Below are 71,554 nucleotides of genomic sequence, written 5' to 3' on the forward strand. Positions count from 1 at the left end.
TTTGAAACCACCACTGCACCAAGGACACCCCCACCAACAGTTACAGGGCAAGCCACTAGTATAAAAAGGGAGCAAACCCCACTCCTCTAGCACTGATGAGTTACCTAGTTTGGGTAACGAAACGTCTGCAAGTAAACTACCAAGTTCAGAGAGCACCAAGAACTCCACAGTTCAACCCTGAGCTACAAATATCTCTCTCTCCATTTAGGGTAGCTGAGACAACAATACCGACCTCCTTGCTCAAATAACATTCCTTTTGAAAAGCATTGCAGAAAAAAAACACACACACCTGGGTAGAATAGATGGCTCGTTTCATGATAGTTAGGTCATCACGATCTATATCTGTTCATAGGGAATTTCTCCTCTGTGGGTATGAGAAAATTAATTCCTTAGCAAAGGCGAAGAAGAAGAAGGAGAAGGAGAAGGAGAAGAGAAGAAGAAGTAGTAGTAGTAGTAGTAGTAGTAGTAGTAGTAGTAGTAGTAGTATAGTAGTAATAGTAATAGTAGTAGTAGTGTATCCCATCTTATACAAATCTTTGAAATTAACTTCCAGGATTAATAGTTATCCTATGGATGCCTGTACTAATTCAAACCCCATGGAGCCCATTGGAATTTATTTCTATGCAACTGTAAAGCATTTTCAAGAGGTAATCACTAGTACATTTATTAAGATTTCTTTGCCTGGGAATAATAGCCTTATATACCGCTTCATAGTGCTTTACGGCACTCTCTAAGCCAGGGTGTCAAACCTGATTTCATTGAGGGCTGCATTAGGGTTGTGTTTGACATTGGGGGTGGGGTGGGGTGGGGTGGCTAAGGTAGGTGTGGACAGTTCGATGTCATTCGTGTTGGGGGCACCTGTGGTGGCCCGAGCACTCTGCCAACAAAAACGGAGCTCGGGAGAGCCATTTGCGGCCCTCCTGAGCTCCGTTTTCCCCGGCAGAGGTTACAGGTGGCTGTCGCAGCCGAAAATGGAGCTCAGGAACTATTGTGGCCTGCCAGCAGCCAGCGGATCTGGCAGCAGATTCGGATAGTGAGGAGGTTGGGGAGGAACATGGGCCAGTCCTGGAGTCTGGGGAAGGCTCTGATGGGGCTCTGTGTCGGAGGCAGAGAGGGGGCCAGCCGTATGCCTTTATCAGCTGCTTTGGAGTCAGAGATCAGTGAGGCAGAAGAACAGCTGGAGCCTGTTCCCAGTGTGTGCATGCAGCAGAGTTGCCAGACAAAGGGAGCAGCTAAAGAACAGGGGTCGACTTGGGAGTAAAGACACCATAGATGCCCCCCATTATGAATGACATCATGCTGGCAACACCCCTCCTGGCCAACCCCCCCCAACCGCCAGGTCAAACACAATGCTTATGCGGCCCTCAACGAAATCGAGTTTGATACCCCTGCTCTAGCACGATGTAGAGACTGGATCTGGGAACATTTGAAAGTTAACGACAAATTCTAGCAAACAAGAAACAATAGCTAAACACAACATTGTGTGTAATCATGGCTCGATCTCCAGAACATGTTTTTGTTATCTACAGCAGATGATTTGATTAATTGATTGGATTTATTGGATTTCTATGCCGCCCTATTCCCAGAGGGACTCAGGGCGGCTCACAAACCAAAATAGGGGGGGAATACAAACAAGAGGAAACAACGGACAAACAATTACAAACAATTTAAAAACACTCAACAACCACACAATTCGAGCGGGGACGGGGAATCCGTCAGCCCCAGGCCTGTCGGAACAACCAGGTTTTAAGGGCTTTGCGGAAAGCCTGAAGGGTGGTGAGGGTCCGAATCTCCACGGGAGCTCGTTCCGGATGACAACTTTGGATATGTAGGCAGCTGACGTCTATGCTATATTCATTACTAAATCAAATCATCTTCGGTATATAAAACACATAAAGAACGAGGTCTCACATCCTATAAAAAAAAGAAGGAAGATTGCACAGGTACATCATTCGGCTGAATTCTCACTTAGCAGTGCTTCATAGAGTTTCTTACCAAATTTTTCCTTCACTGAATGCGCGGTGTCCCTACGAAAGAGTAAAACAGAACGTAAAGAATTCCCCATTCCGTTCTCCATTCCCTACCATTCAGTCAGAGCTGAAGAAGCCTCCTGGATGAGAAGTGAAACCTCTTCAAAGAAAAAAAAACAACTAGAAACTCCAGGTGTCTCTTGGGGAAAAAACACCTTTGGGACAACCATGACCTGGAGGACCGGGAATCTCCCTCGACGGAAAATAAAGAACAATATCCTGTGTTCCAATGGGGAAATTGAGCTTCCTCCAGGGATAGGATTCAGCCGGTTCGGACAAGCCGAGGTGGCGCAGTGGTTAGGGTGCAGTACTGCAGGCCACTTCAGCTGACTGTTATGTGCAGTTCAGCGGTTCAAATCTCACCGGCTCAAGGTTGACTCAGCCTTCCATCCTTCCGAGGTGGGTGAAATGAGGACCCGGATTGTTGGGGGCTATGCTGACTCTGTAAACCGCTTAGAGAGGGCTGAAAGCCCTATGAAGAGGTATATAAGTCTCTTCCCAGGCTCTTTGGGAAGGTCACAAAGAGTGATCATGTGACCTCGGGAAGCTGCAACCGTCATAAATATGTGGCCGTTGTCCAGCGCCCAAATGTTGATTGTGTGACCATGGGGGGGATGCAAGTCCCTTCTTTCAGTGCTGCGGTAACTTCGAGTGGTCACTAAATAAAATGGCTGTAACTCAAGGACCTACAGCCACAACTGACCCCAGAATTTCTGCTGTGAAGTGAGACATTTGTTAAGCGGGTTTCGCTCAATTTTACGACCTTCCTTGCCACAGTTGCTAAAAGAATCATTGCAGTTGATATTAATAACACAGTTAAGTGAATTCTGTCTTCCCCATTCCCTTTGCTTGTCAAAAGGTGGCAAACCGTAATCACGTGACATTGGGACACAATAACTCTCATAAGTATGGACCAGTTGCCAAGCATCTGAATTTTGAGCCCACGATCCTAGGGAAGCTGCAATGGTTATAAGTTTGAAAAATGGTCATACGTCGCCTTTTTTCGGTGCCGTCGTAACTTTGAATGGCTGCTAAATAAACTGTTGTAAGTCGAGGACTACCGGTACTCGTGTTTGAGCAAATACATCTTGATCTTGGTATGGAAGGTTGGCTTATTGGTCACTTGTCATCTTCGTAGGGAGAACATCTACGCAGGGTTAGGGAGAATGTACCTTAGGTGTATCTGTAGGGATTCTCTGTCATGGTTGTCCCAAAGGTCCTTTTTTTCGAGATGAGGAGTCAGCATCATGCTTTTGGGAAGCCTAGGTCAGAACACTCGGGAAGGAGGGAAGGCTGAGTCCACCTTGAGCCCCATCAGGATCGAACTCCAGGCTGTGGGGAATTAGCCTGCAATGCTGCATTCTAACCGTGACCCCACAAATGCATGCACGACAAAAGTGTGCCGACAAAACCGCGGCGCTAAACCGACATCATCAATGCGCCGACAACAGCGCGCCAACAGAAGCGCGATTTAAGTTAAGGTAAGGGTTAGGGTCAGGGTTAGGTTTAGGCTTAGGGTTAGGGTTAGTTTTAGGGTTAGTTTTAGGCTTAGGTTTAGGATTAGGGTTAGGGTTAGGGTTAGGGTTAGGTTTAGAGCGCGCTTCTGGGTGTGTTGTCGGCGCGCTTCAGCGCTCATTCGTCGGCACGGTTTAGAACTCGCGCTTTTGTCACCGCGGTTTAGTCGGGCGCGCTTTTGTCAGTGAACCCATTCTAACCACTGCGCCACCAGAGTACCAGTTGGCCTTAAAATTAAAATTAGAGACAGGACAGCATATATACATATATATATACATACATACATACATAATATATATATATATATATTATATATATATATATATATATATGTGTGTGTGTGTGGTGTGTGTGTGTGTGTGTGTGTGTGTTGTGTGTGTGTGTGTGTGTCTGTGTGTGTGGTGGTGGTATGTGTATATAGTGTTATATACGTATATACGTATATATATATATTTAAGAAGAGACTCTTTCGATGTGCTTTTAGGGCAGTGACGGTTAACCTCTTTGTTGTTGTGTGCCAAAAGTGTGCATGCCTGCACCCGTAATGCAATGCACGTGGGCTCCCCCAATCCCCTCTATGCATGCATGTGTGACCGCCCCACCCTGTGCATGCACCCCATTAAAAAAATAATCCTAGTCTATAAATTTCCCATCTCAGAGAAAGTCTGGAGTGAGCATTTCTCACTTGTCGGTGTGGAAAGTCTGCAGATGGCTAGATTTACAGTCTGATTTGGGTATATATATATATATATATATATATATATATATATATATATATAATATATATATATATATATATATATATACACATACATACACACACACACACACACACACACATACCTATTATACCCATTACATTGGACAACAGAAAGAAGTTTACCAGAGCTGTTTCCGGACTGCCTGGCCTTTCAACGTCTCCACGTTGAAATTGTTGGTGTTTGCCGGCATTATAAAGAACACAACAACTGTGACATCACTCCTGTGCACCTAAAAGAGAAAAGCACATTTTTTAGCAGAAGTAAAGGTATTTTCCTCCCATCTTACTGTCTTTCTGTTTCTGCCTTTTAGGCCATGTGATAGCCGCTGCACAAATGCTCCGTGACAAGGTTGGTGAACCTTTTGGGCACCAAGTGCTGAAAGGGGAATGTGTACGTGCATGCTGGAAACCGAAAGAGCAGCTGCCGGGTACACATGCGCACACCGGGAAGATGATCTTCCGTTTTCCGGTGCACGCATGCACATTGGCCAGCTGGTCTTCTGGCTTCTGGCATGCTTGCGCACCGAAGATCAGCTGGCTGGAGCGCATGCGCACTCAGTGGCTGCTCTTCTGGTTTCCGGCACTACCATACACGCGAAGATCAGCTGTGGCCAGTGCGGCGGAACTCGGAAGAGGAATGGGCGACGACCCAGAGGCCCAGAGAGATGCCTCTGCATGCCACTTCCGGCACATGTGCCATAGGTTTGCCATCATGGATGTAGGAGATGACCAGGCTGAGTTCGAAGGAGGGGTCAAATATGTCATCATTCCTGAGTCCCTTTGCACCAGGGATGTGTTCCTGCCAGTTCTAACCTCTTCTGTAGAAAAGGTTCCACAAATCTGCAGTGCCGTTTAGAACCAGTTCCAGCCCCCTCCCCCTGCCCATCCGCACATCATCAAGATGAAGAGCGAGAGGAGGAATTCTGGGAGCTGAAGTCCACAAGTCTTAAAGCTGTCAAGTTTGAACACCCCGGGTTTTTTTTTTTCTGAAGGGTTAGTTAGTTAGTTAGTTTAGTTTTATTGAACTTGTATGCCGCCCTATTCCCCGAGGGGACTCAGGGCGGCTAACAAACTAAATAGGGGAAAGGGGAAGTAGGGGAAGTACAAAAAACGAAAAGACAAACAAATACAAACAGATTAAAAACTCATCAACAGCCGTAGTAATTCCATAAAGTAATGGAACCCACAAATTCGAACTCTTCTAAACAGCAGGCTAGATTTGATGGTCTTAATGATCCTTCCAAGTTTAGGATTTTAAGATCCTATTTAACCCTCTAAAGGTAAAGGTAAAAGTTCCCCTCAAACATATGTGCTACTCATTCCCGACTCTAGGGGGTGGTGCTCATCTCAGTTTCAAAGCCGAAGAGCCAGCGCTGTCTGAAGACATCTCCATGGTCATGTGGCCGGCATGACTAAATGCCGAAGGCACACGGAACACCGTTACCGAAGTTGCACAGAGCATCTGTTATAGGTGGTTTCCTATTTTTCTACTTGCATTTTTACATGCTTTCGAACTGCTAGGTTGGCAAAAGCGGAGACAAGTAACAGGAGCTCACACCGTTACGGGGTAGTAGGGATTAGAACCATTGAACTGCTGACCTTCTGATTGACAAACTCAGTGTCTTAGCCACTGAGCCACTGCGTCCCTATTTAACCCTCCCAGACGAGATAATTCCACTTCCATTGATGAAGGCGGTGAGTCTTTCAATACTGACTGCCCAGGAATATCTACAGGAGGATTGTAATAGGCCAGGGAACTCCAACCTTGGCAGCTTTTAGATTTGTGGACTTCAGGTCCCAGAATTCCCCGTCCAACGTGGATTTGAGGCCATGGATTTGACTTTCCCAAAGATATTGATGTGGTTGGCCATTTGGAGGCATGAAGTGTTGAATTTCGATCTCATCCATCGTCGTTCTCCTATGACCAGTGGTGCAATTCAGCTGGCTTTATCCGGTTCGGGCGAACCGGTGGTGTTGGGAGGCTCCGCCCACCCATTTGGACATCCTGGCGTCCCGTTTTTAACACAGAAGCTCCTGCTCACATTCATGAACCGGTAGCGAAAGATAAGTTGATTTCACCCCTGCCTATGACTGACTATGTGGCGTTTCTGAGGCACCTGTCCTCCTTCTTACCCTGAGCAGGAAATTTAATCTCGACAAGGCCTCTAAAAACATGTCCGCTCCTTTGTTCGAAAACTCGTATCTCCCGGCAATGAAGAAAAACAAAGTCTTTTCAAGGTTGAAATCGAGATGGCTGAAAAGAGAGCAAACAAGGGCACAATGCTGAAAACGGGTTGTTCAAACAAACAACATCATTCGGCGATGTTGAACAAAGGTCGCAGATGTGTAACAAACAAACATTGGAAGTCGAACATGGCTTTTGGCTCTGTGTGTGTGTGTGTGTGTGTGTGTGTGTGTGCATGGTGTGTATCCCAAATAGCAAAGAAACACCTGATCTCCCTACGGGGGACGGGGGCACTGATCCAAAGCCGAAGCAATGCCTCAAAAGAAGGAAATCCCCCAGAAGAAAGCTTGTGAATACACGCAGGATATTGATTCAAGGATTCTACTAAAAATTCAGTTTAAAACCTAACTCTTAAAACCCCTGCTCCCACTTTTCCAAGGAAACCATTTGCAGGGGAGCATTAAAATTAAAGGTAAAGGTTCCTCTCGCACATATGTGCTAGTCGTTCCCGACTCTAGGGGGCGGTGCTCATCTCTGTTTCAAAGCTGAAGAGCCAGCGCTATCCAAAGATGTCTCCGTGGTCATGTGGCCGGCATGACTAAACACCGAAGGTGCATGGAACGCTGTTACCTTCCCACCAAAGGTGGTTCCTATTTTTCTACTTGCGTTTTTACTTGCTTTTGAACTGCTAGAAGCTGGGCTAAGGAATGGGAGCTCACTCTGTTACGTGGTACTAGGGATTCGAACCACCAAATTGCCGACCTTTCTGATCGACAAGCTCAGCTTCTTAGCTGCTGAGCCACCGAATTCAAAATTCGGGCACTTGGCAACTAGCATGTATTCACACCTGTTGCAGCTGTTAAAATCTGCAACTTTCCCAGTCGGCTTTCAGAAATCAAGGCTAGTGAGGAAAGCCAGATTCACAGGATGACCATGTGATTCACTTAATGACTGCAGTGATTCACTTAACAAAAATGGTCATAAAGTGATTCACAAACCACTTTGCTTAGCTGTGTAAATTTTGATTCCCATTATGGTCGTACGTCAAGGACTAACAATGCAATCCCACCCCCCACCCCCCTTTCTTCATGTTCATCTAGATTTTGGAGTAACGCAAGAGTCCATTTTGAAAGGCAGATCCTACCCGTAGAAGTGACCTCGAACGAACTCTTGGATCCTGGCTTTATAGGTGGCATGCAAATTCTGAAATTCATGCATCGCCGAGAATTTTTTAATGTTGAGGCCGTTGGGCGTGACAACATCTGGAAAAGATAGACAATGAATTCAGAGGTATAGTCACAGCTAGGATAGGAAGCTGATTAAGTTGATCCTTCAGGAGTTAGAACATGTATGTGAATATATCCGTATATCTATATCTGCATTTTTGCTGATAAATAAATGAAGGGAGACTAGTATAGATCTATTTCAAGCTATTTAGCTCTCATCAGCTAGCCATACCCTTACTGGGATTTGAACCTGGGCTATTTTTACATATTAGGCAGTTGTATTAACCTCTAAGCCACAAGCTCTCCTCCCTTATCAGCTGAGCCAAGAAAATGATTATGTGTTATGTCAACCTGGTATGCCCAAATAGACTTAGAAATGAAAAAAGATTAAAAAGAATTTTAAAAAGAGAATGGGACACAACAAAGTTAAAAAAGGAACACAACAAACACCCAATCAGGAGGGGGCTGGACCTCAGTCAAGGGGTCAACAGCCCCAGGCCTGCCGGAAAAGCCAGGTTTTAATGGCTTTGCGAAAGGCCATGAGAGGTCAGGGCCCGGATCTCTGGTGGCAGCTCATTCCATAGGGCTGGAGCGGCAACAGAGAAGGCCCTATTCCTAGGCGTCGCCAGCCGGCATTGTCCCGCTGAAGGCACCTGGAGAAGGCCCATCCTGTGTGATCTTATTGGTCTTAGGGAGGTATGCAGCAGGAGATGGTCTCGTAGGTATCCGGGTCCTAGGCCATGTAGGGCTTTAAAGGTGATAACCAGCACCTTGAATGTTCGGAGACCAATGGGCAGCCAGTGCAGCTCGCGGAGGATAGGTGTGATGTGGGTGTACCTTGGCACACCCAGTATCGCTCGCGCGGCTGCATTCTGCATTCCAGAGGAGCAAGAGGCTACTCGGCCCAGATATCTTGTGTGAGAGAAAGAATGAAGACAGGCCCTCCTTGATAGTTCTCAGAGTCTATTGTAGATGTAGATTTTCCAAAGCACCAGAGGGCAGGGCCAGAAACAATGGTTGGCAACTAACCAAAAAGAGAAGCAACCTAGAATTAAAGAGAAACTACCTTACAGAGAGGACAATGAAGCTTGTAATTAAGCTAGTATAGGTTAGTGATAATACAATACAATAGCAGAGTTGGAAGTCCAATATAGCTCTGTGATTTCTAGAGATGACTCACTTGGGTAAGAGCAGAGGTTGCCAAATTGCTTCAAGTTCCTGGTGGGGTCCAGAACTTGGCTCCAAAACAAGAAAGGTGTGAAGGCAACTTCTCTTTCTTATTGTTCCTCAAAAACTATAATTGGAAAAACTTTGCCTGTGGAAACTGGGGTCTTGCAGTAGGTCTATCATTGGCTATTGATTGACAGCAAGTGTGGTGGTATATAATACAATGCAATACAATACCAGAGTTGGAAGGGACCTTGGAGGTCTTCTAGTCCAACCCCCTGCCTAGGCAGGAAACCCTATACCGTTTCAGACAAATGGTTCTCCAACATCTTCTTAAAGACTTCCAGTGTTGGGGCATTTAAACTTCTGGAGGCAATGAGTTCCACTGATTAATTGTTCTAACTGTCAGGAAATTTCTCCTCAGTTCTAAGTTTCTTCTCTCTTTGATCAGTTTCCACCAATTGCTTCTTGTTCTACCCTTTCTCTAAATTCTTTCTTGGCAACTTTAAGATGTGTAGACTTCAACTCCCAGAAATCTCTAGTCAAAAACGCTGAGGACTACACATCTTAAAATTGTCAAAGTTGAGAAACACTGCTAGTTTCCACCCATTGCTTCTTGTTCTACCCTCAGGTGCCTTGGAGAATAGTTTGACTCCCTCTTCTTTGTGGCCACCCCCGAGATATTGATGGCGAACCTTCTATCCAAGCATAGATACTCCACAGATTGTAAACTTTCGTGCACTTGGGCAAATGCCAGGCTTAATGATCTACTTCCTCTAAGATCATTGACCCTTTTTTTTTTGAACAACAGGCACATTTCACAACTTTGGCATATTGACATATGCCCGTTTCAAATCGTTCTTTACAAGCAAAGGTCCCGGAGAAGGCATCTCAACTCCAATTTTCTGTGAATAAAGCGGATTATTTAAAGACCTTGACACTTGATGCTCAATCTTGATGCCCTTGACAGATGCTCTATTCCCCCCAAAAAGGGTAATACGTTCTATTGTACCTTTTGAGTGACACTGCAGTATCTTTCCCCTGCCAAGCTGACCAAGCCACACCCACAGAACCAGTAGTAAAAAAAAATGAATTTCACCACTGGTTTTATTTTATAAATATATTGATATAATGACCTTGATAAAGGTCAAGGATCCCTGAGGAAGGGAAAGAAGCTGCAGAAATCCTAAGGTCTTTTTTATTGAAGGGCTGAAATGGGGGCCCTTGGTGCTCTCCAGTGGGATTCAGCCAGTTCGCACCTATTCGGGAGAACCAGTTGGTAACTTTCTAAGTAGTTCAGAGAACCGGTTATTGGAAGAAATCTCCTTTTGTTTTTTTCCACTTTACAGGGCTAATCCTGTAAGGAAGGCAGGAAGGAAACATTCTAGTGTTGTTTCTACCTTAATCTTTATTGCCCTGCTTACAGAAACTGTCTCTCCGGTTAACCCTTATTACATTTTAACAGCTAAGACGAAGCGCCCATCGACCTGAATGACCTTGAGTTAGCCACGCCCACCCAGTCACATGACCACTGAGCCCCACCTACCCAGATGGTCATTAGGGCAGAGAACCCATTGTTAAATTATTTGAATCCCACCACTGGTGCTCTCTGAGGTTGGTTGATTTCTTGCAGACATTTCATTACTCAATCTAGGTGACATCATCAGTGCTGGAAGGGAGTGTGAGTTATAGAGAGGAGGAGGAGGAGGAAGGGGAGAGCGGGGAAGACCATGGGGCCCTTGATGCTCTCTGAGGTTGGTTGTTTTCTTGCAGATGTTTCGTTACAGAATGTAGGTGACATCATCAGTGCTGGAAGGGTATGTGGCAGAGGTGGGTTCCTACCAGTTCGCACCTATTCGGTAGAACCGGTTCGTCAAATCTACTGAACCGGTTAGAAGAGGTTCCACCAGTGGACCCGGAAAGCAGGCCACACCTACAGAAGAGGTTCAAAATTTATTTGAAACCCACCACTGGTCCTTGGATATGATTATTCTACACTATCGTGCTCATGTTTATAAAACTCAGTGCCTCTGTGAAAGGTAAGGATGACTACTGCGTTTGTGGTGCAATCAGAACATTGCGTGTGTTGTTTTAGCGCAAACCAAAGATGCCTTTTAAAAAACAAGTTACATCAAATTCTTATGCATGCCAGTGCTGTGTGTGAGGTAATTTAAGGTGGTTCTGACAAGTGTCATCGGCATCTTCATATCCGGTCACATGGGCGGCAAGCCACTCCCATAAAGGAGGCCACCCACAGAGTAGATTCGAACAATTTTTGAAACCCACCACTGGTGTGGGTTGCAGAAAGGAGGAGGAGGGGGGAGGAAGAGGAGGAGGGGGAGGAGGACCATGGGTCCTTAATGCGCTCTGAAATTGGTTGTTTTCTTGCAGGCATTTCATTCCCAAAACTAGGTAACATCATCAGTGCTGGAAGGGAGTGTGAGTTATAGAGAGGAGGAGGAGGAGGAAGGGAGAGAGGGGAGGACCATGGGGCCCTTGATGCTCTCTGAGGTTGGTTGTTTTCTTGCAGACGTTTCGTTACCCAATCTAGGTGACATCATCAGTGCTGGAAGGGGTGTGGGTTGCGGAAAGGAGGAGGAGGAGGGGAGGAAGAGGAAGAGGAGGAGGGGAGGAGGAGGACTATGGGTCCTTAATGCGCTCTGAAATTGGTTGTTTTCTTGCAGGCATTTCATTCCCCAGCACTGCGTAATGAAATGCCTGCAAGAAAACAGCTAATTTCAGAGAGCACCAAGGAGTCCACATTAGCAGCAGGATTTCAACATTACCCTGTCGTGGTTAGTGTCCCCCTAATTTCACTACTTAGGAAATACCTTTGTGCCATATGGTGGAGGAAGATGGCTCTTACCAGTTGCTCTCTTCAACATGTGGTCCGCTTCTATGGCTGTTATCTGAGAGACCGTGGTGAACACATGTGCACAATGCACCGAGGCCCGTTCCATGCAGTATCTGTGGTATATCTGCCTTTCCCCTGCTTCTTTGTCTATATCAAACTGTTAAATGAAGGGGAAAACAGTAATAGTGCTTACATACCACTTCCTAGTGCTTTACAACCCTCTCTAAGGTGGTTTACAGAGTCAGCATATTTGCCCCCAACAATCTTCATTTTACAGACCTCAGAAGGATGGAAGGCTGAGTCAATCTGTAGCCTGGTGAGATTTGAACTGCCAAATTGCAGGCAACCGGCAGTCAGCAGAAGTAGCCTGCAGTACTGCATTCTAACCACTGTGCCATCGGGCGCATCATCAAAAATCACGTATGAAGGAAATTTCAAAACCGTACTCTTATACTTGTAAGTAAGTTGGTTACTGGAGTCAGTCAGGACAGACTAATATAAATAACAGAGTTGGAAGGGACCTTGGAGGTCTTCTAGACCAACCCCCCTACTCAGGCAGGGAACCTAATATCATCTCGGACAAATGGTTATCCAATCTCTTCTTAAAAACTTCCCGTGTGGGAGCATCCACAACTTCTGGAGGCCATTCCACTGATTAATTGTTCTCTTGGGAAATTTATCCTCAGTTTAAGTGCTTTTCTCCTTGATTAATTTTCATCCATTGCTTCTTATTCTGCTTTCAGGCGCTATGGAGAATAGATTGACACTCCCTCCCTCCCCCCAGTTGCTTTGTGGCCGCCCCTAAGATACTGGACACTGTTTTTGTGTTTTTTTGTAAAAAAAAAATTTATTTTCAAAACAAACATACAAATCCACCTTCGTTACATACTGTAGAAAGTGTATCAGTTGGTTACAAAAGGCTTTGTGCATCTCTTCCAACCGTCATCAAATATAATTCATATTAATTCAAATATCTTAACTCAAATATTGATTATATTACCATCATCATACCTCCACTTTTATTTGACTATAGTTATTTAAACATCCTTCATCCTAAAATGGTATCAAGATTTAATACATAACCACATGCTGGCATTTCATTTACGTATTTATAAAATCCTCCATTAACATTAAATCCTCATATCCTGTTTTAGCTAAACATCCAGAATATTTATACCAAAGTTTTCTAATCCTCCATGTATATAATTTATTATCATTATCCTTTCTTCATTTAACTATATCCTATATCATAACATTTTCCCCTATTAGTTAAAACTTAACTGTGTCTAATTTTGTTCTTTTTTATTATTATTGTTATTATAATCTTTTATATAGTCCAAAAATATTTCTAACCTTCCCTTCTCAGGTAACATTCATTATTCATATGATATTGGAACACTGTTGAGAGGCAGGGAGAGGCAATTAAGAAATATCTGCCACAACACAATTATGTAAATACTGCCCTTAAGAACCTGCAAAAGATATCATGATGATGTCACTAGATCAGTGGTTCTCAACCTTGGCAACTTTAAGTCCTGCATAGCTGGCTGGGGGGATTCTGGGAGTTGAAGTCCACAGGACTTAAAGTCGCCAAGGTTGAGAAACACTGCACTAGATAGTGTGGCCATTTGGCATGATCTTGTTTATTGATGGAATCTACTGGCACTGGTCTTGGGAACAGATGAGTTTTGGTCCAATAGGTCAATGGGACATTAGCTTGGTGGAAAGTTGACGTACTTCCAAAGAATAATACACAAGAATTTACTAAACTTGAATAAGCTACCTGACCCCAATGACTGAGCAAATCGTAACAATTAAACACTAACATTATTAGAAAAGTTGGAACTGCGACAGGCCATACCAATGGAGTGAAGGGTCCAACTCGCTTCACCGAGACACTGGTCAAAACTTCACAGCGTTCAAAGCTAATTCTACTATAAGGCAGGGCACATTTCCTCACCTGGTCCAAATGATTGTAGAAATCTATGCTCGCTGCACAGAGGTACCTTCCCAAAAGGGTTGCGTGAGTTGTGAAAAATGGTCGCAACTGGAAGCTTCCTGAACCGGCACAGGATGAGGCCGGGCCAGCTTGCCATTCATGGAAGTGAGCTATAACGTTGGGCTTCTCTTCAAACTGACTAGCAAGCTGCAAAGGAGAGAGAGAGAAAAGGGAAACATATTATGTCACCTCCTAACTTTCACCTTGTCGGAAGTCAGCACCCACTCCTCTCCTAGGAAAGTGAGATATTTTAGGAAATATTAAAAGGGCAGAATATTTCCCCTAAAAGGGAGGCAGAAATTCTCTCTCTGTCTCTCTCTCTCTGTCTCTCTCTGTCTCTCTCTCTCTGTCTGTCTGTCTGTCTGTCTGTCTGTCTCTGTCTCTCTCTCTCTCTCACACACACACACACACACCTTTGTCAATGGGCCATTGAGGCCTGGGCCAGTCTATTCTATATAACAAAGATCTTCCTCCTTTAGGCAGAGCCATAATAGGAATCCCAAAGCCTTTCATTGCATCATCACCCAGCAAGAGTCAACCAGCTTCGGCCTCAGGATTGCAAATACCTGCATTTCCAAAACTGGAATTTTACTTGCCTCTAAGTCAGGTGCTGCAGGAAGTTACCCCTCTCCTAGGAAAATGAAATATTCTAGGAAATATTTAAAAAGGCAGAATATTATATTTCCCTGGGTGAGAAAAGGAGAGACATGTTTAAAAGACAAAGCAGCTTCCAGCAGCTGCCTGGCCCCTCCCCTTCAGCTCCAGGGTGATGGATTAAGAGATGGCCTTCAGGACATGATAGGACTGGCTCTCTACCCATTTTACCACATGGCACCTGGGAACATTACATCACCCAGCAAGGCTCAACCAAGCCTGGGACTCAGGACAGCCTAGAGAGTTGACTCTGCATGGCCCCATGGGAGTCTGCCAACCAAACAGAATACAAGCTCAAATTCAAAAGCTCAGAGAGGGCATAAAACTCAGGCACTCTCAGCCTCTCTCCCCGCTTTTTTCCTTCACCCAACATCTTCGAACCATGTGGTCCTGCCCACCATTCAAACCATCTTTCCAAGCAGCCTCCATGTTTCCAGTGTCTTTCTCCCCACTTGGAACTGAAGCCAGGAGGACATTTCTTCCAACAACATCTCAATAATCTCCCAAATTTAAAGAGCGAAAAGAATAAAGAGGCAACAGCTGAGTACTTAACAACATCAATAACCAAGTCAGTTAAAAACCTAGCGGTACATTTGCTCAATGGGTCCAAAGTACAGGAATTCCTTTCAGCTTTGTTTGTGGCGGAGGAACATGGAATGATAAGAGTTGGAAGGGACCTTGGAGGTCTTCTAGTCCAACCCCCTGCCAGATGGGACGAAAAGGCCTTAGAGGTTTGAGTGAATTCCATGGTTGTTTAATGATTCAGTGGATCCTGAGCGGGCATTCCAGAGACTGGGAATTTCATAAGCAAAGCAATGATTAGAGAAGCAGTTTTATAATAGGAACATCTATTTAGAACTAGCCAATAACCGGGGTTGCCCGGCTATTTATTTATAGGAGGGAAATGTCCCCTATATAATTTCTAGTATTGGATTTTCCCCCTTACCAGAGGGAGCCCCCTTGTGGAGTACTGGGAAGCCATGGCAACTCCACTGCGCTGCACAGTAGAAGCCATTTTAAGGCAGCACGGTAGACACCATTTTAAGGCACAACAGGTTGTATCTTAACAGAACATCCCCACCCCCCCACCCCCAGGGATTTTAAGGGTGTCTTACCCCTCACAGTATTTTTCTCCAGAGGGAAAGTCATCTGTGTACCAAATTTGGTTGAAATTGCTCAAGGCGTTCCAGAGTTATGCTGGAACACACACACGCATAGACAAAAATCCATTTATATATGGATTTCTATGTAGATGTATGCATTATAAGGATAGCCAAAGCTTAAGATTTCATTAACTACGTTCCATCAAGAGATCCAAGAATATATGCCTCGTGTGTGTGTGTGTGTGTGTGTGTGTGTGTGTGTGTGTGTACACCCACGAAGAAACCCCCAAGGTGCTTTTCCAAAATTTTATTGGTTTTTTTTTTCCCCTTGAAAAAGTTTCACTTCTGTTACCAGGTCAGTTACACAAGTGTTAAGAATGGAAAAAAGATTAAGGGACTAAGGAGAGATTTGAGCAGGAGGTCACCAAGTCAAGAGATAGAAGGAAGTGTGAGTAAGGAACTCAGAATAAACCTGTCTTAATTTTGTTTGTTCTCCAAGCTTTCTTTTATCTCTGGTTGGTACAATTCATTATCCAACTTGCTTCCTAAGGGCTCTTTCCTAATTTCCCTCAAGGACAGCTCTAGTTCCTTGACAGATGCTGCCCAGGAAGAGGGGTCGAAGTCCACACCACAGATTTTTCTGGATTCAGAAGGATTCCAGGGGCTACTCAGGGATTTCCCCATTGATAAGGAATAAAGGGATGGAATCTAAACAAGGAGAGATTCAACCATGAAATAAGGAGACATTTCTGACTGTGAGAACAATCAACCCATGGAACAGAAATTGCCTTCGGAAGTTCTGGGAGCTTCATCCCTGGAGGCTTTCAAGAAGAGACTGGATTGCCATCTGTCAAAAATGGTGTAGAGTCTCCTGCTTTGGCAGGGTTGGGGGATTGGGGTTAGACTAGATGACCTACAAGGTCCCTTCCATTTCTATTTCACTCCATTCTCCATTCTATTTTCCATTCCATTCTATTTTTCATTCTAACTTTTCTTTTCTTTTCCTTTCCTTTCCTTTTTTCTATTCTATTCTATTCCATATTTTCTATCCTATCCTATCCTATCCTATCCTATCCTATCCTATTCCATTCCATATTTTCTATTCCATATTTTCTATTCTATTCTATTCTATTCCATATTTTCTATCCCATCCTATCCTATTCTATTCCATTCCATATTTTCTATTATATTCTGTTCTGTTCCGTTCTGTCCTATTCCATATTTTATATTCCATATTTTCTATTCTATTCTATTCTATGCTATTCTATTCTATTCTATGCTATTCTATTCTATGCTATTCTATTCTATTCCATATTTTCTATCCTATCCTATTCTATTCCATTCCATATTTTCTATTCCATATTTTCTATTCTATTCTATTCTAATCCATATTTTCTATTTTATTCTATTCTATTTCATATTTTCTATCCTATCCTATCCTATTGTATTCCATTCTGTATTTTCTATTCCATATTTTCTATTCTATTCCATATTTTCTATTCCATATGTTCTATTCTATTCTATTCTATTCCATATTTTCTATCCTATCCTATCATATCCTATTCCATTCTATATTTTCTATTCCATATTTTCAATTCTAATCTGTTCTGTTCCGTTCTGTCCTATTCTATTCCATATTTTCTATTCCATATTTTCTATTCTATTCTATTCTATTCTATATTTTCTATCCTATCCTATCCTATTCCATTCTATATTTTCTATTCCATATTTTCAATTCTATTCTGTTCCATTCTGTTCTGTTCTGTCATATTCTATTCCATATTTTCTATTCTATATTTTCTATTCCATATTTTCTATTCCATATTTTCTATTCCATATTTTCTATTCCATATTTTCTATTCTATTCCATATTTTTTCTATTCTATTCTATTCCATATTCTCTCTCCTATCCTATCGTATTCCATTCTATATTTTCTATTCCATATTTTCAATTCTATTCTGTTCCGTTCTGTTCTATTCTGTCATATTCTATTCCATATTTTCTATTCTATATTTTCTGTTCCGTTCTCTTCTCCTCTCCTCTCCCCTGCCCTCCCCTCCTGTATATGGCAGGCTGAGTGCTTGCAGGGCCACCAGCATCAGAGGCTACCGGAGCCCTAGAGGGGATGAGCTTCCCAAGTGGACCCTTGCAGTTAGAAAGAGAGATGAGGAGCCAAGGCCCAAACACAGCACCTCTTTCAAAAACCAGGCAGTGAGGGATCCAAAGATGAGGGCATCGTTTGCTTCTCGGTCGTGGTAAGGAATCCCGATATGGCTGGCTTCCCAGAATTCCCCTTTCCACCGGTCCAGATTCCAAGCGGCTGATGCGATATCGAAGAGCACCACATAGGGGCTTCCTTCAATCAGCCATCTCCCAAAATGGACCTGTCAAAGGGAGGAGGAAGAGTTAGGGCAAAGCCTGCAAATTAATTTGGACCTATTCGAGCAGAGACTAGTTTGCCATCTATTAAATAATAATAATAATAATAATAATTTCGATTTGTTTGTTTATTTATTGATGCGAAGAGAGGATATTAGGGGCTTTGTGAACCCCGTAACTCTTCTCAGGCTTTAGAATTTTTCTTTTAAATGTTTGGGTTTTCTAGGGGGGAAACTTGTTCACCTGGTAGCCATTGGCTTTGATCACATCCATGGCTTTCTTCACGGCTGCATTGGGAGGTTCACAGAGCTCCACTTGCGTCTTCACATTGTGCTCAAAATAAGGGCCCAGGAGAAAGTAATTCTCCCCCCATGTCGTCTAACCGTGGTTTTGGCTTTGGTCTGAATCACCGTGCAGATGCCACCAACTGAAAGAAAAGCAGGACAAATATGAATTTTAAAAGTTATTTCTTTCCTTCTTTACTTCTCCTAACCTCCTTCCACTCCTCCCTCCCCTCCTTCCTCCTAACTTCCTTCCTGCCTCCCCCCCTCTTTCCCCCCTTTCCCCTTCCTCCCTCCTTTCCTTCCTTCCTTCCTTCCTTCTCCTAACCTCCTTCCATTCCTTCCTTCCTTGCTCCCCTCCTTCCTCCTAACTTACTTCCTCCCTCCCTCCCTCCCATTTCTTCCTTCCTTCCTTCCTCCCTATCCTTCCTTCCCTTTCTCCCTCTCCTCCCTCCCTCTCTCCTGCTCTCGTTCTCCTTCCTTCTCTCCCTCCTTCCTTCCATCCTCCCTTCATCCCCCTCCCTCTCCCTTCTTCTTTCCCTCCCTCTTCTCCTTCCTTTCTCCCTCTCCATCCTCCCTCCCAGCCTCCCCTTTCTTCCGTTCTCCCTTCCTCCCTCCCTCCCTCCTAACCTACTTCCTTCCTCCCTCCCATTTCTTCCTTCCTTCCTTCCTCTCCTTCCTTCCTTCCCTTTCTCCCTCTGCTTCCCTCCATCCCTCCCTCTCTCCTGCTTTCCCTCTCCTTCCTTCCTTCTCTCCCCCTCCTTCTTTCCTTCCATCCTCCGTTCATCCCACACTCACCCTCCCTCCTTCCTTCCCTCCTTTCTTCCATCTTCTCCTTCCTCTCTCCCTCTCCCTCTCCATCCTCACTCCCTGCCTCCCCTTCCTTCCTTCCTTCCTTCCTTCCTTCCTTCCTTCCTTCATTCATTCATTCATTCATTCATTCCTCCCTCTTCCTTCCTTCCCTTTCTCCCTCTCACCAGATTCTCCCTCCCCTTTCTTCCTCCCTCCCTCCCTCTCCTCCCTTCCCTCCCTCCTGCCTGCCTTCCTTTTTTCCATCCTCCCTCCCTCCAATCTTCTTTCCCTCCCTCCCTCCCTCCTCCCTTCCTTCCTTTTTCCCTTCCTCCCTCTCTACCTCCCTTCGGCCCTTTAGAAAATAAAAACAATAATACAAAGCTTTAATAAAATTATATTATAGAATAACTTAATGAAACAACTTGGCATTTTTTTTTGGAAGAAAAAAATAATAACACAGTTACGGCTGCATAATTCTGGGAGTTGAGATCCACACATCTTAAACGTTACCAAACACTGCTCTATATCATTCCACGCGGTTACTTCATTTGCACAATATGCTAAAATAACGGGTGGGTTTCCCCCAACCCCTTGCCTCCCCCAAATCTCTCCAACCCCAAACTGGCTTTGTTTAGACTCGATTGTGCAAACCCAAGGAAAAGGAATCCCTTTTTCACAGGGCAGGTATGCACCTGTCGAGACATTTGAAAGTTGGCCGTGTCCCAGGAAAAGGACACCTCTGGAGAAAAAGCGATGGCTTTTTTTTAATTGCATAGTTTGTGTTGGGTGTGGAGAGACAACTGAAGCAACGAAGAGGTCTCCTGTCACCTCCTATAATCCCCTGCCTGCTCTGCGGTTTCATGGGGGGTGGGTGGGTATTGGGAAAAGTTGCTTTGGAACAGTTGCGAAAAAGCTCTGTTAAAGAAATGTCCCACTGAGTTCAGTTCCATGTGGGGGAAAAGACACTGGAAACATGGTGGCTGTTTGGAAAGATGGTTTTAATGGTGGACAGGACCACCTGCCTTGAAGATGTTGGGTGAAGAAGAAAAAAAGGGGGAAGAGATGCCGAGAGTGCCCGGATTTTATGCCCCCTCTGAGCTTTTGAATTTGAGCTTGTATTCTGATTGGTTGTCAGTCTCCCATGGGGTCATGTAGGGGCCGCTCTATAGGCTGTCCTGAGTCCCAGGCTTGGTTGAGCCTTGCTGGGTGATGTAATCCTCCCAGCCAGGTGCTTTGTGGTGAGATGGGTAGAGGGCTAATCCTATCATGTCCTGAAGACCATCTCTTAATAATCCCATCACCCTGGAGCTGAAATGGGGAGGGGCCAGGCAGCTGCTGGAAGCTGCTTTGTCTTTTAAAACATGTCTCTCCTTTTCTCATCCAGGGAAGTACAATATTGTCCTGGACTGGACTGGTCAGAAGGTCGCAAAAGTGGATCACGTGACTCCGGGACACTCCAACCATCATAAATGTGAGTCAGTTGTCAAGCATCCGAACCAGGGGTGGATTGGATTGGACTGGATTTATTACATTTATATGCCGCCCTTTTCCCCGAAGGGGACTCAGGGCGGCTCACAATTCAAGTCAGGGAAGGGGGTACAGACAGGGGATAAAAAGACGAACATAACAATACACAATTTAAAAACACACAACAACCATACCATTCGAGGAGGGGGGCAAAAGCTCTTTAGCCCCAGGCCTGTCGGAACAGCCAGGTTTTAAGGGCTTTGCGGAAGGCCTGGAGGGTGGTGAGGGTTCGAATCTCCACGGGGAGCTCGTTCCAGAGGGTCGGAGCAGCCACAGAGAAGGCTCTCCTCCTGGTAGTTCGCCAGTCGGCATTGGCCGGCGGATGGAATTCGGAGGAGGCCTAATCTGTGGGATCTAATTGGTCTATTGGAGGTAATTGGCAGCAGGCGGTCTCTCAAGTACCCAGGTCCAATACCATGAAGGGCTTTATAAGTGACGACTAGCACCTTGAAGCGTATCCGAAGACCAATAGGCAGCCAGCGCAGCTCGCGGAGGATAGGTGTTACATGGGTGAACCGAGGTGCACCCACGATCGCTCGCCAGTTACTGCCAGTTCGCAACCCGCGTGCAACATGCGCCCGTGCATGCTTCACACACTTCATACCAGATGCATGCTGCGTGTGCATGCACTTTTCAATGTACCGTATTTTTCAGAGTATAAGACACACCTTCTTTCCCTCAAAAAAGAGGCTGAAAATCTGGGTGCATCTTATACTGTCAGCCTCTGCTTTGCTGCTGCTTCAGCTGCCATTGAAACGGGGCCAGGGGGGGGCATGGTATTTGGGAGGGGACTAACTGTTGTGCTAGAGGAAGATTCTGGAGTTTGAACTGTCCATCTTACTGCGCACGCGGAGGAGTGTTTCCCGCCAAGGCCAACGACACCGGCATTCCATCCTGGTGATGCCTTTCAAAGTTATCTCGCACCTGACACTTGGGAGAATTATGATTGGACTGTACATGGGATGCCAAGGGGAGGGGAATGAATTATACAATATATTATTCGCTTTCGCGCCTAAATAATCAGACTTCGCTTTGCTTCGCTTCTGTTCATTTATAATTAGTAAAAGTACACTTGATTTCTATCAACAGAGTCTTGTGGTTTTCTTTCCTGATTATCCAATGATGATACACTGAATACAGCGTTTTTTTGCCTCCAGAAACCCCGCCCCCTTCACCAAAATGGCCGTGCATAGCCTTTAGGGGGCTTCCAGGGTGCTCCTGGGGGCTAGGGAGGGTAGAAATGAGCAAAAAACAGGCACTTTTTTGCTCAATTTTGTCTCCCCAGCCCCCAGGAGCACTCTGTAAGCCTCCTAAAGGCTATGCATGCCCTTTTTTGGAAAAACAAAAACAAAAAACAGGCCCGTTTTCATGAAAAATGGGCCGTTTTGGGGAGGCCTGCAGAGTGCAAAAACTTTTTAAAAAACTTTGCCTCTTCAAAATCTTGGTGCGTCTTATACTCCAGTGCATCTTATACTCCAAAAATACGATAAATTGTTCTGCACGCTTGTGCAGAACAATTTATAGTGAACTGCGCACACACAGTCACTAAAATCCAAAATGGCTGCACCCAATTGGCAGCGAGGGAACCGGTTTGGGGGCATGGCAGGCCTGGGTCGCTGCCGGTTCTGCGGCCCAGGCCTGAATTCCACTATCGGTTAGGCTGAACCCTGGCCGAACTGCCAGCAACCCACCTCTGACCCACCCATAAATCACGTGACTGTGCAACGGTTGTAAGTGTGAAAAACGATCGCAAGTCACTCTTTTCAACGCCGTTGTAACGTCGAGCGGTTACTAAAGCGAACTGCTATAAGTCGAGGATTGTCTGTATATAAACAGCTCACGATGCCAAGGCCTCGCCATCGGTAAATACTTTTTTTTATCCAGAAAGAAAGTGAGATCGCAAACGATGGGAGCTGGTTTTCCTTTGAGGGCAATGTCCACGCCCCAAATTTTCAGCCACGGCTGATTTCAAAGGCCAGCCTAATATTTGCCTCACCGAGATTAGATCTCTGGGGTTGCAAGACACTCTCCCCTCTCAGTTTTCCCTTTATCTTTAGCCATGCAGGGAGATGACAGGTGAAGTTACTGATTGACTCATCAGTAACTCATTTCTGTCCTGACAGCAGGAAAAGATTTGCTCCTAATGGCAAATCAACAGGTTTTGGAACAATGTCAACAAATGCCACCCCTCCGTTTTAGTCCGGTGCTTAAGCCGCTCTCTACGAGGAACAAATCGATCAGAATAGATGGAGGAACTGGTTTGAGAGGAATGAGCTTATCCGGAGCAGGAGAGCTTTGCGGTGATTTGGCTCAAGTTACTGGATCTGCATTCATGTGTGTGTCTTTATTTGCAAACATGTATGTTATCTGTTCTCGTGGCTGACTCTTCTAGATGGCTTCCAATGGCTGGATGACAATAAATACAATAAAACATCTAGGGCAGTGTTTCACAACCCTGAGTACTTGAAGATGTGTGGACTTCCTCCCTCCCCTCCTTCCTTCAGTCTTTCTCCTCCCTTCCTCCCTCCCCTCCTTCTCTTAACCTCCTTCCATTCCTTCCTCCTCTCTCTCTCTTCCCTCCTAACTTCCTCCCTCCCCTCCTCCTTTCCATCCTTCCTTCTCCTAACCACCTTTCCTTCCTTCCTTCCTTCCTCCCCTCCTTCCTCCTAACTTCCTTCCTGCCTCCCTCCCTCTTTCCCCTCCCTCCCTCTTTTCTTTCCTTCCTTCCTTCTCCTAAACTCCTTCCATTCCTTCCTCCCCTCCTTCCTCCTAACTTCCTTCCCACCTCCCTCCCTCTTTCCCCTCTCTCCCTCCTTTCTTTTCTTCCTTCTCCTAACTTCCTTCCTTCCTCCCCTCCTTCCTCCTAACTTCCTCCATCCCTCCCTTCCTTCTTTCCTTCCTTCCTTCTCCTAACCTCCTTCCATTCCTTCCTTCCTTGCTCCCCTCCTTCCTCCTAAATTCCTTCCTCCCTCCCTTTTCCCCCTCCCTTCTTTCTTTCTTTCCTTCTCCTAACCTCCTTCCATTCCTTCCTCCCCTCCTTCCTCCTAACTTCCTTCCTGTCTCCCTCCCTCTTTCCCCTCCCTCCCTCCTTTCTTTCCTTCCTTCCTTTTCCTAACCTCATTCCATTCCTTCCTTCCTTGCTCTCCTCCTTCCTCCTAACTTCTTCCTCCCTCTCTCCCCTCCCTCCCTTCTTTCCTTCCATCGTTCTCCTAATCTTCCATTCCTCCTTTCCATCCATCCATCCTTCCTTCTCCTAACCTCCTTCCATTCCTTCCTTCCTCCTCCCCTCCTTCATTCTTCCTTCCTCCCCTCCCTTCTTCCATCCTTCTTCTTCCTCCCTCCTTCGGTCCTTCTCTCCCTCCCCTCCCTTCTTTCCTTCCTCCCTCCCCTCCCTCCCTTCTTTCCTTCCTTCCTTCTCCTAACCTCCTTCCATTCCTCCCTCCCTCTTCATTCTTCCTCCCTCCCCTCCTTCCTTCAGTCCTTCTCCTTCCTTCCTCCCTCCCTCCCTCCCCTCCTTTCTTTCCTTTCCTTTCCTTTCTCCCTTCCTCTCCCCTCCCCACCAGGCTGTCAGGGAGATGACCAAAAACCACTCCAGCTGGTTGGGGTTTGGGCTGATTGCTTGCAGCAAACTGAAATTAACCCAAGGCCATCAGTTTGGCCACCCCTCCTATCCATGGATTAAAAACAAAACAGTGGCCCTTTGAGTATACCAGCAGAACAAACAGACATTGCCCCACCGTTTCTGAAAGGAGGCATACTGCAATGTTGTTTTCCAGGTTTGATGTGAGCAAGGAATTGCTAAAGAGAGGGTGCTCATAAATTCATTTAAATAATGGGATGCAACAGTTTCTTTTACAACCATGATGGAAATGAAAGAATAGTTTTAAAAAGGGAAACGATTTTGAGAGCTAACGTGGCCAAATGTTTACGCTACCATGCTAGAAACTGGGAGATTGTGAGTTTTAGCCCTGTCTCATGTATGAAAGTCAGGTGAGTGACTTTGGGGCAATCACCGGGAGACAGTGAGTTCTAATCCTGCCTTAGGTATGGAAGCCAGCTGAAAGACATTGGACCAATCAGCAGGTGACTGCGAGTTCTGGTCCCACCTTAGGCATGGAAGCAAGCTGGAAGGGACCTTGGAAGTCTTCTAGTCCAGCCCCCTGCTCAAATAGGAGAACCTATACAATCTCAGATGGCCAGTCTCTTCTTCAAAACCTCCAGTGATGGAGCAGCCACAATTTCTGGAGGCCAGCTGTTCCGCTGGTTAATTGTCCTTACTGTTAGGAAGCTTCTCCTTAATTCCAAATTGCTTCTCTCTTTGATGGAATTCTAAAAATTCTTACATTGTACAAATGGATCGTGCCATTTTTTGCTATAATGCGTCGAGGCACCAAGCTAGAAGCCAGGAGACTGGGAGTTCTAGAGCCCCGCCTTAGGCACGAAAGTCAGCGGGGTGAGCCAAAATCACCAGGAGACTGAAATTCTAGGCTCCCTCTTGAGTACGAAAATTGACTGCGTGACTTTGGGGCAATCACCAGGAGACTGTGAATTCTAGTTCTCTTACACCATAGGTGTAAAAGCCAGCTGGGCGGCTCCGAGGAAGTCATTCTCAGCCCAACCCACCTCATAAGGTTGTTCTTATTGTGGCGAAAATAGGAGGAGGATGTGAGGGTTATGTTTGCTGCCTCAGCTTATTTGTCAAAATAATAGCAGTAGCAGTTAGACTTATATACCGCTTCATAAGGCTTTCAGCCCTCTCTAAGCGGTTTACAGAGTCAGCATATCGCCCCTACAATCTGGGTCCTCATTTTACCCACCTCGGAAGTATGGAAGGCTGAGTCAACCTTGAGCCGGTGAGATTTGAACCACCGAACTGCAGATAACAGCTGAAGTGACCTACAGTACTGCACTCTAACCACTGCGCCACCTCGGCTCTCTAATCAAGATGGGCGACAAATAAATAAAAATGGGTGCAGCGGATTCAACCACAGTGGTTGTACATAGCCATGCCTCCTTCAGCAACCTGCCTTCACATAAGTAACTCCATCTTTCTCCCAACTCCCCCCCCCAGTCTTTCATTCATAACCCTAACTAACCCTAACCCCTCGCATCCTGGACAGAAATTGTTTCAACTCCTATCCTCAAAACGTCGCTATAGAGCACTGCACACCAGAACAACTAGACAAAACTAGACACAAAGACAATTTTTCAATGAACGCCATCACTCTGCTAAACAAATAATTCCCTCGACACTGTCAAACTATTCACTAAGCCTGCGCTACTATTAATCTTTTCATCGTTCCTATCACCCATCTCCTCCCACTTATGACTGTAACTGTGTTGCTTGTATCCTTACGATTTATATTGATCGTTTCCTAGTATGATTTGATTGCTTATTTGTACCGTATGACTATCATTAAGTGTTGTACCTTATGATTCTTGACGAATATATCTTGTCTTTTATGTACATTGAGAGCAAATGCACCAAAGACAAATTTCTTGTGTGTCTAATCACACTTGGCCAATAAAGAATCCTATCCTATCCTATCCTATCCTATCCTATTCTTGTATTGCATTGCATTGCATTACATTACATTGTATTATTTTCTTCTATGTTCTATTCTATTCTATTCTATAATTTTTGCTACACCGATAAAATCCATCGCTCCAGCAGCTTGGAAGGGAATATTATTTTATTTTTTGAAAAAAAAGGACACTAACCTTTATTGGTGACTTCCCAGGAGACTTCGAAGAGCAAAAGGTCTTCTACTGGTAAGTCTTCACCGTCCCATTGTGGAAGACCGTTGAGAGAAGTGACCGAAAGGGATCGGACCAGAGGCATTTTGCTCCTAGTTGTTGCTGTCTCCCGAGGCAGAGAGCCTTCGTAGCGTTTGTGCGGGTATGTTTAAATGATGGGTCTTTCCCCACTTGGTGCAGGAGGGGCTCTTTGTTTACCCTACAGAGAAAAAGAAAGAGAGGGAGAGAGAGGGGGAGAGGGAGAGGGAGAGGGAGGGGGAGACAGACAGAGGCAGAGGCAGAGAGAGACAGAGACACAGAGAGAGACAGAAAGAAAGAGACACACACACAGAGAGGGGGAGTGAGTGAGAAAGAGACAGAGAGGGAGACAGAGACACAGAGAGAGAGAGAGAGACACACACACACAAACACACACACACACACAGATTTGTCCAGAAAAAACAAGAAAGAAAGAAAAGGCAGGAAATTTAAAACAAAACAAGAACAGAATTAGTAAAACTTGCTGGAAATCTTGGCAGGGTTTTCAACAAACTGAGACCGAACTAGCTTTGCAATTGCTCGTGTTCGGCAGCCACCGGTGTTTTTCTCCTGCTGGTTAAAAGGGGGAGCTGTAAGTCTGCGATTTTACTCACCTGCAAAACTGAAATGGAGAATGAGAAGGAAGACTGCAGGGGGAAATGTAGGCTAGAAATGCAACAATAGAATAGAATTAGAATAGAGTGGAATTAGTGTAGAGTAGAGTAGAATAAGAATAGAATTAAGATAGAGTAGAGTAAAATAGAGTAGAGTACAATAGAATAGAATTAAAGTAGAGTAGAATAAGAATAGAATAGAATTAGAGTAGAGTAGAATAAGAATAAGAATAGAATTAGACTAGAGAAGAGTAGACTAAACTAGGCTAGACTAGACTAGATTAGAATAGAACAGAACAGAACAGAATAGAATAGAATAGAGCTGGAAGGGAACCTGGAGGTCTTCTAGTCCATCCCCCTGCTCAAGCAAAAGAAAAGGCTACTGCTTATTTTTTTTTCTGGTGGGCTTATGATAAAGCAGAGAAATATAGGTTGTCCTCGATTTACAATTGTTCATTTAGTGACCATTCAAAGTTACAACAGCATTGATTTTTTTTAAAAAAGTGACTTGTGACCCTTTTTCACACTTACGACCATTGCGGCCTCCCCATGGCCATGTGATCAAAATTCAGATGCTTGGCAAACTGATGTCCTGGGGTCTTGTGATTGCCGTTTGTGAACTTCCAAGAAGCAAAGTCAATGTGGGAGTTAGATTCACTTTACAACCTTGTTACTCTTAACAACTGCAGTGATTCACTTAACAACTATGGCAGGAAAGGTTGTAAAATGGGACTGCTTCGCTTAGCAACAGAAATTTTGAGCTCAGTTGTGATCATAAATTGAGGACTGCCTGTATTGGGATGAGATCTTTATCTTAATTCAGAAGCTTCTTAAAATCTTATTTTTGTAATAAGTTTTTATTTTATTTCACAGTATACTAGGCAATAACTCGGCGTTGCCCAGATATTTATTTATAGGGGGAAAATGTCCCAACCAAACATAATTTCTAATATTGGATTTCCCCCCTTACCAGAGGGAGCCTCCTTGTGGAGTACTGTGAAGCCATTACCATGGCAACTCTACTGCACTGTACAGTAGAAACCATTTTACAGCAGTACAGTAGAAGCCATTTTAAGGCCCAATAAACTTAACAGAACACACACTCTGAAGGGGGTAAGGGGTATCTTACCTCCACAGTATTTGTCTCCAGAGAGTAAGTCATCTGTGTACCAAGTTTGGCTAAAATTGCTCGAGGCGTTCCAGAGTTACGCTGGAACAAACACACACACACACACACACACACACACACACACACACACGTTTTCTGAGGTTTTCGCCCATAGTAGGTTACACTACTCCTGGAAACACCAAACCTGAAGTAGTCAGCAGCAGCCTGAAGATGACGAATGTGACTTCGTCGAAACGTCGCCAAGACATCTCCAATTCTACGCGGGAAAAAACCCGAACAACTAGAGACCTACATATATATATATATATATATATATATATATATATATATATATATATATATATATATATATACTTAAAGTCACATTATTTATCAGCATAAATATAACATATATATATATATATATATATATATATATATATATATATATATATATATATATATATATATATATATATACAACTTTAATTGAACAGTGTGTTGTCTAGGTACAAATCATTTCTGATGGATAAAGATGTTGAAAGAAAGTTTGGAAGTTGGTTACTATCTATGTTAACATGACGAGAATCTCATATGCACAAAGACAGAAATATAGCTTATATCACACAATGGAAGAATAGATGGATGGTAAAACTGGTGCAACGGACACCAGAGATGATAAAAATTGTCTGTATTAACGAAAGAGAAGAATCTTTCTAGTTTTTTATTCCACTTGGAAACGGCTTCTGGAATTTGTGCTTGAAACTGAAGAAAATAGAACTTTGATTGTAGGTTTTGATGGCTGGAATGACATTTTTATTATAGAAATGGCTGGAAATATTTAGAGATGTAAAACAAAAAATTGAGGTTGCAACCTTTTTTATATTCTGCAACACTAAGACAAGTTGGAAGTTACTGGAGGTTTTTTTTTCCTTTCCTTTTCGCTGAACTTCTCTTTTTTCCTCATTTAACTTTTCTAACATTTGCTTTCTATCTGTGTGTTTTATCTTACAATAAAATAAGAGCAAGCCATGTTAAGAACGGTTGCAGGAATTGGGTTTGGCTAGAGAAAAGAAGGACTAAGGGGGACATGATAGCAATATCCCAGTATTCAGTGGTGGGTTTCAAATAATTTTTGAACCGACTCTGTGGGTGTGGCCTCTTTTGTGGGAGTGGCTTGCCGGCCATGTGACCTGGTGGGAGTGTCTTGCCGGCCATGTGTTTTCTTTCTTTCTTTCTTTCTTTCTGTCTTTCTCTCTCTCTCTCTCTCTCTCTTTCCTTCCTTCCTTTTGTCTCTCTGTTCCTTTCCCCTTTTTTTCTTTCATCTCTCTCTCACTTTCTTTCTTTCTTTCTTTCTTTCTTTCTTTCTTTCTTTCTTTCTGTCTGTCTGTCTGTCTTTCTTTCTTCCTTCCTTCCTTCCTTTCTCTTTCTCTTTCTCTCTCTGTGTGAGTCTCTCTCCCTCTCTCTCTCTCTCTCTCTGTTTGTGTGTGTGTGTGTGTGTGTGTGTCAGTGGTGGGTTTCAAAAATTTTTGGAACCTCTTCTGTAGGTGTGGCCTGCTTTCTGGGTCTACTAGTGGAACCTCTTCTAACCGGTTCGGTAGATTTGACGAACCGGTTCTACCGAACTGGTGTGAACCAGTAGGAACCCACCTCTGCCAGTATTTGAGAGGCTGCCACAAAGAAGAGGAGTGGGTCAAGTTATTCTCCAAAGGACCAGAGGGCAGGACAAGAAACGATGAATGGAAACTAACCAAGGAGAGAAGCAACCAGAAGTTGTGGTCTGCTCCAACACTGGAGGTTTTTAAGAAGAGATTGGACAGGCAGTTGTCTGAAATGGTATAGGGGTCTCCTCCTTGAGGGGGTTGGATTAGAAGACCTTAAAGGTCCCTTCCAGCTCTGTTCCAATTGAACCTACCCAAGATGTTCTTGCAGGCATTCATCAGTAGATGGCAATGCTGGATTATTCAACTCGGATGGATGCTGGGCTGTTTGGTGGGAGCAAAAACCAGGTGCCACGTTGTGTGACTAAATCATAGGTGAATTGTGTGTGGACCTCGCAATTTTAGGAAGCCTACAAAAGGATGAGCAAACCAGGGGCTCCTACACAGAAGGGAAGACACTGCTTCGGGTTGCCTAAGGAGCAGCAAGAGGCCAGAGAACAAGGAAGACACACAGCTTTGAAATCAGGACTTCACTAAGGTAAGTTCTTTGACTTGAAGTGATGAGATACTAACTTTCAGAAGGAATAACATTAACATTTCTCCAGACTGAATTACTGTATGCTTTCCCCCTCTCTGCATTTGCTGGGTTTATGCTGACAAATCTTAGAACTTCATCTACTATCCACTCAATTTTATTGATCAACTGTTGCATTTTCTCTTTTTAGAGATCTTTCGATCAGAATTTGTCCTATTTCCCTTCTTTTTTTCCAATGATGCTGCTGCGCCTTGTCTAACCTTTTGATTACCGCCGACTCTTTCATTTCTTTCCGACTGCTTTTTTTAAGCTTTATTACAATATTACTTCACAATCTCATATTTGCTAGATTCTTCTGAGTACTTTTGTCTTCTCCAGCTAGACAAATTGTTTAAACTAAACTTGAAAGCTCATTGCTTGTCGCTTGCATCCTTTCTTTATCCTGAATTCTTTTCATAGATTTTAATGATTGTTAGGATTTAAAGAGCTAAAAAAATATTCGTTCCAAGATGACAGAGGACTACAAGCAAGAATCTGTCTAGAATATTACCATCTTTCGTAAAGTGGACGAATCAGAAATCCTTAGTATTTCTGCAATGACTTACCGGCTATTTTATTCTTGGAATAATACCAAGATAGAGTTTGTTAGACTAGAGACAACATTCAAACTCAGTTTAATTCAATGTTAAGCATTCATAAATTATTCATATTTCTTCTTTTTCAAACTCCAATTCTGATTATGGCTCAATGGTTAATTTTAAGATTTGTCTCACAACTTGAAAGAGTTACACCCATCTTGGGAGCAACAAACAACATTTTTTTTCTTTAAGAATAAAAAATTTATTTCAAGAATTCATGAGCATATATGCATATGCTGAATGCCAGTGAAGTTTAATAGAGCTTCTCTGACAAATAACATAATGCAGAAAACAAGAAGATTCTTAGGTTTTTAAAATTACTTTTTAAGAGGATAGTTCCAGAAATAAGATCATTTTGGATTCCTTCCTAATGGACCGAAAACTTGTCCATTAAAGCAAATAAAATCTATTCCACAAAAACACTCGAATTAGTTCACAACAGTGAAGAGGGGTGTGTGTGGGTGTCTCATTTAAACCTGTGGATATTTAGTTTTGATCATTGTGAGTTTAGGAATATCAGTACAGCCACATACTGTAGGCTTTGGGGAAAAGGACATTTGACACCCTTAGAAAAACTTCATTCAAATTCGGATGCTAACCACAAAGATGCTGCTTGATGTGCAATAATGCACAAGAGCATTATTTGAAATGTATGATGGCCTCTTTCTTAGCAAGTTTATCAATGCAAAAAGAAAGAAAGAAAGAAAGAAAGAAAGAAAGAAAGAAAGAAAGAAAGAAAGAAAGAAAGAAAAGGAAAAAGAAAGAATAACAGTGCCAGCTCTTTGTGATGGGACACCCACAACTTTTGAAGTCAAGCCATTCACTTGTTTTAACTGTCAGGACATTTCTTCTTATTTCTTTGTTGCTTCTCTCCTTGATTAGTTTCCACCCATTGCTTCCTGTCCTGCCTTCAGGTGCCTTGGAGAATAGTTTGACTCCCTCTTCTTTGTGGCAACCCCTCAAATATTAGAACACTGCATCATGTCTCCCCTAGTCCTTCTTCTCATTAAACTAGACATACCCAGTTGCTGCAATCGTTCTTCATATGCTTTAACCTCCAATCCCCTAATCATCTTTGTGGCTCTTCTCTGCACTCTTTCTAGAATCTCAACCAGGGGTGAAATCCAGCAGGTTCCGACAGGTTCTGGAGAACTGGTAGCGGAAATTTTGAGTAGTTCTGAGAACTGGCAAATACCACCTCTGACTGGCCCCAGAGTGGGGTGGGAATGGGGATTTTGCAATATCCTTCCCCTGCCATGCTCACCAAGCCATGCCCACAGAACAGGTAGTAAAAAAAATTTGGATTTCACCAGCACCAAAGATGTTGGTTTCAACATCTTTGTTATATCATGGCGACCCAAAGGGGAAGCAGTATTCCAAGTGTGGCCTTACCAGGGGTGGGTTCCTGCCAGTTCTAACCCCATCTATAGAAGAGGTTCCACAAATCTACCATGCTGTTTAGAACCAGTTTCCAGCTCCCTCCCCCCACCCATCCTCACCACGCTTGCCCCCCCGCCGCTCACTGATTGGCTGGCTCACCAATCACCCCGCCCACCTCTAAGAGTCCTATCTAAACTTTAAAGTCTTAAAGCTGTAAAGTTTGAGCACCCCTGGGGTTAGGAGTGCAAGGCAAGGGTCTTGTAACTTGACAGCTTTAAGACTTGCACACTTCAATGGCAGAGTTCCTGAGCCAACATGACTGGAGGAGGAATTCTGGGAGCTGAAGTCCACAAGTCTTAAAGCTGTCAAGTTTGAACACCACTGGGGTTTTTTTCCCTAAAGGGTTAGGGGTGCAAGGGTCTTGTAACTTGACAGCTTTAAGACTTGCGTGCTTCAAATGCCAGAGTTTCTCAGCCAACATTTTGGTTGCTAAGCAAGAGTGTTGCTAAGTGAGTTTCACCACATTTTACAAGTTGGCCACGCCTACCCAGTCACATGACTGCCAAGCCACTCCCACTCAGTCACATGGCTAGCAAGCCACTCCCACAAAGCAGGCCACTCCTACAGAAGAGGTTCTAAAAAAATTTGAAACCCACCACCACTGGGCCTTACCAAGGCATTATAACGTGGTATTAACACTTCACGTGATCTCGATTCTATCCCTCCGTTGATGCAGCCTAGGAGTGGGTCACATCCTTAAAACCTCACACCTTCTGTCCCAGGGCTGCCTTTCGAATTTTTGCGGCTTAGCAACCTGGCTGCGGAAGGGGGCGAAATGGGAGCTGTGCTGGCTGCGTGAGTGGTGGGCTGGTGAATGAATGTGCGTACTCACAGCCCTTGTGTGAGCAGTGGGCCGGTGCGCACGAGTGCCCACCGCTTGCGCAAGTTGAGCTGTGCATGTGCTCCAGCCAGCCACTCACACAGCCAAATTCCAAATAGGTCATGGCCTGGTAATGGGTCACAGCCCAGGGGTTGGTTGGCGACCTTTATTTTAGAAGACTTTTGGACTAGAAGACCTTTGAGGGCCCATCCAGCCCCGTGGTTATTCTACGTTCTGTGATGGAAATTTTCAGCTCTTCGTTTTCTGTTTTCCCCAGAACTTTTCTTAGGCATTCGGACATGATTAAGCTCCTATTCCTACTCTCCTTCATGGCCATCCTCAAACAAAGCCGAATTCTTGGAAAACCTGTCCACGGGGACTTCAGTTCAATTCTAAAAGCTGGTTTCTCAGGTAGGTATTGTAAATTTGCCACTGACCTACCTTTATCATGTGTTTGCTGACATTGCACATTATTCCCAGGTAGTTGCTGGTAGGTCAAACACATGACAGTCCTCCCCGATAGACAGACTTTTGCCAAACTAAAGCATGATAACACCCACCCATAAGGTACTGTATTTTTCGGACTATAAGACGCACCGGTGTATAAGAAACACCAAGATTTCGAAAAGGTAAGTAAGAAAAAAAAACATTTTTGTCCTCCCCGGCCACCAGGAACACTCTGCAGGCTTCAGCAGGGCAAGGGGAAAATGGGGGCATTTTCTCCTTCCCCCAGCCTTACTGAAGCCTGCAGAGTGGGTGCTGGAAGAAAGTAAAAAACCCTCCGTTTTTTGCAAAAATGGGATGCAGGGGAGACAAAAAATGGCTGTATTCGGCATATAAGACACACCAACATTTCCCCACACTTTTTAAGGGGGGGGAAGGTGTGTCTTATACTCTGAAAAATATGATTTTATACTTTGGGAACTGTTAGGGAAAAGCTGCCTTCACTCCCTTTCTCCCACACCTACTGTCTGAATTGTCTCTTGGTCTTCTGGAACGCAGCATTCCCTCTTGGGAATCCAGACTACATCCCACCACACTGGGCCAGAATTCAATTATGGGAGCTTCCAGACTTTCAGCACACAATAATGCCATCTAATTACGGCTGCCCCTATTCATTTGTCCCCTGTGTTTCATGATGCCTTACCGTAACCTGCCTTCTCCAAATGAATCTCTTTTCCTAGATCTCCCTCCTGAATGGCAGAAAAAGAGGAATTCCTATTCCGTGACCCCAGGCTCTGAAGAGCTCAACCTGGCCGATCCTACTAGCCTTTGCTATTTTATCCAGGAAAGCGAGACAGAAAGCCAGATCTCGTGTAGGCTCCGGTTCACCAGAAGTAAATTTAACTTCAATTCTTTCGGACTCCGATTTGGAAAACGGCAGGGGTCCCCCTTGGCTGAAGACGGACAATGGGCTTCTCGAAACCGTGGGGAAATCATGGATACCCTGCTCAAGCCCAGCCTGGAGAGGAGTTTGGTTCGGTGTGAGGACAGTTCCGAAGACAATTGTTAAAGTTTGAAAAGCCAGTTTAAGGCCAGCAATCGCAAACCGTGGCTTGCTAAAGTGACATTTGGGGAGATAATTTCCACCGCAAACTCCTTAACCCTGGTTTGTAGCCACTGGATAGCTAGTGCAGATAGTCCTCGATTTATGGCCACAACCAGGAGCAGAATCTCCATTGCTAAGCGAGGCAGTTGTAGGTGGCTTGTGACTGATGATATGACCTTTTTTTTTTTTTGGCCGCGGTTCTTAAGCTACTCTGCAGTTGTTAAGTGAATCATGTGGTCGCTATGTGAATCACCTTCCCCCAATGGACTTGGCTTGTTGGAAACCAACTGAGAAGGTCACACATGGCCGTCACATGACCCCAGGAGGCTGCTACCAATAAACACCGGTTGCCGAGTGTCCAAATTTTGATCACCATGACCGCAGGGCTCCTGCTACGGTTGTAAGTGCGAGGACCTGTTGCAAGTCACTTTTCCCCCCTTGTATCGTCGTAACAGTCGCTAAACAAATAGTTGTAAGTCGAGGACTACATAAATTGTAGTTTTGATGCATCTTTGTTTTTTTTTTCCTAAATCTTAAAACTTTGCCCGTTAGTAAATCTCATTTTTAAGCATTTAACAGTGTTTCAAAATATATTAAAACGTTACGACTGCTTGCTCAGTGTCCATATCAGTCAGATACGTTTGTTCAAATAGAACATGTAAAAAAAAAAACATGTAAAACATGTAACCCAAAGCATGCAGTTGAATAAACTTCATTATCTCAATCGTGCACACGAACCGTTTATATATATTTCTTTTGGGAGAGGGTGCAAATTGTGCTTTATCTATCTGCTACCTTTGGGGCAGCCTGAATGACGTCACCCCCAATTTGAAAATGCATCATGATGAGGACAGAAGACTGCATTCATTTGCATATTAATGATACATGGTAATTAGTCCCTTGCGTACTTCTCTTTCCTTCCCTTCTCTCTCTTTCCCTAAACGTTTCCATACAGATTTTTTCTCCCCCTTCATTCCCATTGTAATTCCACTCCTGGGTGATCTCACACCGTTGTTCCTCTCGGCCAGCTTAAGTTGACCTATTTCTGGCACAGTTGTGGCACATCTAAAAATAAAAAAAAACCGCCTTGAAGTGGAATTGCACATGTTATTGTTTTCTCGGCAATAATGCAAAATGCAATAATGCAAAAGCGTTATTCCCCACCATCCAGTCAGAGCTGAAGAAACTTCTTGGATGAGAAGGGAAACGTCTTCAAAGAAAAAAACCAAGAAAGTCCAGTTGTCCCACCTGAAGGACCTGGAGGACTGAGAATCTTCAAGGATAACGCAAAAGCAATTTGTTTTTTATGATTTGTTTTCAACATCTTGGTCTAGGTTCCCTCTGGATTTCCTCCAGGCCTCCAAAGTCTCACCTGCCTTCTTCTCTTCCTCATTCCCTCCCCCCTTCCTCCTTCCCATCTTTCCCTCCCTGCCTTTTAATTCCTTTTCTTCTTCCTTCCCTCCCTCCTGCGTGCCTTGTCTTCCTTCCGCCTTCCTTCTTTCCTTCATTTCTCCCTCCCTCCTTTCTTCCCATCTTTCCCTCCCTGCCTTTTAATTCCTTTTCTTCTTCCTTTCCTCCCTCCTGCGTGCCTTGTCTTCCTTCCTCCTTCCTTCTTTCCTTCATTTCTCCCTCCCTCCTTTCTTCCCATCTCCCCCCTGCCTTTTAATTCCTTTTCTTCTTCCTTCCCTCCTTCCTGCGTACCTTGTCTTCCTCCCTCCTCCCCTCTTTCCTTCATTTTTCCCTTTCTCCTTTCTTCCCATCTTTCCCTCCCTGCCTTCTTCCCATCTTTCCCTCCCTGCCTTTTAATTCCTTCCTTCCTTCCCGCCTACCTGCCTTCCCTTCCTTCCTTCCTTCCTTCCTTCCTTCCTTCCTTCCTCTCTCCCTCACCCCCCCCCATTCCAGCATAGTGACAGAAGTTGCCCTTCTGCTGTGATCCCCAGCAGGACCAAGACTGCTGAATAACTTTGGAGCAAACTGTTTTCCCAGCTATGGCGACTTCCCTCTTCTTGTTCAGCTCCTTCCTCACCTCTCACCCCCTTTTCAACCCCTGTGACATCATGCCAAGGTCTCCTTTCCATAAGCAAAATTAGAAATGCAATGGAAGGAAGGTGCCTTCCTTATCTATTCATTGCGACCTTGGCTGTTTTTGGAAGTCACTGTATAAAGCACAATCATAGCAATAGCATTTATAGACCGCTTTATAGTGCTTTACATCCCTCTCTATGCAGTTTACAATCAGCCTATTTCCTCCAACAATCTGGGTCCTCATTTTACCGACCTCGGAAGGATGGAAAGCTGAGTCAACCTTGAGTCGGTCAGGATCGAACCACTGGTAGTGGGCAAAGTTTGCCTGCAATACTGCATAGGGGAGGATTCTGTGGGGCAAGCCTGAGGGAGAGAAGGGGAGAGGCTGATCATAACTACTCATTAATTTTCAATATGTATAGATCTATCATCTATCTATCTATCTATCTATCTATCTATCTATCTATCTATCTATCTATCTATCTATCTATCTATCATCTATCTGTCTATCTATCTATCTATCCATCCATCCATCCATCCATCCATCCATCCATCCATCTCTCTCTCATCCATACATCATCCATCCATCCATCCATCAATCCATTCATCCATCCATCTATTCATATCTATCCATCCATCATCCATCCTTCCATCCCTCCATCCATCTATCTATCTATCTATCTATCTATCTATCTATCATCTATCTATCTATCTATCTATCTATCTATCTCCATCCATCCATCCATCCATCCATCCCTCTCTCATCCATCGTCCATCCATCCGTCCGTCCATCCATCCATCCATCTATTCATATCTATCCATCCATCATCCATCCATCCATCCCTTCCTCCCTCCCTCCCTCTCTCTCTCTCTCGTTTATAGTAGTGATTATTTGTCTTTGCTCCCCTAAAAAACTGAGAAGTGAGAATTCCATGTTCTTCGATGCCTGCAGAAAAAAAAAAAAATCCATCTCAGCGCATAAGGCCATCACAATGCAAGACAACGCATTGCAGAAATAAATGAACTGGGCTTTCTTCTGTTTCTCCCTTAATAAGCCTTTATGAAAAGCATTTTCTACTTCTGCCTTTTCCTTTTCATTTCTGTCTGGGTTTGATGGTTGAAAAATTCTCTTTTCTTCCATTCTCAGTTCTCTGAATTAATTTGGCATTAAACAACTTCTCTTTAAAGGTATTTGCAACACAATGGGGAAAAAATAGTTGCTAATGTAGGATTCGCACAAAAAGATATATTACCATTTTTTCCCTGCATCTCTATTGTAACGACTTTTATGGGACTCAGCAACCAATTTTCAAGAAGTCCTAAAAAATTGGAAATCTTGATCCATCATGAGGTTGGAGAGTCCCAGATCCCAGTGACATTCCTAGCCGATATAACACACTTAAGACAAAAAGCAAAATATCTACTTGTATTATTAATCTTCAGACTAAATAAGCTAGCATGAATGAACCATATCATGGAAGTTTTTAAATGAAATGCAACAAGAAATGTGATGAATCCAATGCTATGGATTACTAATATTGTTTCATCCCCAAAAGGGATTATACACTATTTGAAGCTTAATTAATTTGAATTATTTGTACGATGAGCCATAAATGTGGCAGTAATGGAATCTTTCTTCTCAACTGTTTTCTTCTCGGGGTTTGGAAATTACCTAATACACACATTTAAATGAGAGGTTGCTGAATTGCACAGATTCCTTGAAAAGTACGGTTTCATATTAACTCACTGAAAAGTTTATACATCATATAGACACTGTGTTAAGCCAGTGTTTCTCAACCTTGGCAACTTGAAGATGTCCGGACTTCAACTCCCAGAATTCCCCAGCCAGCGAATGCTGGGGAATTCTGGGAGTTGAAGTCCGGACATCTTCAAGTTGCCAAGGTTGAAAAACACTGTGTTAAGCCATAGTTTATCTTGGAAGACATCACAACTGTGTGCGCTGATACATAGTTGGCACTAAGCAAATCACACACTTTTTGTTGTTCTTGTACAAGGCACTCTAGATTCCATTAGCATTCCCAGTCAATATAATACATCTAAGACAAAAAGCAAATTATCTTCTACTTATCTTCTGAATAAAAAAAAAAATTAAGTGGGAACCAGTCATATCATGGCTGAAAATCTATTTATTCATATCCCACTTTTATTGCACTGCAATAAAATTGCAGAAAAAAACATTTACTACCAACCTGCCTTCCATTGAGGACCTCTATACTGCAAGAGTTAAAAAGAAGGCCGTGAAAATATTTAGACTCCTCACATCCTGGACATAATTTTTTTTCAACTCCTACCCTCAAAACAGTTTTTTTCCCCAATGCCACCCCTCTGCTAAACAAATAATTCCCTAGACACTGTCAAACTATTTACTAAGTCTGCATTACTATTACGATTAATCTTTGCATTGTTCATATCACCCATCTCCTCCCACTTATGACTGTATGAGTGTAACTTTGCTTTTATCCTTAAGATTTATATTGTTTCCTAGTATGATTTGATTGCTTATTTGTACCCTATGACTCTCATTAAGTGTTCTACCTTATGATTTGTGACGAATGTATCCTTTATGTACAGAGAGCATATGCACCAAAGACAAATTCCTTGTGTCCAATCACTTGGCCAATCAAGAATTCTATTCTTTTTAGAAATAATTCAAGGTAGTGAATGTATCTAATCCTCCTTCCACCCCCTATTTTCCGCACAACAACCCTGTGAGGTAGCCTGGATTGAGTGTTGACTAGCCCAATCATGCACGTGGCTTTCATGCCTAAAGTGGGACTAGAATTAAGAAATCTTCTGGTGATTGGCCCAAGGTCACCAAGTTAGCTTTCATGCTTAAGGCGGGGCTAGAACTCACTATCTCCTGTTGATTGGCCCAAGGTCACCTAGTCGGCTTACGGTGGGATTGGACCTCACCATCTCCTGGTGTTTGGCCCAAGGTCACCTAGTCAGTTTTCATGCTTAGTGGGGCTAGAATTCCCAATCTCCTAGTGATTGGCCCAAGGTCACCTAGTCAGTTTTCATGCTTACAGTGGGGCTAGAATTCCCAATCTCCTGGTGATTGGTCCAAGGTCACCTAGCGAGCTTTTATGCTTACGGTGGTTAGCTTTTGTGCTTAAGGCGGAGCTAGAACTCCCAAACTCCTGTTGATTGGCCCAAGGTCATCTAGTTAGCTTTCATGCTTAAGGCGGGGCTAGAACTCACTATCTTCTGTTGATTGGCCCAAGGTCACCTAGTCGGCTTTCATGCTTACGGTGGGATTGGGCCTCACAATCTCCTGGTATTTGGCCCAAGGTCACCTAGTCAGTTTTCATACTTACAGTGGGGCTAGAACTCCCAATCTCCTGGTGATTGGCCCAAGGTCACCTAGTCAACTTTCAAACTTACGGTGGGACTAGAATTCACAATCTCCTGGTGTTTGGTCCAAGGTCACCTAGTCAACTTTCATGCCAAGGTGGGACTAGAACTCACAATCTCCTGGTGTTTGGCCCAAGGTCACCTAGTCAACTTTCATGCCAAGGTGGGACTAGAACTCCCAATCTCCTGGTGATTGGCCCAAAGTCACCCAATCAGCGTTTACGCTTAGGGGCGGCACTGCTTGAAATAAGCAAAAAATGAACTAGAGACACGGAAGGGGGGAAAAAAGTGAAAATGAAGCAGGATTGGGAGCACACACAAAAGAGCTGGTTTTATTTGTTCGGAACATCTGCATTTACAACAACGTGGATCTTAGCTGTGGTGGAGGAAAGCTGGTACCCTTTCAAGTTGTTTACTGGAAGCTCGGCTATGGAGTTAACATGAACGTGTTTGGCTTAACACTGCTTGTCTTCTCGCTTACGGCGGACGGAAGCATCTCTAGCGCCTACAGATCTTTGAGGTCCTTCTGGACATTCCACAGCGTAGAAGCGCTGTTCTGGAGCTGAGCCACCTCGCTATCCTTCAGCTTCTGGTTGATCACGCTGGTCAACCCCACGGATCCCAGCACACAAGGAAGGCTCAGGAATACTTCGTTTTCAATGCCGTACATACCCTGCAACCAAAGATGGAGAATTAGAAAAAAATCCCCCGTCCTCAAGTCTTACTGGGAAATGCCATCATTGTTGACTATGTAAATTGTAGCTACGTAGGGATTCTAAGCTGGTTCCTCTTTTGACTCCACTCCCCAGCTCTGCCGTTCTTCCTATACTGATGGAATTGTACATATGACAAAATGCTTAGGAACTGCTTGAAGTTGTACAAAGGTAAAGGTTCCCACGCACATGCGTGCTAATCATTTCCGACTCTACTCCACTTCTTTTTAAAAAAGTTTTATTATTTTTTAGTTACAAAAATGAGAAAATTCATTTAAGACCTGTCTTGCTTAGCAACAGAAACTTAGGGCTCACTTGTCGTCCTAAGTCGAGGACTACGGGCCAGAATGGTAACCCCAATAAATGCCCGTCAAGCTGCTCCCTAGTTTTCATGAAAATGAAGTGAGATTTGTGGGAAACACATTCAGAGTTTGTCACTGCCATCTTACAATAAAAGTATTTATTTTATTTTCCTAATCCAGTCTACTTTAAAGGCACACTCCCCTTTCCCCAATTCTAACCCATTTATCTCTCTATTTCAAGTGAAACAGGGGTATCCAAAGATGGCGACTTTGTGGACTTCAATTCCCAGAATTCCCCAGCCAGCTGTGCTGGCTGGGGAATTCTGGGAGTTGAAGTCCACCAGTCTTAATAAAGTTGCCAAGTTTGGAAGATCCCTGGCCTAACACCAGGAGAGAAAAGAGACATATATAAAAAACAAGAAAATATGGCCATCTCACTCCGGCCCTTACCTTAACCATGGTAGACACTGGGTGGACTCGAGAAAGGTTCTTCAGAATGGTTTCTAGAAGATCAGCAACACTAAAGCCAATGGCCCAGTTGGTGTAGCCTTTCAGTTTGATCACTTCATAAGCACTATTGGACACACACAAAGAGGAAGCTTGGTCAACGGGAAGCAAAAAAGTTCTAAAACTGTTAGTCTGGAGAAGTATCTGAAATCATCCTTGTAAGAGGAGACAAAAAACCGATGTCATTTTCAAGGAGAGAAAACTCAAGCGAGGAAGTCGTGAAAGGGGAAACTAACCACCTGCTATGCCTTTCCTCTTTTCCCCAACATGTGCTAGTCTACGGTTCCAAATATTCCCAGTTATAGCCTTGAAATATTGTATTTGGGAATTATTTTTTTGAACTATTACCATCCGGCAGACGGTACAGGACAATAAAAACAAGGACAAACAGGCTGAAAAACAGCTTCTATCCCAGGGCAGGAACTATATTGAATTCTACTGTACAGTGCAATATTAATGTAATATCAGTTTCAATTCAATTGTATAGAATGCGAAGGATGTGTGTTTGTGTTTTATTTTTATAGTTACAATGGCTGAGTTTCTCCGCAGATGGGCTTATCCACAGGTATATACGGTATTTTCTGTCCAACAAAATTATATTATCTATCTATCTATCTATCTATCATCTATCTATCTATCTATCTATCTATCTATCTATCTATCTATCTATCTATCTATCTATCTATCTATCTATCTATCTATGTACCTACCTACTTACCCATCTTATCTATCATCCATCCATCCATCCACCTACCTATCTCATCTATCATCCATCCATCCATCTATCTCCTGTCTATCTGTCTGTCTATCTATCTATCTACCTAGCTACCTACCTACCTACTTACCCATCTTATCTATCATCCATCCATCCATCCATCCATCCCATCCATCCAGTCTGTCTGTATCTACCTACCTACCTACCTTACCTACCCATCTTATCTATCATCCATCCATCCACCTACCCATCCCATCTATCATCCATCCATCCATCCATCCATCCATCCATCCATCCATCCATCCATCCCCTGTGTGTCTGTCTGTCTCTCTACATACCCCCCTACCTACCTACCCATCTTATCTATCATCCATCCATCCACCTACCCATCTCATCTATCATCCATCCATCCATCCATCCATCCATCCATCCATCCATCCATCCGTCTCCTGTCTGTCTGTCTGTCTGTCTGTCTGTCTGTCTGTCTGTCTGTCTGTCTGTCTGTCTATCTATCTATCTATCTATCTATCTATCTATCTATCTATCTATCTATCTATCTATCATCATTTCTGTCTGTTGCTTCCATAACTTCATAGCGCCATACCTCTCAACCACCTGTCTGTGGACTTTCTTCCATTCCTCTGGATCTTGGTCCGTCCCCATTTGTGGATTCAGTTCCTGGAGAGAAACGCCTGCTACATTGACCCCACTCCAGATTGGTACTGAAAGGGTTAAAGAGAATTTACTGCGATGTAATATAAGTGATGGTTCTCCATTCAAACAATGCCATTCTATGTTTCAGTGACATTATTATTTTTCTTTCAAACACGGCAACTTTAAGATGTGTGGAGTTCAGCTCCCAGAATTCCCCAGCTGGTACGGAATTGAAATCCACACATCTTAAAAATGGCAAATATGAAAACCACGTCCTCAATTTCTGTCCAACTGCTTATTGACTGTTCAAATAACAGAAGATTCCCTCCAGCTCTACATGTAACACACTTTCGAAATTCCAACGCCTTCCTCCCACCTTCAAACCATGTGATACCATTTTGGTTGCTTGGTAATTGGCCCGCCTTCGTGGCCATTTGCAGCATCCTGTGGTCACGTGACTTCACTTTACGGCATTTTTCCCACCCCGCAAAGTCATTAACTCATTTTTACTTTCCCGATTTAGTGGCACACGATACAAAAACGGAAAGCTCAGGAGGAAGTGATGCTGATCACATTAGGAATTGGTTTTTGCTGCACGAAGAAAACCAATGGGAGGGCAACTTCGATGCTTTCTAGGTATTTTGCATTTTAATCCATCTATTAGATCTATCTATTTTGTTTTAACAGTTTATTTATACATTTTCTCTTTACATAACATCAGTGCTTTATGAACAGCGTATTGTCTGCATCAGTTTTGCTTACAAAATAATACTTTTCCAGTTCCTAATTTCTACCTCTAACGTCCAACCATTTGTAAAACAAATCCCATGCTTGGAAACATTCCATGTCTTCTTTCTCTTTCATTTTTAACATCAATCTGTCCATTTCTGCACTTTCTAATATCTTCTTCTGTAGATGTTTCCTCATTTTTCTAGTGCCGTGCAAAGACTGTCATCCGGGCCATCTGGGGCTGCCAATCAGCCGAGTTACTTCCTGACTTCCATCTCACTGCTCCTCATCTGTTTTGGATGTACCCCGCCGTCTTCCCTTCCACCTAGCTGAGCCATGCATCCAAGGACACGAGGGGAATCCGAAGCGGCCTCCATGCATCGAGAGACATGGCACCGGGCCGCCAGCCGGCTGGGATGGCAGCCATTACTGTTGGCGGCCTCGATGCTACCTGACGCACACATGGGGGCGTGGCCAACGTCGATCAGTGCCGACCAGCTGGGACTATAAGGAAGTGGCTGCTACTGACGGAGGAGGAGGACGCTTGGCGGGGAGGTTGCTATCAATGCCCGGATCTTTGCTATGCATCTGTGGGATATGTAATCAAGGGGAAGGCGGACGCAGGGGAGGGGCTGGTCACGAGGGGTTTGGGTGGAGCCAGGGGAAAGGCTCATAAGGTTGTGGGGGGCACGGAGCGTTAGCTCCAACAATGATTCCATTCTAGCAGAAATGGTGGTCAGTTAATACCAGTCTGATAAACAAGGATTAAACCCAACATTGGTGTCCTGTTTCTTGATTGTTCTCCTGGAACCTGACAGACAATACTTGCTACTGTCAAAACATGCAATATTAAATATATATATTCCCTTTACCACACTTTTCTGGTACTATACCTAGCAAAAATATTTCTGACTTACAATTTATATGCTGCCTTAACATTTTTTCTAACCATGTATGTATTTTTGTCCAATTCTTTTGGGTTGTTTTTGAACATGTCCACCACATGTGGTAATAGGTGCCTAGTGCATCTTATCTGAGTGATCCCTAGAGCAAGGGACTGTGGGAAATGTAGTGCAGAACCGACGGAAGGCCTCAAACCACTGGCACCGCAGGACTACCAGGAGAAATAAGGCCTACTCACCACTGGAATCGCCATGTTCTCCCAAGACCCAACCGTGACAGCTAGAGGGATGGATGCCCAATTTTTCTGCCATCAAGAAGCGGAACCGAGCCGAATCAAGGTTACAACCGCTCCCGATGACGCGATGCTTCGGCAGGCCACTAAGTTTCCATGTCACGTAGGTCAGGATGTCCACTGGGAAAGGGAAGAGACAGACAGACAGACTGAAGGATGGATCCTCCAAGCATCGGGTTAAGATGGCAGCCTAAAAACTTGCAGATCAGCTCTTGGGCAAGGTTCGCATTTATAATGGATTCATGGAACCAATACTGGCCATTTTCCTTATACACCACGGTTTGCAATTTAATGCCATAGCTAAGGTAAAGGTTCATTTCACACATATGTGCTAGTTGTTCCCGACTCTAGGGGGCGGTGCTCATCTCCGTTTCAAAGCCGAAGAGCTAGCACTGTCCGAAGAAGTCTCTGTGGTCATGTGCCCGGCAGGACTCAACTCCCAAAGGCGCACAGAACACTGTTACCTTCCCCCCAAAGGTGACCCCTATTTTTCTACTTGCATTTTTTACATGTTTCAGAACTGCTAGGTTGGCAGAAGCTGTAACGGGAGATCACTCCGTTATGCGGCGCTAGGGATTCGAACCGCCGAACTGCCAACCTTTAATGCCATGTGTGAACCCAAACATAATCTAAAAAAACAAATTCAAATGGTGCAAAACCCACAGAAGTACTTCTTGACTTACAACCACCTGTTTAGTGATCATTCAAAGTTACAACGGTACTGAAAAAGGTGACTTAGAACTGGTCCTCACATTGATGACCGTCATCCCCATGGTCACGTGATCAAAATTTGGGCTCTTGGTATTTATGATTGCAGCATAGTGGGAACATGTGATCGCCGTTGGAGACCTTCCCAGTTCTTAATGACCATGATTTGCTTAACAACCATGACAAACAGTTTTTTGTAAAATTGCAGGCGAGTCACTTAACAACTTTCTTGCTTAGGAGTGGAAATTCTAGCCCCAATTGTGGTTGTTAATTCAGGGACTACTTATACCTGCCCGATTGTGTAGTTTCAGCAATATGCATTGCTATTCTTAACGCAAGTTACTGTAAAAAACCTACTTTTCTATTATTTATTAATTGTCTGTCTTCTATTCTGCACAAAATCATTCTAGGATATTTGTAAATGTGGAATAAACCTAAACTTTTAATGCTATATATAGTGGCATCTGCATTTACATACATAACCAAACCACATTTAAAAAACCTCATTTTTTATGGCTGTGTACTCCTTCAATCAGGATGACTTTAATTCATTACCTTAATTAAATTAAATAGGAACGTGGTGTCTCAGTGGCTAAGACACTGAGCTTGTCAATCAGAAAGGTCAGTGGTTCAAATCCCTAGCACCGCGTAACAGTGGGTTCCCGTTACTTGTCCCAGCTTCTGCCAACCTAGTAGTTCAAAAGCATGTAAAAATGCAAGTAGAAAAATAGGAACCATCTTTGGTGGGAAGGTAAGAGTGTTCTGTGCGTCTTCGGCATTTATTCATGCTGGCCACATGACCATGGAGACATATTTGGACAGCGCTGGCTCTTCGGCTTTGAAATGGAGATTAGCACCACCCCTTAGAGTCGGGAACGATTAGCACATATGTGTGAGGGAAACCTTTACCATAATCCTTTAACACAGGATAGTCTCAGGCTGACTGGATGGAGCTGAGCCTTTACTGACTGGATGCCCTTCCTGACACTACACGGAGTTCACAGCAGATATTTTTTCTTTCCACCCAGAGAGAGAAAAATCTGCAGCTACTTAGGATTGAACACTCAACCTTCCGAGTGGGAGACGAGCATCTTCACCACTAGGCTACCACGCTGCTCATATCCAAACCACATTAAGGTTTTTAAAACAATATGTTTGCTTTATAACACATTCCAATCTTATGGTGGATAGCTACATATACAATAACCAGTTATAGAGATCTGATCAATATCTGGTTGCAAGCATCAGCCCTTCTACGTACTACACTTTTCGGAGTATAAGACACACTTTTTTCCACCTAAAAGAGGGTGGAAATGTCAGTGCGTCTTATACACTGAATACGGCCATTTTTAGCCTCCCGAAACCCTGCCCCGTGCACCCTATTTTTGCCAAAAATGGGGCACGCAGAGGATTTGGAAGGCCTGCAGAGTGCTTCTGGGGGCTGGGGAGGGCAAAAACGTGATGCGTGTGTGTGTGTGGGGAAACAGGCTTTTCATGAAAACGGGGCATGCAGATGGTTTGGGAGGCCTGCAGAGGGCTCCCAGGGGGGTGGGGAGGGCAAAACCTAATTTCGTTTCCTCTTTTCCACTTCAAAGTCTTGGTGCGTCTTATACTCTAGTGCGTCTTATAGTCTGAAAAATACGGTAATTGCATTTGACCTGCCAAGCCCTAATTTACCTGGGTTGGAAACCACCAGAATCATGCAATTTGGGCTGTATTTCACAACTTGTGGGATAATGAATTTGAAGACGTTTACGTTCCTCTGAACTAAGTCCAGACGGCTTTCTCCTTCCTGCTGGCGGACACCGGCGGTTACAACCACCACCTTTGAATTAGCGGTCACAGAATAATCTGAAGAGAAAAGAAGCAGAAGTGAAGTTACTGCATGGATTGAGTTTGGTTTCCTCCCCCCCCCCCCCCAAAAAAAACCTTTTGCAAAGAGCTGAGAAATCCAGAGGCCCAGAATCTTCCTTCTCTTGTCCCAAAGATGCTTTTTCAGGAGGCAACTGGGTTTTGTTTTTACTCTGAAGACGTTTCACTTCTCATCCAAGAAGCTTTTTCAGCTCCGACAGGATAGTGGGGAATGGAAGTGGCTGGGAACCTTCCTTCTCTTCTCCAGCAATTTACCTGGTTGCTCATTTACCTGAAATTCTGGTCACCAATGACCAGCAAGCCATTTACAAGAGCCGAGGTGGCTCAGTGGTTAGGGTGCAGTACTGCAGGCCACTTCAGCTGACTGTTATCTGCAGTTCAGCGGTTCTAATCTCACCGGCTCAAGGTTGACTCAGCCTTCCATCCTTCCGAGGTGGGTGAAATGAGGACCCAGACTGTGGGGGCGATATGCTGACTCTGTAAACCGCTTAGAGAGGACTGAAAGCCCTATGAAGCGGTATATAAGTCTAACTGCTATTGCTATTGCTACTAATCAGGGCAGGACTGATCTTGACTTACTGGCGATCTTCCAATTATTGGCCAAAGATTTATTTGGGGATGTTCAATGAAAGCCTTACCCTTGTCTGCTATGATCTTAGGTGTCTTCAGAAATAAGCTTCCATGTTGCAGATCCAGCATTTCTCCTTTCAGTTTGTCTTCCAGGACATCAACGAGGGCGAGTTCATCGCAGAGACCCTGGCATCAGGAAGAAACATGGGGCTAAGAGTTAAGCACAAGGACTGGCACAATAATACGGAGGTTCAACTCATGATGGAAGTGATCCATCTATCTTAAAGCAGGCCTTGACACAAGCTTCTGAGTCAGGAATGGATGGCTTGTGGCCTTCAAAATGCTCGGGATTCGAACCGACAAAGTGCCGACCTTTGGGGTCGATAAGCTCAGCGTCTTAGCCACTGCTCATACGACTTAATTGGGATTTAACCTTTTTAAAATACTGTATTGAATTCTACATGCCATCTGGGCATCTTCTGCATGAAAGCCGGTGTTGTGGCCCATCGGCTGCCAGCAGAGCTAGCTGCAGAGTGAAACGAGGGTGAAGGAGGGCCTGGGCCGGCTTTGGAGTCTTTGGAAGGCTCCGATAAGGAAACAGAATCAAAGACAGAAGCAGAGCGGGGGCCTTCCCCCTCTTCCCCTCCCAGATGGAGAGGCAGCTGTCTTCAGGGCCTGAGCTGAATGATGGGGAGGAACAGATGGGGCCCATCTCAGATGCAAGTACGCACAGGGAGGAAAGGAGAGGAGAGCAGCGGAAATCAATAAGCCGGCTCTCAGGGAAAGTCAGACACAGATGCTAGCCAACCCCTCCGTGGCGGGGAAATGAATAGGAGAGGTTTAGGAATGGCCAGTTGTTGCAGACAACAGTTCGTTTTCTAACATACAGCAAGCAATTCAGATTCCTTGGCCAGAATCAGGTTTGTTGGGACGCATCATGTTTGGTTTTTCTTTATCCACGTGAATAAAAGACCACTCCTGCCCTGTTTTGAAAAGGGGGTTGTGCTACCCGCGAGTAAGCAGCTTATCATTACTTGCAAAGGCTGGGTCAGAACAGCCAGCACATAAGCACGTCAGAGTAATGACGATTTAATAACTGACCAACTGCTGTAAGGCTGCAAACCAAGATGAGAACATGAGGATGAGTCAGCAGGGTTACTGCCACTTTAAGAAGCTGTATATATAAGGGAGGCCATGTGAGGGCGTCTCTCTCTCTATCTCTCTCTCCTCATGTTCTATCTCCATTGTAGTTCCCTGTGTAGAGATGAAGATTGATTGATTGTTTGCTTGATATTTTCCTAACAGGTGTATGCGTGTATATATAAGCCTTGTATAGAAACCACTGTTTGAAAGACAAAACATTTTTGCTCCTGGGTTGTCTCAAAATTGCAGTCACGCTGTGCGTACTCTGACAAAATATCTGAAATGGGCATACGTACCCTTTCCAGGACACTGACAGCACAGGCCATCCCCACCTGACCGACTCCTACCACGGTGACCTTGTTGTTCGGTTGAGTGCTGGGCTGGGTAATTGGAGTAATCAGTTTGTCCTTGAGGGAAGCCATGGTTTTCTGCAAAAAAAAAAAAGGGGGGGGGGGAGAAAGACACATGAAGCAACAATTCAATGCCCCATCAAGGTGGAATCTATCTATCTATCTATCTATCTATCTATCTATCTATCTATCTATCTATCTATCATCTATCTATCTATCATCAATGGCTGTGGGTGGATGTGTTCCAGCATAACTCTGGAACGCCTCAAGCAATTTCAACCAAACTTGGTACACAGATGATTACTCTCTGGGAAAAATACTGTGGGGGTAAGACACCCCTAAATCCCTTTGGAGTGTGTGTTCTGTTAAGATACAGCCTGTTGTGCCTTAAAGTGGCTTCTTCTGTGCAGTGCAGTGGAGTTGCCATAACAGCTTCACAGTACTCCACAAGGGGGCTCCCTCTATTAAGGGGGAAAATCCAACATTAGAAATTATGTTTGGTCCGGACATTTTCTCTCTATAAATAAATACCTGGATAATGCCAGGTTATCGGCTAGTTCCCAATATATACCACCAGCATGGACTACAATTCTATCCTCTTTAGTCATGGGTTTTCAAATGTGGCAATTTTAAGACCTGTGAACCTCGACTCTCAGAATCCCGCAGTCAGTCAATGGAATTCTGAGAGTTGAAGTCCACAAGTCTTAATGTTGCCAACTCTTTTAATCAACATTCTTCTCCCAGTCAAGGGTAAGAGATATCTGTAGTTCAATTTATCTGGGGTCACTAAGTTAGCAATAGCAATAGCAGTTAGACTTATATACCGCTTCATAGGGCTTTCAGCCCTCTCTAAGCGGTTTACAGAGTCAGCATATTGCCCCCAACAACAATCCGGGTCCTCATTTTACCCACCTCGGAAGGATGGAAGGCTGAGTCAACCCTGAGCCGGTGAGATTTGAACAGCCGAACTGCAGAACTGCAGTCAGCTGAAGTAGCCTGCAGTGCTGCATTTAACCACTGCGCCACCTCGGCTCTTAGTTGAGAAAGGATGGAGTATCACTTACCCATTATCACTATAATCATCACCAACTATATCATCTAAGTATAATTTTTGACTCACACTTCAGCAAGAGGATCAGGACAGCGTGCACCATTATATCCACCAACGCTACTTGCTATTTATTGATGGAAATCAGAGTACTAGGAATGTCCATTGAAACCGCCAAACCCAAACCCATTCATTGCTCAACACCACCAAGGGCTACTAAGAGCTTTAAAAGCGACACAGAAAGGACTTGTTTACTGTACATAGCTTGACTTGAATGATGTTCCTGAACTGAGACATTTGTCTTCTGAAAAGAAAACAAGGCAGAATAAAGTAGGCCTTTGTTCTCTTCTTTGGTAATCTTCATGAGATCACAGCAGTGAGAACGCATTTTTCAACCATGTCCACCCACAAGAACTTCAAGAAAACTTGGGGATAAACGGCCTCGCTGGGATCAGATTGAGGAAAAGAACATATTCTCTTAGTGGGTTTCCAACAAAGCAGCCATACTATGGATGGGCGAGTCTCTCCTAACAGTGTGTAATATGAGTATCCATGACACGGTCTCCAAAGGTCAAAGGGATTTTCTTGCCCTCAAACAAAAGGGATGCTTGGGGTATCATTTACAACCAGGATTCTTAGTTTACTTAAGATATTTATTGTGGCCTGCCAGCGGCGAGTGAAGCTCTTCAGACAGTGAGGAGGTTGGGGAGAAACATGGGCCAGTCCTGGAGGCTGGGGAAGGCTCGGACGAGGGCTCTCTGTTGGAGGCAGAGAGGGAGCAAGAGTCGGATACCAGTTCTCAGCTGCCTTCAGAGTGAGACATCAGTGAGGCAGACAAACAGCTGGAGCTCCGGCCCTCTGGAATGAGCTCCCCGTGGAGATTCGGACCCTCACCACCCTTCAGGCTTTCCGCAAAGCCCTTAAAACCTGGTTGTTCCGACAGGCCTGGGGCTGACGGGTGCCCCGTCCCCGCTCGAATTGTGTGGTTGTTGAGTGCCTTTTAAATTGTTTGTAGTTCTTTGTCCGTTGTCTTTCCCTCCTGTTTGTATTCCCCCTCCCTACTTTGGTTTGTAAGTCGCCCTGAGTCCCTCCGGGAATAGGGCAGCATAGAAATGTAATAAATACAATACAATACAATTGACCAAATCAGAAAGGAGGGGGTGATAAACTGCCTGGGAAAGCCAAGGGGAATCAACAACAGCATTAAAAAGCAAAAGTTAAAATATTTTGGACAGGTGATGTGACACCCAGAAAAATACAGCATCCTTCACTTAATCCTGCAGGGGAAGTTTGAAGGCAAATGAGGTCCAGGCAGAAGAAGAACATTGTGGCTTCAAAATCTACAAGAACAGTTTGGACAAAACTCAGCAGCACTTCTTCATGCGGCTGACGATGAAAATAGGATCGCCAACATGATCGCCAACGTCCGATGACGGATATGGCACAAGGAGAAGAAGATACCTTCCAACTCTGGGGGATTTAAGTTGGGGAAGGTAAATTTAAACATGACACCTGCAAAGCCAAATTCAGGCAGTCCTCAATTTACAACCCTTTGTTTAGTGAATGTTTGAAGTTTCAACAGCACTGGGGAAAATGTGACTTATGACTGTTTTGCAGTCTTTACAACAGTTGTACTTTCTTCATCGTCACGTGATTGATCAAAATTTGGACTCTTGGCAAACTGGTATATATTTAAGACAGCTGCATGCCCTGGGGTCACGGGATTCCCCTCTTGTGACCTCAAAGCAAAGTCAGTGGAGAAGCCAGATTCGCTTAACAACCATGGTACTCACTTAACAACTGCAGTGATTCATTCACTCAGCAATTGTGGTTAGGACAGATTGTATAATGAGGGCAAAACTCACTTACTGTAATTGTCTTGCTTAGGGATAGGTCATTTTGGCCTCAATTGTGGTCATAAGTCGAGAATTACTTGACTTCTTGTGTATATCCTTACTCTGCAAATCTGGTACTCTGTAAACTTCCAACGATGATGCAGAGCAATAGCAATAGCAATAGCAGTAGACTTATATACCGCTTCATAGGCCTTTCAGGCCTCTCTAAGCGGTTTACAGAGAGTCAGCATATTGCCCCCAACAATCTGGGTCCTCATTTTACCCACCTCGGAAGGGTGGAAGGCTGAGTCAACCCTGAGCCGGTGAGATTTGAACCGCTGACCTGCTGATCTAGCAGTAGCCTGCAGTGCTGCATTTAACCACTGCGCCACCTTGGCTCACTCCTTTTCTTACCTGTCAAGACTTACCACATTTTTCGGAGTAAAACACACCTTTCCCACCCCTAACAGTAGGTGAAAATTTCGGTTTGTCTTATAGAACAAATACGGTGGTTTTGGCCTCCTGAGCCCTCCGCGTCTTTCGTTTTTGTCCTCCCAGGCCCCCGGAAGCACTCTGCAGTGCTCCCTGTGGGCCGCTTTCACCAAAACTGGGCCCGTTTTCGGGCTCCCAAGTCCTCCGTGCACCACATTTTCACCCTTCCAGGCCCCTAAAAGCACTCTGCAAGCCAAAAATGGGCACACTTTTGGCGAAAACGGGCCCATTTTTGGCGAAAACAGGACATGTAGAGCACTGGAGAGTGCTTCTGAAGGCTGGGGAGGGTGAAAACGTGATGCGCAGGCCAAAAACTATTTTTTCCTTTTTTTCCTCCTGTAAATTTAGGTGTGTCTTATAGTCTGGTGCGTCTTATAGTCCGAAAAATACGGTATGTATCCCATTTTTCTGTTCAGAAGCAAAAGGTGGTGTCCATTACTCTCCTTCTTCCTATTTCCTACTACATCTTAGTGGTATGTGGCAGGGCAACCGATCCCAACAAAACAAACAGAAGAAATTCCTGATGGATTATGAACTTTACACAGATGGCTGATTCAGGAGTATTTTGAGCAATTTTAGTCTGTAAACTGTAAACTTCTGAATCATATAGCTTAGGGCCCAAATAATGATTCTTTTATTATATGTCACAAAGACCAATATGGAATATTCTTAATAGTTTCTTCATCTCAGCCACTTCTTTATATCCAGGGTACTTGTTAATACTTGAAATCCTTTAAAAAAATAATAATCTCGGATGCTAATTTACCAAACGTTCGTCTTCCTGACGTATTCAATTTGCTCTCTTCTAAAGACCAAAGTTTGCTCTTTGTGTCGGATTTAGATTCTTCCAAAAACCCAAAATGGAAACTTTCTCATTTTTTCCTCTCCATCAACAACCTTACGAGTTTGATAAGGTTAGGAGAGAGAATGATTGCCCCATAGCAAGTTGTTGGCCTGCTAGCGGCCAGCGAAGCTGGTGGCAGACTGAGACAGCGAGGAGGTTGGGGAGGAACATGGGCCAGTTCTGGATTCTGGGGAAGGCTCTGATAAGGGCTCTGCGTCGGAGGCAGAGAGGGGGCCAGGGCGGTCTAACAGTTATCAGCTGCCTTCGGAGTCAGACATCAGTGAGGCAGAAGAACAGCTGGAGCCTGTTCCCAGTGTGTGCATGTGCAGAGTTGCCAGGAGAAGGGAACAGTTAAGGAAAAAGGGCTGACTCAGGAGTAAAGGCACAGGTAGATGGTGAATGGCCCCTCCCACAGGGCATTTATAGGAATAAAGAAGAGCAAAAGGGGAGTGGAGTTTGCAGGAGGCAATTAGTTCAATTCATTAGGGTGAAGATCTGTTCCTGACTTCTTGCCAAGTAATTGCTGCTACAGCGTGGCGTTTGGAAGATATCGGCCTGGCAGCTCTCCAAGCCTGACAAAGGTCTGTGGTTGTGAAATCTCATGAAAGACTGTTGGCCGGGACTTTGCTGGAGAGGAATTCCCTTTAAGCTAAATAAAAGAGATTTTATCGGGACGAGGAGCCTGCTTCATGTTCTTGGAAAACCTAGGTCAGAACGCCAGTGAATGACAGATGGTGGACAGTAAATCTGGTCACATGGTGACTCACTTAACAACCATAACAATTTACAGGCACGGCCCGTACTTGAGCATGAAGCGATCTGACTGACCTGCGTTCCCTTATGTTTAATGGTTTCGGAATGAATTTTGACTTTTGCCCATTGATCCAAAATGTTCTGTGCTTGTCGAAACGGGGGCAAAGGAGGGCGGTGGGCGGCTCTCCCACTTACCTTTTGTTCAGCACTCCAAGATGGAGGCCAGCGGTTGCTGCTATCGTCATCAGAGGACCCCACGCCGTAACAAACAACAAAGAACGTGAAGTCGCCCATAACGAACTTCTACTGTTTCACAGCAACCACCGCAGAGACGCAACAGACAACTGACATGGTCCCTGCCTCGAGAGGCTTACAATCTACAACAACAGACAAAATAGGAATGGGGAAAGGAAAGGGGGGGGAGGAAGGAGAAGTCAAGGCCCCGTAGCTGCCAAGCAATCAGGAATTCAATCACAGTTAGTAGAAAGCAACGGTTGGACATTTCTTGGCTTCTCGGATCAGCCGGATGGCGACCTGGGAGTGCCACAGGGGGTGAAGTTGGAAGGTTTATAAGAGCCGAGGTGGCGCAGTAGTTAGGGTGCAGTACTGCAGGCCACTTCAGCTGACTGTTATCTGCAGTTCAGCGGTTCTAATCTCACCGGCTCAAGGTTGACTCAGCCTTCCATCCTTCCGAGGTGGGTGAAATGAGGACCCAGATTGTTGGGGGCGATATGCTGACTCTGTAAACCGCTTAGAGAGGGCTGAAAGCCCTATGAAGCGGTATATAAGTCTAACTGCTATTGCTATTCAAACTTGGCAACTTCAAGATTTCAATCTTGAAGTTGAAAATGCACCCCCTCTCGAAGTTGCCGTGTTTATGCACAAAAGCAGTGGCAAAACTCGGGGGGCGGGGGGAGGAGTTAAAAGAGAGATTGGCCTAGAATAGTGGTGGCTAACCTTTTTGTTGTTGCGTGCCCATTAAGCAATGCGCCCCACACCCCTGCGCATGCATGCTCTCCCCCCCCCCCACTCCCATGCATGCATGTGACACTCCCCACCCACCCACCCACCCCGGCTGATTTTGGGCCCATTAGGCCTCCCGGGATCCAAAACAGGCTGCGGGGGGGGCACTGCACCCCCTGCGCTTCCCCCCCCACGTATGTGTGTGTGACCCCCCCCCCGCCCCTGCATGCACCACACACACCCTGGACCCCATCCATGCATGCGCGACCCAAAATCAGCTGACTGGTGGGATGGGCGCGTGCATGCTCAGTGTAGCTGAGCTGGGGCGACGGCTTGGATGCCTGCAGAGCGGGCTCTGCGTGCCACCTGTGCCATAGGTTCACCATCCCAGGCCTAGTCACAAGCGGACTAAGTCCAACCCCCCCCCCGAATGCTGTTGGCTCTTATCTCACGCCAAGCACATGCCGTTAGCGTGCATAAGCACGATTAGCAATAAATCAGATTAATTGGCTCTTCTTTCGTCTCCTGACATGTTTGAACAACATTGCTTTAAGAGTATCACACTCCCAACTGTGCCCAGTTCTGAGACTGAGCCAATCAGCTGAGGGCAAAGCATGAAGAATGGATAAGTAATATAATTTAGTTTTTGATGGCTAGGATCCAGCCCACGTGGCTTCGGAACTGCTATGGTGCCACACTTAAGGTCAATGCTCTTTTCGTGGCCAACCGGAAAAATGTGAACCGTTAAATGCAAATCGCTCCCAGGGGAAGGTGCAGAATGACTTCAGTTTGTACAATACAATGCAATAGCAGAGTTGGAAGGGACCTTGGAGGTCTTCTAGTCCAACCCCCTGCCTAGGCAGGAAACCCTATACCGTTTCAGACAAAGGGCTGTCCAACATCTTCTTAAAGATTTCCAGTGTTGGGGCATTTACAATTTCTGGAGGCAAACTGTTCCACTGATTAATTGTGCTAACTGCCAGGAAATTTTTCCTCAGTTCTAAGCTGCTTCTCTCCTTGATTAGTTTCCACCCATTGCTTCTTGTTCTGCCCTCAGGTGCTTTGGAGAATAGCTTGACTCCCTCATCCTTGTAGCAACCCCTGAGATATTGGAAGACTGTTATCATGTCTCCTCTAGTCCTTCTTTTCATTAAACTAGACATACCCAGTTCCTGCAACCATTCTTCATATGTTTTAGTCTCCAGTCCCCTAATCCTCTTTGTTGCTCTTCTCTGCACTCTTTCTAGAGTCTCCACATCTTTTCTACATGGTGGCGACCAAAACTGAATGCCGTATACCAAGTGTGGCCTTACCAAGGCCTTGTAAAGTGGTATTAACTCTTCACGTGATCTTGATTCTATCCCTCTGTTTATGCAGCCTAGAATTGTGTTGGCTTTTTTGGCAGCTGCTGCACACGGCTGGCTCCTATTTAAATGGTTGTCCACTAGGACTCCAAGATCCCTCTCACAGTTACTACTATGGAGCAAGGTATCACCTATACTGTAGCTGTGCATTTCGTTTTTGTGGGTTCTGGGTTCACATGAACAAATGCTCCTAATCCAGATGAATTTGCAGGAACACTCAAACTCACCTTTCTGGAACCTTCCACACAAGGAGAGGCATTTTTGTCCTTTTCAAACCCTCCCAAATAAGGAGTCCCTGCTTCAGGTGATCCTCAACTTAAAACCACAAAGGTGCGAGGTTGCTAAGCAAGACAGGTTAAGTGAAGTGACTTTTACCCCATTTTACAGCCTTTCGGGCCACCGTTGTTAAGTGAATCACAGCAATGATTGAGTCTGTAACATGATGGTTAAGTGAATTTGCCTTCCCCATTGACTTTGCTTGTGAGAAGTTCGCAAAAGGTTATCTATCCTGTGACCCCAGGACATCGCAACCATCATAACTCTGATTTGATTGCCAAGCTGACCATAGGGATGCTGTAGGGGGCGGGTGAAAAACCATCAAAGTCATTTTTTTAAGTGCTGTTTAACTTCAAACAGTCACTAAGCGAACTGTTCTAAATCAAGGACTACCTGTAACTGAGCCATCCTACCCCCAACCTTCATTCTGTTTTAATGAAGCTAAACTGAAATAAAAGAGAAGAGGGAGACAATACTTTTACATTCCTTGCTTCGGGCCCCAACCTATAGAAACTAGAAACTACAGGTAGTTCTCAGCTTATGAGTGGCTGCTAGCGACCTTCAAAATTACAACGGACACTGCTAAACCTACATATGACCCAGTTTCAAAGTTATGATATTCAGTCCCTGGGCATGTGACTGCGTTTTAGACACTCAGACTATATTTACAACAGTGGAGCAGATATGCAACTGAAATCAGGGGTGGGTTCCTGCCAGTTCTAAGCTCTTCTATAGAAGAGGTTCCACAAATCTACAGTGCCGTTTAGAACCGGTTCCAGCTCCCTCCCTCCATCCGTCCGCACATCATCAAGATGAAGAGCGAGAGGATGAATTCTGGGAGTTGAAGTCCACAAGTCTTAAAGCTGTTAAGTTTGAACACCCCTGGGGTTTGTTTTTCTAAAGGGTTAGGGGTGCAAGGGTCTTGTAACTTGATAGCGTGCTTCAAATGCCAGAGTTTCTGAGCCAACATTTTGGTTGCTAAGCAAGGGCATTGTTAAGTCAGTTTCACCATATTTTACAAGGTGGCCACCCCCACTCAGTCACATGACTGCCAAGCCACCCCCACTCAGTCACATGGCCGGCAAGCCACTCCCACCGAGTCACATGGCTGGTAAGCCACTCCCACAAAGCAGGCCACACCCACAGAAGAGGTTCTAAAAAAAATTGAAACCCACCACTGACTGAAATTTACAACATATTTTTCCCCAGAAACCAATATTTCTTTCTGGTTTCCTGCAAACACTCCCCGCCCACACCCCCAGCAAACAATAGCTCTGCTTAACGACTCCAGGGTTCGCTTAAGGACTGCATTGCTGCTTTACGACCACAATAGTCCCTTAACTACCACAAAAAAAGGTCATAAAAATTGAATCTAGTCTCACAATGGCTCACTTTGTACGCATTAGGCATGATTCTGCCAGGCTCAATTACCGTCATAAATGGAGGACTAACATGCAAGTGGAACCCTGCTTAACGTGTCACCTGATTCTTTGTAGGAGACAACACAGAAAACACTGCAAAAACTCCGGCCAAGGAACTCTGCCCCCATATTGCAGGAGGTTTTTTTTTTTTTGGGGGGGGGGGGAAGCCTAATTCTGCCTTTTTTAAAAAAAAAATAGCTTCATTCTGCAAGGTCTCCTTGGGCAGGATGTGGCTCACTCCGGCTTGGGTGTGTGAACAAGCGGAAGACTCTCGCAACAGGCAAGCAAATATAAAGTGCGTAATTGTGTGTGTGTGTGTCACATGATCCTCTTGGCACCCAAATGACTTTGCAGCTTGCAAAAAACAAAAAGATTCCGGGGGGGGGGGGGGGGAAGGCAAGCTCTCCATGTTTACTCATCCCTCCCCCCCCAACCTGGCAATTCCACTTGGGCAGGGCCGGAAAAAGTGAGCATGCAATTTTTTAAAAACCCCCCCCCCCCCACTTCCTTGGAAATAGAAAAAAAGCGCTCTCTGCAGACCGCGTGCTCCTAGGCACGTCCTACTCCCTCCCCCCCCCCCACACGCTGCTTGATTGACAGCTGCTTCCCCTCCAGCCTCTCCATTCAAACTGGGGGATTATGATGCAACAAGTCCCCCTCCTTCTGGCATCTGATCCAAGGAGATCTGGGGGAAAAGATTGGACCATCGATCTGGGCGCTTTCTTTCTTTTTAACCTGCCCCATTCGGGAGGCAAGAGGAAGGAAAGCCTCCCTGGCACAAATTCCAGGCTGGGTGGGTGAGTTTGTAGAGGGCAAAGAAAAGTGAAAAACTCCCCTCTAACCCTTCTGGTTCGGCCTTTGGAAGCAGACTAGAAACGAGGAGGGGAGAACGCCATCCATCCATCCATCCATCCCTTCCCTCTTGATTGCATCCTTATTTTATTAAGAGTTCCCCTTTTTTGATATGTGCATGTATGCATGCATGTATTAAAAAAAAGACAATTCCAGGCCTGGGTGGGATGGGGGGGGTAATTGAGACTGGGGGGCATAGAGAGTTTGGGGGGGGTGGATAGAAAGAGAAGATGCACCAAAGGGATGAAATCATCCCTCTCCCCAATTTTCTCTCCCCCTCTTTCGGAGCATCTTCCCAGCCCACATTGCAACATATACATAATTTGCAATAGTAGTGAATATACACATATGTATGTATGTATGTCGTCACTATTAAATAATACAATATTAAAACACATCTCTTTGCAATAGTAGCAAACCTGCAACCTGCATGTATGTTCGCCACTGTTTAATAAAGTATTAAAATATATTTGCAATAGTGGCAGACGTATGCATCTAAATGTATGTATGTATGTGTTTGCCACTATTAAATAATAAAATATTAATAAGACATATTTGCAATAGTGGCAAAAATGCCTGCATGCATTTATGTATGTCCGCCACTATTAAATAACATTAAAATACATATATTTGTAATAGTGGAGAATGTACATCTCTGTATGTATGTATGTATGTTCGCCACTATTACATAATAAAATATTAAAATGCAAATATTTGCAATAGTGGCGAACATCCATGTATGGCTTGCATGTTCGACACTACTGCGAATATAGGTATTTTAATATTTTATTCTTTTATATGTATATTTTAAAGGGGGGGGGAGGAAAACCTTCAGATCTGCTATTAAAAAGAGGCTTTGCGGGGAGGGAAAGAGATGCGATCGGGCTCTCCGGAGGGGACTCACCTCTTAGGCTGGCTGGCTGGCTTCGCTCGGGGCCGGCGGATGGGCTGGCGGGATGGATGGCGGGCAGAGCGCGGCGCAGCAGCCTGCAGGAGACGGAGGAGGAGGAGGAGGAGAAAGGAGGAAGGCAACGCGCCGGGTCAGGCCGGCAAGGACAGGAAGCGAGGCAGCGGGCGGGGCCGGGCGGAGAGGAGAGGAGAGACGGGGCGGATCCGGCTGCTCTCCTCGGGCTGCGCTTTCGTGATTGGGAAGCCGAGCCTCGCCCGCCCCTCCGCCTGGCGCAATCCCCGCCAAGGACGCCGCGCAAGGGTGAAGCGCTTTCCCCCTCCTCTTCCTCTCGGCCGCGCAGGCCGCAGCAGCATCCTTGGGCCTCCCGCCCGCCCTCCCTCCCTGCTAGGCTCTGCCGACCGTCCAGAGCCTAGGCGGGCCTCGGTGATCCCGTAACCCAAACCATTGCCAGTGAGGGATGTGCTATGATCTGCCAGAATGGCCAAGATGTCATCCAGTTTTAGATCTTCCTCGGAGGAGAGGAGGAAGGAAAGGAGAAAGAGGAAAGGAGAGGAAGATTGGGAGGGGTAGGAAGAGGTGGAGAGAAGGAAGGAGAGGGAAAGAAGAAAGAGGAGAGGAGAGGGAAAGGAAAGGAGAGGAAGATTGGGAGGGGTAGGAAGAGGAGGAGAGAAGGAAGGAGGAGGAAAGAGGAGAGAAGGAGAGGAAAAGAGGAGAGGAAGATTGGGAGGGGTAGGAAGAGGAGAGAAGGAAGGAGGAGGAAAGAAGAAAGAGGAGATGAGGGAAGGAGAGGGAAAGGAAAGGAGGGGAAGATTGGGAGGGGTAGGAAGAGGAGGAGAGAAGGAAGGAGAGAAAAGAAGAAAGAGAGATTGGCATAGAAAGAGGAGAGAAGGAAAGAAGAAAGATGAGAAGGAAGGAAAGGGAAAGAGGAGAGGAAGATTGGGAGGGGTAGGAAGAGGGGAGGAGAGAAGGAAGGAGAGGGAAAGAAGAGGAAGATTAGGAGGCATAGGAAGAGGAGGAGAGAAGGAAGGAGAAGGAAAGAAGAAAGAAGAGAGGGAAGGGAGAGGAAGATTGGGAGGGGTAGGAAGAGGAGGAGAGAAGGACGGAGGAGGAAAGAAGAAAGAGGGGAAAAGAGGGAAGGAGAGGGAAAGAGAAAAGGAGAGGAAGATTGGGAGGGGTAGGAAGAGGAGGAGAGAAGGAAGGAGAGAAAAAGAGGAAGAAAGGAGAGGAAGATTGGGAGGGGTAGGAAGAGGAGGAGAGAAGGAAAGAAGAAAGAGACGAGAGGGAAGGAGAGGGAAAGAGGAGAGGAGGATTGGGAGGGGTAGGAAGAGGGGAGGAGAGAAGGAAGGAGAAGGAAAGAAGAAAGAGAAGAGAGGGAAGGAGGAGAGGAAGATTGGGAGGGATAGGAAGAGGAGGAGAGAAGGACGGAGGAGGAAAGAAGAGGGAAGGAGAGGGAAAGAGGAAAGGAGGAAGTTTGGGAGGGGTAGGAAGAGGAGGAGAGAAGGAAGGAGAGAAAAAAGAAGAAAGGAGAGGAAGATTGGGAGGGGTAGGAAGAGGAGAGAAGGAAGGAGAGGGAAAGAAGAAAGGAGAGAAAGATTGGGAGGGGTAGGAAGAGGAGAAGAGAGGAAGATTGGGAGGAGTAGGAAGAGGAGGAGAGGTTAGGAAGGGGAAGAGGCAGAGAGGAGTAGGGAAGAAGGAAAGGGGAGGAGGAAAGAAAGTAGAGAAGGGAGGGAGAAAAGGAAAGAAAAGTAGGGTGTTAGTAAAATAAAAATAGGTGTATCAGGATGGTAGGCAAAGTAAATCTTGATTATATACCTTAATTTTTTATATGGAAAGATGAATGTTTAAAAGGGTTAAAATACAATAAGGATAATAACTGAATGTTCATCAGAACTGATGAAGCTTGGATGAGAAGCGAAACCTCTTCTTCCTCCATGAAGGAAAATCATAACCCAGTTGCTTTTTTTTTCTTTTTTTTTGAAAAAGTACCTTGGAGACTGAGATTCTGAGGTTTCCTGTTTCTTTTAGGGAAGCAGGTTAAGGGAGGTCCTAAAGCAGGATGGCAACTTTTAAGATGCGTGGATTTCAACTTTTAAATCCTGTGGATTAAAACTCCCAGAATTGGGACTCCATATGGCTGGCTGGGGAATTCTGGGAGTTAAAAGTCCACACATCTTAAAAATTGCCAAGACTGGCCATTCTACTTTAAAGTGTGCTTTCCCACCTGTGATTTGGGAAGGCTTTGGGGTTTAAACATTCTTTTGCAGCAATTTTCCGTATTTTTCGAGTATAAGACTCACCTTTTTCCCTTAAAAAAGGGTGAAAATCTGGGTGCATCTTATACACAAATACAGCATTTTTGGCATCATGAAACCCGCCCCTTTGCAAAAATGGCTGTGCATAGCCTTTAGGAGGCTTCCCAGAGTGCTCCTGGGGGCTGGGAAGGGCAAAAATGAGCAAAAAATGGGCCGTTTTTTGTTCGTTTTTCCTCCCTCCCCCAGCTCCTAGGAGCACTCTATAAGCCTCCTAAAGGCTATGCCTGCCACTTTTGTTTTTAAACAAAAAAAACAGGCTGTTTTCGTGAAAAATGGGCCGTTTTTGGGAGGTCTACAGTGCAAAAACTTTTTTTTTTAAAAAATGCCTCTTCAAAATCCTGGTGCGTCTTATACTCCGAAAAATACAGTAGTTGCTTGGCGAAGGTGGCGGCGTAAAAGATTTAACATTTTGGTTTCAGCGTTGGAGAGGCAAGAAGTCTTTATGGCTGCGTAAGATGCTTGGTTGGTCTTGTTAACAACAGGGCAAGGTTGATTTCCAGAGGGCGGTAACATGGGGCATGTACCCACAGAGTCTACTTTCCCATCGTATTGCCCAAGGTAGTCAGTCAGATCTTTATCTTACCTTGCTGGCACTCAGCCTTGTCATGCCCTTGCCAACAAGCCAACCTTTTGCAAAATGTGGGCAGCAGAGGCAGTTTGGGACAGTGGTGAAGGGACTGGCCTAGAAACTAGGAGATGGTGAGTTGTAGTCCTGCCTTAGGTATGAAAGTTGGCTGGGTGACTTTGGGCCAATCACTAGGAGACTGTAAGTTCTTGTTCTGCTTTGGGAATGACAGCAGGCTGCATGACATTGGGCCAAATGCTAGGAGTCTGTAAGTTCTAGTCCCACCTTAGACATGATAATTGGCTGGGTGATAGGGACAATCTCTAGGAGACTGTAAGTTCTAGTGCTGCTTTGGGAATGACAGGAGGCTGCATGACTTTGGGCCAAATGCTAGGAGTTTGTGAGTTCTAGTCCCACCTTAGGCATTGAAGTTAGCTGGGTGACTAGTCCAGTCACCAGACGATTGTGAGTTCTAGTCCTGGATTGGGCAGGAAAGCTGACTGGGTGGCTTTGGGCCAATCACTTGGAGATTGTGAGTTCTAGTTTCACTTGAAACTTCCTCTAGTCCCACTTTAGGCATGAAAGTTGGCTGGGTGGCTTTGGGCCAATCACTAGGAGATTGTAAGTTCTAGTCCAGCCTTGGGCATGAAAACTAGCTAGGTGACTTTGGCCCAGTCACACTGCCTCAGCCCATCCACCTCTCAGGGTTGTTGTGGAGAAAATAGGAGAAGGAACCATTTGGCAATTCGAATCTCACCAGGCTCAAGGTTGACTCAGCCTTCCATCCTTCCAAGGCTGGTAAAATGAAGACCCAGGTTGTTGGGGGCAAGAGGCTGACTCTGTAAAACACTTAGAGAGGACTGTGAAGCAGTATATAAGTCTAAGTGCTAAGTGGGAAGGAGGGAGGGAGGGAGGGAGGGAGGGAAGGAGGGAGGGAGGAAGGAAGGAAGGAAGGAAGGAAGGGAGGGGCAATAGGCCGACTCTGTAAACCATTTAGAGAGGGCTTAAAAGCACTGTGAAGTGGTATATAAGTCTTAAGTGCTGTGGGAAGGAGGGAGGGAAAAGGAAGGAAGGAAGGGGCATTAGGCTGACTTTGTAAACTGCTTAGAGAGGGCTGTAAAAGCGCTGTGAAGTGGTATATAAGTCTTAAGTGCTGTGGGAAGGAGAGAGGGAGGGAAAAGGAAGGAAGGAAGGAAGGGGCAAAAGGCTGACTTTGTAAACCGCTTAGAGAGGGCTGTAAAAGCGCTGTGAAGTGGTATATAAGACTTAAGTGCTGTGGGAGGGAGAGGGGGATGGAAAAGGAAGGAAGGAAAGAAGGGGCAAAAGGCTGACTTCGTAAACCGCTTAGAGAGGGCTGTAAAAGCGCTGTGAAGTGGTATATAAGTCTTAAGTGCTGTGGGAAGGAGAGAGGGAGGGGGAAAAGGAAGGAAGGAAGGGGCAAAAGGCTGACTTTGTAAATCAGAGAGGGCTGTAAAAGCGCTGTGAAGTGGTACATAAGTCTTAAGTGCTGTGGGAAGGAGAGAGGGAGGGAAAAGGAAGGAAGGAAGGAAGGAAAGGAAGGAAGGAAGGAAGGGACAATAGGCTGACTTTGTAAACCGCTTAGAGGGGGCTGTAAAGCACTGTGAAGCGGTATATGAATCTAGGTGCTAATGCTATTAGATGTATTTGCCATCATGAGTTACTCATAAAGTAAGAAAGGCAGGATGAAAATCTAATAAATATACAGAATCTGGAGGTGTTTGCTACCTGGCCAAGCCATGTCACTCTCCTTTGAGTCTCATGAAACCCTTCCCTGCAATATAGACACCCTTCCTTGCTTTGCACTGTCCAAGCTCCCCTTCTGAAAAGTTTTCCAAATTGTAACGAGGAAAAAAAAAATAAGCTGGGGATTCTTAAAAGCCTCAATAAAGGTAGGTCTTTTTGTAAGCAATTTGCAAGCTAAATTTCTTTGGTGGTTCTTTGCGGGGGTCAAAGGTCTGAGCTGGTATGGCCCAGAATGGAATTAAGCATTTCACAATAACAATTAAATTTGTGGAGGTGTGCCTTCGGGTCAGTGGTGATCCCTGGTGACTGCCAGGAAACTGTTCCTACATTTTTCTTGGCAAGATTTCAGAAGTGTTTGCAGTTGCTTCCTTCTTTGTCCCAGGGCTGAGAGAGAGAGAGATTGGCCCAAGGTCACCCAGCTACCTTGGTGCCTGACAGGACTAGAAATCAAGGCCTCCATGTTTCCAGCAGGGCACCTTAAACCACTACACCAAACTGCCTCTCAAAATTACATTTCAGTGGGTTAAAATAGGATTCCTCTCCATATTATTATCCATCTAAAATTAAAACTCGCTAACAATTCTCAAAGGGAGGCGGTGGCTCAGTGGCTAAGGCACAGCTTGTGGATCAGAAAGGTCTGCAGTTCGGCGGTTCGAATCCCTAGCGCCGTGTAACGGAGTGAGCTCCCGTGACTTGTCCCAGCTTCTGCCAACCTAGCAGTTTGAAAGCACGCAAAAATGCAAGTAGAAAAATAGGAACCACCTTTGGTGGGAAGGTAATAGTGTTCCGTGCACGTTCGGCATTTAGTCATGCCGACCAGAGGTGGGTTGCTTCCGGTTCGGCCTGGTTTGGCTGAACCGGTAGTGGAATTCAAGCCTGGGTCGCAGAACCGGCAGCGACTCAGGCCTGCCACACCCCCGAACCAGTTCCCTCACTGCTGCTGAGCTGCTGCCATTTTGGATTTTAGTGTGTATGTGCGCAGTTCGCTGTGAATTGTTCTGCACATACGCAAACAGCGCACACTTGCACACGAGCAAAGTGAGCGCACACGCCCGATGCACAGGGGTTGCGAACCAGTAGTAAAGCTAGCAGCAACCCGTCCCTGATGCCAACCACGTGATCATAGAGATGTCTTTGCACAGCGCTGGCTCTTCGGCTTTGAAACAGAGATGAGCACCTTCCCCTAGAGTTGGGAACAATTAGCACATATGTGCGAGAGGAACCTTTACCTTTAACAATTCTTAAAAAGAAGTTGGGACTGCATCCAAGACATGGGGCGGAGGGAGTTTCCATGTTATGCATTGTCATTTTTAATTTTGGAGACTGTTGCATGGCTATTGAAAGAGATCAGAATACTACTAAATTGTTCAAAAAAAAAAGAAGGAAGGCATGGTTTGAGTTTGTGTGGTAGCCAAAGAAATCTGCCTTAATAAATTACGCCAATGTTCCAGGGAGGAACAAAAGCAGTTTGTAGATGCCTATAGATTATTTTGTGAATGTTCATATCTTTCATTTAAAAGTAGCACGGGAGCCTGTAGTTTCACGCTTAGATTACCTGGATAGGGTTGGTTCCACCACAAAACCGCGTTCAACTAAAGGGCGCTCGACGAAACCGCGTAGCTGACGTCATCACAGGGCGACAACAGCGCGGAGACAGAAGCACGCTGTAAACGCTAAACCTAAAATTAACCCCTAAACCTAAACCTAACCCCCCTAAACCTAATTCTAAACCTAACCCTAAACCTAACCCTTAACCTAACCCTAAACCTAACCCTTAACCTAACCCTAACCCTTAACCTAACCCTAACCCTAACCCTTAACCTAACCCTAACCCTAACCCTTAACCTAACCCTAACCCTTAACCTAACCCTAACCCTAACCCTTAACCTAACCCTAACCCTTAACCTAACCCTAAACCTAACCCTAACCCTTAACCTAACCCTAAACCTAACCCTTACCTTAACTTGAATCGGCTTGCTTTCAAAGCGCTATTTAAAGCGCCCTTCTTTCTCCGCGCTCGCTGTTGATGACGTCAGCGACGCGGTTTAATCGGGCGCGCTTTAGTCGAGCGCGGTTTTGTCGTGCCACGGATAAGATAATGGGTGCATCTAATTTTACTTACACTACTGCTTGCTCTTTAGATCCTTAGCATGGTGTTCAATCCAGCTCCTGCGTGTGCTGCAAAGAAGGATTCAGTGTCAGTTACGTGAAATTCAGAACATAAATCAGGAGGTGATCTGACTCAAAGGGGAAACCCCATCTTGCGAACCACTGATCTGGAGCAAAAGCGAAACTTGCTTATTCATCCAGGGGGAAATATAAGGCTGTGCAGGTAGGCCTCAATTTACAATTGGTCGCTTAGCAACCATTCTGTAGGAAATGTCCAGGTAGGGGTCATTTGAGGTAGGGGTCCAACGCGTCATCAATCACGAGTCCTTTCCTCCTACCCACAGGAGATCTAAGTACAGCCCACCATGAATTCCTTGTCAACTGCCAAATTGCTTTGACCATTAGTAGTTCGCATTCTTATAGAGATGCATTCTCTAACTTTGGTTGATTTCTTTTTCGCAGACATTTCATTACCCAGCTAGGTAACATCCTCAGTGTTAGACTAGCCCTGAGGGTGTTATCTACTATGAGTAATGAAACGTCTGCAAGAAAACAACCAACGAAGTCCCGATGTGTCATGTGACACCGCCGTGACAATGCGAGCTTGACATCCCTGAAGTAGACCTGCAACCTGATCCAACAGGACTCTTCTTAAATTCATATTTTCAGTAGGAGCTTGAAAGAAAAGTCAACCAGAAAAGTCAACCGTGACCTAACTCGTAGCCTAAACAAAACATATCTATTTGATAGGCTTCTGTAATCTCCAAATGAAGCAGGGATCGTCAAGCCACCTAGATTAATTTTATCTTCCCCTGTTCATTAGTTTACCTCTTTTTAATTTTTTTTCTCTTCTCCCTCTCCTCCTCCTCTCTCCTCTCTTCCTCCTGTTTTCCTCTGCACTAAACCAACCTGTTGACAGCTGGTCCTTGAGTTGCCTTATGATGCAGAGAAGGCATGACCACTGTCTTATCACATCATAATGGCTAAACTTAAAGCATGGGTTGTTTCAATGCTCACCTGATATAAGTGCCCTTCTTTACATCGAAAACAAATGGTAACCGCCAGGAAGATGAACCGGAAAGGACCACAGGTTTTATTGAATTTAACCCCCTGTGATATGCAGAAAAAAATAATTCAGCTATTCTCGGGATCGGCGGTCCCCAAACTTGAAAACTTTCAAGACTTGTGGACTTCAGCTCCCAGAATTCCCCAGCCAGCATCCTCAATGGTCCTAAGAATAGTGGAATTAACTTTTTCTACAGATCACAGAGGATTAAATTCAACAAAAGTTGTAGTTCTTTCCAGTTCCAGAATTCTGCGGATTTTTATGACGTAGGTTGTGTTAAATAGGGCATCCTTGTGAATTTAAAGGCTCAGTTACGTCTCCATATTTCATATCTTAGTAGCTCTTCTGGGGCAGAATTATTTGCTTTTGGTGTGGTTCATTTAAAGGCCAAACAGATGACGTATTAAAGGGTCAGGTAAGCAAACCATGTCAACAATAGTTGGTCAGCAAAAGTGAGAACAGGTACAGTGGAGAAAGTGATGAGAGGAGAGATTTGGGCGTGATCAATTTGCTATTGTCAACATTCATCAATCTAAAACAGCAGCATGACATAATGGTCAATTGGATCAAACATTTCTTTATTGTATTTTATGATATGTATTAGATCAGATATCTCTTCCCCGGTCGGGCTGGCTGGGGAATTCTGAGAGTTTAAATCCACACACCTTAAAATGCCTAGGTTGAAAAACACTTGAGCTAGAACGTTATCCCAGAATGTAGCTTGTTCAGTATTGACGTGCTTTAGAGCCGAGGTGGCGCAGTGGTTAAATGCAGCACTGCAGGCTACTTCAGCTGACTGCAGTTCGGCTGTTCAAATCTCACCGGCTCAGGGTTGACTCAGCCTTCCATCCTTCCGAGGTGGGTAAAATGAGGACCCAGATTGTTGGGGGCAATATGCTGACTCTGTAAATCGCTTAGAGAGGGCTGAAAGCCCTATGAAGCGGTATATAAGTCTACTGCTATTGCTATTCTCAGCCTAGCCGTAATGGTTCCTAATCCATGGTTTAAACCCAAATGCCATTTACCAATCTTTACCAATCATGGTTAAATTATGAAAGGGTGATGTATGACTCTAAACTCTGGTTTCTGTTTCTAAGGGTTAATCCCAGGTTAAACTTGCATAGAATTGTGTTAATTATAGAGAAGTTTGTGTCATTTCTTTTAAATTAGCCGAATCATTTCCTTCCCGCAGATGGAATAGATTGCAATAAATAATGCTCATTTACCAGGCCCCAGGGAATCACTTCCTCCTTGTAAAAGCACAGAAAGAGGAAATGGTATTAAAAAAAGTTTTATTGCAAATCGTCCTTGATTTATAACCACAGTGGAGCCAAAATACTGCATTCAGTAAAGATGTTGAGACTCTAGAAAGAGGACAGAGAAGAGCAACAAAGATGATTAGGGGACTGGAGACTAAAATATGAAGAACGGTTGCAGGAACTGGGTATGTCTAGTTTAATGAAAAGAAGGACTAGGGGAGACATGATAGCAGTCTTCCAATATCTCAGGGGTTGCCACAAAGAAGAGGAAGTCAAGCTGTTCTCCAAGGCACCTGAGAGGAGGACAAGAAGCAATGGGTGGAAACTAATCAAGGAGAGAAGCAACTTAGAACTGAAGAGAAATTTCCTGGCAGTTAGAACAACTAATCAGTGGAACAGCTTGCCTCCAGAAGTTGTGAATGCCCCAACACTGGAAGCCTTTAAGAAGATGTTGGATAGCCATTTGTCTGAAATGGTATAGGGTTTCCTGCCTCGGCAGGGGGTTGGACTAGAAGACCTCCAAGGTCCCTTCCAACTCTGTTATTGTATTGTATTGTCCTGGAATTCTTCAGCCACAGAGCACCAGATAAAATTGGTTTATATTCCTTGTCTATAGATTGCCATTTGCAAGGCATAGGGGTCCCCAACCCCCTGGGCTGCAGCCCACCACCAGGCCGTGGCCTGTTTGAAACTGGGCCATGGGAGAAATGGGCAAGCACATGTGCATGAAATTCCACTTGCACGAGTGGCAGGCACTTGTGGTTGCATGCGAAACTCCACAGGGGTGGGCAGAGGGTGATAGCGCTCATGCGCAGATCTCCATTTGCATGAACGGAGCTTTGCACGCGAGTGTCCGCGGCTCACGCGAGTGGAGCTTCATGCGTGAGCACAATCACGCTTCGTTTAAGCGGCCTCCAAGGTTGGGGACCGCTGGCAAGGACGACCCCTCCGTTTGTGATGTTTTGAGAAAGCTGCAGGGCCAGGATAACTGAGCAAGCAGCTTCTACTTTGCAGTTGAGATGCTTAAACGCTTCTGAACAGGGCAGTGAGGACGCTGCTTCAGCCCCATCCTCTCTTTCGACAATCTGGAGTCTTCGAAGGAAGCATCTCAACAACGGCCGCCGTTGGGACCGCAAAACACACTCCCAACTGCAGATGAGTGCATCGCGCGTGATCTTGATGTCACGTTCCATCAAATCTCTCAACCCCCCAAAGCAGGCTCTATCCGGCCCCCTTAGATATACCACTTCCAATCTTGCCCTCCTGCTGATGTTGGTTACACAAACATTTGACGTGCTTGATGCTCTTGTCATCATACTGCTATAAATACCGTAGAGGGGGGATTTATCCTTGGAATTTGATTGGACGACACCCTTGGGAGATGGCCGGAGGGCACGCTGCCATTGGACGCTTGGATGGGGTATATGCGCTGCTGATCGGTGAAAGAATAACTTTAGAAGTGTTGAGCTTAGTGACGGAGCACAGTTGCTGGTCAGCAGATTCTTCTGTCTTTCTGAGAAGAGACAAGAAAGGCCGTGCTCTGGGTCGTGTGTGTTTGTGCGTGTGTGTGTGTGAGAGAGAGATCGATCACAAAGATCACTGTAACCTTATTTGATGGGTCTGCAGCTGAGTGATTTTTTTAAACTTCGTTAGAAACAGAAGAGTAGAAACTACCAAGTTGCCATCCTTTTTGAGGGCAGGGAAGACTGAATAAAATTATGTAGGAAGTTAGCACCTACCTTTCTCCTAGAAGAATGAAATATCCTAGGAAATCTTGAAAAAGCAGATTATATTGTTGGAAGAAATGTCCTTCTGGGTTCGGCGCCAAGTGGGGAAAAAGGCACTGGAGACCTGGAGGCTGCTTGGAAAGATGGTTTTAATGGTGGACAGGACCACATGGCTTGAGTCCTGAACAGAAAAGGTGGAGAAGAGAAGGGGAGAAGCTGAGTCCCTGGTTTTATGCCCTCTCTGGCCTTTGATCTTGAACTTGTATTCTCTTTGGTTGTCAGACTCCCATGGGCCCAAGGCTGCGTTTTGAATCCAGGTTTGGTTGAGTTCTCAGATGCCATGTGGCGAGTTGGGTAAAAGGGCCAATATTATCATGCCTTAATCCCATCACTCTGGAGCTGAAGTGGAGAACTCTTTATTATGTAAAGGGACTAGCTTGGCCTTCTTAATGGCCCATTGACAAAGTGGGTGGGGGCAGGAAGCTACAAGGAGCTATTCTGTCTTTTAAAACATGTTTCTTCC

General features: G+C 44.9%; 2 protein-coding genes and 1 long non-coding RNA gene across 3 annotated transcripts; all 3 read right to left on the minus strand.

Moving 5' to 3' along the window:
- Nucleotides 1-1,770: 1,770 nt before the first annotated feature.
- GYS2 (glycogen synthase 2) lies at nucleotides 1,771-26,509 on the minus strand. The gene is given in 12 exon segments (XM_032220881.1): nucleotides 1,771-2,027; nucleotides 4,429-4,535; nucleotides 6,439-6,559; nucleotides 7,635-7,752; nucleotides 11,750-11,894; nucleotides 13,698-13,772; nucleotides 13,774-13,820; nucleotides 13,823-13,883; nucleotides 17,687-17,878; nucleotides 18,117-18,251; nucleotides 18,254-18,300; nucleotides 26,195-26,509. Coding segments are annotated over 12 exon segments (1,248 nt in total). The 5' UTR covers nucleotides 26,316-26,509; the 3' UTR covers nucleotides 1,771-1,948.
- Nucleotides 26,510-34,790: 8,281 nt separating this feature from the next.
- On the minus strand, nucleotides 34,791-36,929 carry LOC116511081. Its single transcript, XR_004255714.1, has 2 exons — nucleotides 36,892-36,929; nucleotides 34,791-35,678 (listed from the first exon to the last, which is right to left on the minus strand). It is a non-coding gene; the product is annotated as an uncharacterized LOC116511081 (long non-coding RNA).
- Nucleotides 36,930-40,318: 3,389 nt separating this feature from the next.
- Nucleotides 40,319-60,412, minus strand: LDHB (lactate dehydrogenase B). The gene is made up of 8 exons (XM_032221646.1): nucleotides 60,224-60,412; nucleotides 49,418-49,549; nucleotides 48,047-48,164; nucleotides 47,214-47,387; nucleotides 44,775-44,948; nucleotides 42,855-42,972; nucleotides 41,479-41,602; nucleotides 40,319-40,686 (listed from the first exon to the last, which is right to left on the minus strand). Exons 2-8 carry the CDS (start codon nucleotides 49,541-49,543, stop codon nucleotides 40,519-40,521), a joined length of 1,002 nt encoding a protein of 333 aa, XP_032077537.1. The 5' UTR covers nucleotides 49,544-49,549; nucleotides 60,224-60,412; the 3' UTR covers nucleotides 40,319-40,518.
- Nucleotides 60,413-71,554: the final 11,142 nt, after the last annotated feature.

Source organism: Thamnophis elegans, chromosome 7 (genome assembly GCF_009769535.1).
Source record: "Thamnophis elegans isolate rThaEle1 chromosome 7, rThaEle1.pri, whole genome shotgun sequence".
Taxonomy (NCBI): domain Eukaryota; kingdom Metazoa; phylum Chordata; class Lepidosauria; order Squamata; family Colubridae; genus Thamnophis; species Thamnophis elegans.

Bases quoted from the DNA above. Each gene is read 5' to 3' on its own strand.
- LDHB (XM_032221646.1), bottom strand. From the start codon at position 49,543: ATGGCTTCCCTCAAGGACAAACTGATTACTCCAATTACCCAGCCCAGC. The intron at 42,973-44,774 runs GTGAGTAGGCCT...TAACCCTTTCAG, and splicing joins AGAACATGGCGATTCCAGTG to TACCAATCTGGAGTGGGGTC. The intron at 41,603-42,854 runs GTATGGCGCTAT...TGTGTCCAATAG, and splicing joins CACAGACAGGTGGTTGAGAG to TGCTTATGAAGTGATCAAAC.